The following is a 72,089-nucleotide window of genomic DNA, read 5'->3' as shown; positions in this document are numbered from 1 at the left end:
TGTGTGTGTGTGTGTGTGTGTGTGTGTGTGTGTGTGTGTGTGTGTGTGTGTGTGTGTGTGTGTGTGTGTGTGTGTGTGTGTGTGTGTGTGTGTGTGTGTGTGTGTGTGTGTGTAACCTCCCAGCGCCTCACCCCATATCTTATCCTTAAGGCCACCTAAAATATCCTTGATAAAATGATTAATTTGTTTTAGAGCCCTTTATGTGGAATATTGGAGAAATTTGTGCACTCGTTAACACGTAGCTAGTGATGTGGAATTGTCATTCAAAGACACCCCTAGCTCTAAAGGTTTATCTAAGCACTTTGTTTACTTCGAATAAGATTGATTTTTGAGCGCTTTATAAGGCCTTTATGCTTTTAGCTTTGCATACACAATCATTAATCGCCTGGAAACCCAAACAAAAGCAAAAGTTCCCGAAACAGTACTGTAACTATGGTTAGCATGTTGCTGTAGTTAGCATCTGCATCTCTCAGAGTGCTCAGTTAAACAGAGGTTACGTTTTAAAAATGTAAATACACTTTGTCTATCGGAAAAAGAAAACTTGTTACCCTCAAAAACATGAATGTGTAACTTACCGGAAAAGATTTGTAAACCAACGTCGTTGCTTCGCGCTGACGTCGTTAGGTCCGTTTCTAGAATAATCACAAGCCCCCCTATCATTTTGGTTTATTTTATTTTATTTTTTTCAGTTAACTTTTTTTATTTGTTCACATCTACATGCTCAACACAATCACGACATGTGTAGTTGGTACATGAGTTTTTTAGTCTGAAACAGAAATAATAATTAATGAATATAAAACTACACCGTCGCACACAGGAAGTATCAAGAAAGGACTTCCTCCCCTTCCCGCAGCTTTGTTGACAAGTCAGGGGGCGGGTCGATACAGAAAAACCTATATATCGATGAGCAAACCCTGCTCAGCGCTCATGTAAGTCACTCAACATCACATTAGGGTAAGACAGCAACAGCAGCACACCGTTAATATTTCAAGGTTATAGTTCAGACTTCAGATAGAAGAAAATGCTACCGCACCGACATGCTAATGCTAACTCCGCTAGCATGTTTACATGCCACAAACCATAATGAAAAGCTTTGATGTCAAGTAAAATGGTCAGAAAACTCCCCTGAAGTGACATGATTAATGGGTCAGCCAGTTCATTGAGTGACTTAGTGCCACCAACTTGAGCGTACAGTGATGAGTCTGCACAAACAGAACCTGCTCTGCGCTTGTGTGCAAGAGCTGCAGCCCTCTGTGTGGGCTCAACTCTGTCTCTGCGCATGCAAATCTCTCCCTGCTCTCCTCAACAAGTAGCCTCTCCAACAGTCAATCACAGACAGCTCTGTTTTATCCAATCAAAGCATGTCCAGGAAACACTGCTTTACAGAAAAACACCAATTTAACAGCTTATTGAACTGCTTTCTGCTGCTGGTTAGCTACCAGTCACCATCCACTGCCTGCAAAATAATTTGTTGTAATGCATGTGTCATGATTAGGGTGACCATATTTGACTTCCAGAAAAGACACATTGCCCATTCCTAAAACTGTTAAATTGCACTCTTTTCAGTTAAAGAGGACTTTTAATTTCAACATATAAAGTGTTTCTTCTCTGTTTGGTCAGACATAAATGATCCCTTGATGTGTAAAAGGAAGTGAACAGTGGAAATGTCCCAGGAAAAGAGGAGGGTTAATCAACCTAATTAAATATAATTATATTAAGTCCTCTTTATCTGAAAAAAGTGCAATTTTCCTGGCAGTATTTCCTGGACATGCTTTGATTTCATAATGGAGAGCTGTCTGATTGGCTGACGGAGAGGCTACATTGCTTTAAAAATTGCAAATTGAGCAACAACAGGGAGATTTGTGCAGGCAGAGATGGAGTTGAGCATGCAGAGAGAGGGCTGCATATGACTGCAGAGCAGGTGTTGCTCTTGCAGACTGATCACTGCACGCTCCAGTTGGTGGCACAAAAATCACTCCACACTAAAAACCTGAATCAGAATATGGCCGAATGTGTATATTATTGACCATTTTTCTATATTATATATTTTTTCTATAATATATATATATATACATATATATATATATATATATATATATATATATATATATTATAGGTACATATATGTATCTATAATATAGTAAACAGCCAGTTTTATATATGTCACATATATTCAAAAGCTACATCAAAACTTATATTAAAACCTATATGTTTATGACTTCTTTCCATGTGGGTTGTCAGTTGTTTAATATTTCCTATGTTTACCTATGGGAAAGAAAGGAGATATTGTACTCGTCTAACTTTAACATAAATTTTGGCAGCTTAATGTGACGTTATGGACAATGCCATCATCATGAGCAACCAAACATAGGCTATATTAGAATCAGAATCAGAATCAGAAAAGGTTTATTGCCATTGTCAATGAACAAGCAGTTCACAAACTAGGAACTTGTTTCGGTACTAATGTGCCACATATAACATGAATAATAAATTTCAGAAATAGAATAAGTAGAATAAAATATAATAAAACTAGCATAAAACATTCAGCTATAAAAAAGGCAGGTAGTGGTAACATGGCCGATAACGTGACGTAGTGTCGAGTACAGAAGACGAGCATGGTTGTGTGATTATAAGCTATTTACAAGTCTAACGGCAGATGGAAAGAAGCTGTTCTTATGGCGGGAGGTTCTGGTCTGGATGGACCGTAACCTCCTGCCTGAGGGAAGCGGCTCGAAAAGTCTGTGTCCCGGGTGAGAAGGGTCAGCTGCAATCCGGCTTGCACGCCTCCGAGTTCTGGAGACGTATAGGTCCTGGAGAGATGGAAGGCTGCAGCCAATCACCTTCTCAGCGGAGCGCACAATGCGCTGCAGTCTATGTTTGTCCCTCACCGTGGCTCCAGCGTACCACACAGTGATGGAGGAGGTGAGGATGGACTCAATGATGGCCGTGTAAAACTGCACCATCATCTGGGTCGGCAGCTTGGCCTTTTTCAACTGCCGCAGAAAGTACATCCTCTGCTGGGCCTTTTTGATCAGGGAGCTGATGGATGGCTCCCACCTAAGGTCATGTGTGATGGTGGTTCCGAGGAAGCGGAAGGAGTCCACAGTGGTGACGGGGGTGTCCGTCAGGACGAGGGGGAGAGATGGGTCTGTGACTTTCCTGAAGTCCACAATCATCTCCACTGTCTTCTGAGCATTGAGCTCCAGGTTGTTGCTGCTGCACCAGTACACCAGCTGTTCCACCTCCCTCCTGTAGGCGGACTCATCACCGTCAGAGATGAGCCCAACGAGGGTGGTGTCGTCCGCAAACTTGATCAGTTTAACGGAGTCATGGCTCGAGGTGCAGCAGTTTGTGTACAGGGAGAAGAGCAGAGGAGACAGTACACAGCCCTGTGGGGATCCTGTGCTAATTGTCTGAATGGTGGAGACATTCTTCCCCAGCCGCACGCACTGCCTTCGGTCCGTCAGGAAGTCAGTGATCCACCTGCAGGTGGAATTGGGTACGTTAAGCATGGAGAGCTTGTCCTGGAGCAGAGCAGGGAGGATGGTATTGAACGCAGAGCTGAAGTCCACAAACAGGATCCTAGCGTAGGTTCCCGGGGAGTCCAGGTGCTGCAGGATGAAGTGGAGGGCCAGGTTGATGGCGTCGTCTACAGACCTATTAGCTCTGTATGCGAACTGCAGAGGGTCCAGGAGGGGGGAGGTGAAGGACTTGAGATGAGGGAGGACCAGGCGCTCAAAAGACTTCATGACTACAGACGTCAGCGCCACAGGCCTGTAATCATTCAGTCCAGTGACATGGGGTTTCTTAGGGACAGGAACAATGGTGGACAGCTTAAAGCAGGCTGGAACATGGCAGGACTCCAAGGAGATGGTAAAGATGTCCGTGAAGATTGGAGACAGTAGGCTAACAGTTGTCTATATTCTGCCCCATTTATCCACCAATGGCTGTTTCAATTATTGTGAGTGAAAACTAAATGGCATAGTAGCATTTGTTCTGGCATTAGAAATTGAAAATGTTTTTCAATGTGTTGGCTAGATGGATATACGAAGATTTTTTAAGAGAGTGAGTGAGGAACAGGAGAGAGACCAGGCGGTTGATGCTGAGGAGATCTGCATGGTCAAGGTCAGTGATCTACAGAGAAAACAGGGGTGAGCGCACCATTATGAGCATTTACCTGAGCACAAAGTTCCCAAGCAAAATTGAACAGTTTTCTATTTAGGAGTGAACAGGTAAGAGACCTTGATAAAAAAAAAAACAACTATAATTATCATCTGACCTGCAACCTTATGTCAAGTTGTATCTGTATAGTTGACTTTCTGTATTATAAGTTCTACTACTTGCTGGATATTTTTATATATACTGTTAATTTGTCTTGTAATTGTTAATTACATACTCCTTTATTCCATATCATAGCAGTGTTATTCATATATTAAAACTGTCAACTGCACACTCATTTGGCAGAATAAAAGTTTGACAATTATTCATTTGTTCTTTATTGTCACATTTCAGTAACATTTATAATTAAACAAGTTGTAATTAAACAAATTAAATAAATGACTACAACATTTCCCCCTGTTAAGTGCAGTAGACTGAAATGAATAGCTTTATTTGGAAATATAACATATCTAATTTTTAATGGACTTACATAAAATCTTTCTTCAACATAGACCCAACTAATGAACTGATTAAGTGTTATTTTTTATAAAAAGGAGAGAAAATGCACAAAGGTAGGAAAGGAAAAGAAAGTGAAAAAATAATAGGTTTTGTTAAATGTTCTTCAGATTCCATTCCATTTATTTGATAAAGCACATTTAAAAACAGCATGTGAGCTGACCAAAGTGCTGTACAGGGGTAAAAACATATAGGGTTAAAAGAATAATATAAAAGAATAAAACAACTAGAGCAAAACACAAAGAACCAACCATGAGAAGTCAATAAAATCAGTAAATGAACAGTTTAAATAAACCATCAATAAAATAGCTAGGTAGTAAAAGCAAGAGAATAAAAGTAAGTAAAAGTAAGATAATGAATTAATTGACAAAGTTTTTGCAGGGTGTGACAAAAAACGTTCAAGGTCAAGCTCCTGGGGCTAAGCCCCCCTATATCTCAATCCTAGTGACGTCCATGATCCGAGCGCTGCGCCGCCGTTCCCAGATCAAAGCCGCGTGCTCTGTTTAACCCAACGCTAGCCACTCCGCGTCTGGGTCACGTAGTTACGCTACAAGCAACCTCCGCTACACTTCAGCTCAGCCAATCGAACCTGACAGTGTGTGTGTGTGTGTGTGTGTGTGTGTGTGTGTGTGTGTGTGTGTGTGTGTGTGTGTGTGTGTGTGTGTGTGAATGAGTTCTGAATTAGTGGACATGCAGAGAGGCATAGACCAATACATTTACATTCAGTTGATTGAGTCCATGATCAAGAATCAATAAACATAACTTTTTCCATAACAGTGACACATTATTCCAATAGGATAGGATATTTGCAGCCCCTGGGAAAGCAGAGCGAGGTACATGATATACCGCTCCTGTGATTAAGATGTGTGTTTTTATTTGGGTTGCTGTAACCATTGTTGTTCATTTAACTATTTATACAGTTTTCACGGTCTGATGGTCGACCTCATCACCAGAAGTAATTTCAGAAAAAAAACCTCTGCACCAGTTGAGGCTCTCTCTCTCATCGCTTTTTCCTTCCTTCAATCCTGGGACCGCTATAAGGACTTTAGAAGCATAAATGCACGGCTGAATTCTAAGCTGAAGTGCTTTACGCATGGGCGCTCATAAAAGGTATGCTCTTTTTATGGGAGTATTTATATTGATCATTCAACAATTGAGTTAGCTGGGCTTTTTAGATAAGATTGTAGAAGAGAAAGGGGAAAGAAAAGGGTTAAATTTTCTTTTGAAGCTTGCCAGGTGTTCCACTGAAAAGACTTATTTCATTCTTGGTATTTACTTAATTTTTTTATCAGTATAGTATTTAACATTTTACCTTTATTAATTATCAGACTTTATATTCTAGCTTTGCATTTTTACTTTACTTATTTGCATTTTTACTTTACTTCACTTACTTACTACTTTACTTTACATCTTCTACACTGCTGCAGTCGAATCCATACTTTGCTCATCCATCACTGTCTGGTTTGGGTCAGCCACAAAAATGGACAAATGCAGACTACAGCGTATTATTAAAACAGCAGGAAAAATCATTGGTGCCCAACTGCCCTCTGTCCAGGAACTGTACATCAGCAGGACCAGGAAAAAGGCAGTGAATATTGTCCAAGATGCCACACATCCTGCATCTACTCTCTTCCATCTCCTCCCATCTGGCAGACGCTATAGATCGCTGTACACAAAAACTACCAGACACAAGAACAGTTTCTTTCCTTCAGCCATTTCTCTCCTGAATCTGTAGATTCTTTTACCATCCTTTTATTATAGTTTTTAATGCTTATTCGGTATGCTTATGGATATGATTGTGTGTGTGTGTGTGTGTGTGTGTGTGTGTGTGTGTGTGTGTGTGCGTGCGTGCGTGCGTGCGTGTGTGTGTGTGTGTGTGTGTGGGTATGTATATATGTATATATGTGTGTGTGTAAATGAACATGTGTGTGGGTATACATGTTCTTATGTGTTTTTAGGTATTTTTATTCTCATTTATTGTGGTTGTTGTATGTTTTAGAGAGCGAACATCTACTGAAGACAAATTCCTTGTAAATGTACTTTTACTTGGCCAATAAATCTGAAATCTTAAAGGCTTTAGTTACAAGTGAAGGCAGCATCACTTCCCAAAATATCTAAAAATAGGATGGGAGGCAGATCTTTTAGCTATCAGGCTCCTCTCTTGTGGAACCAACTCCCAGTCCGTGAGGCAGACACAATGTCTACTTTTCAGACTAGGCTTAAAACATCTTTATTTGATAGGGTCTATGGTTAAGATCTGCTGTTAGCTTAGATCTGGACAAGTGGGTGAGTAGCGGGAGGTGGAGAATGTAGTCGGTCAAGATGGCTCACCCTTGCCCTGCCTCCAACATGCCTCCATCTGAAAGGCTAGGCTATCTAGAGTTATCTCTGTAGTTATGCTGCTATAGGTTTAGACTGCTAGAGGACATACTGACCACTTTCCACACTATTTTCTTCTACAATTTGCTCTTTAACTGCATTATTTCCTGTTATTTCAGCTGTTAATTTTCTTTTTTCTCTAAGTGTTCCAGAAGAAGCTACAATGATGTTCTGCCGAGCTGTGGTGGCCTCATGGAGGGGGCCAGCGGCTTGAACACTGGTGCTAACGACTTAAACATTCTCCCTCTCCTAATAATAACATTTTACTTTCTTTGACATTGAATGTGCTACTATAGTTTACCCTTTTAATTATAGATTCACTAGGATGAATACAATAAAGTTTATCTCTTACTAAACAGAATGTTTTACTTAGAAATCACAATGTAGAATCATTACTTGGTATATACACACTCACCTAAAGGATTATTAGGAACACCTGTTCAACTTCTCCTTAATGCAATTATCTAATCAACCAATCACATGGCAGCTGCTTCAATGCATTTAGGGGTTTGGTCCTGGTCAAGACAATCTCCTGAACTCCAAACTGAATGTCAGAATGGGAAAGAAAGGTGACTTCAGCTACCGGTATTTTGAGAGTGGCATGGTTGTTGGTGCCAGACGGGCCGGTCTGAGTATTTCACAATCTGCTCAGTTACTGGGATTTTCACACACAACCATTTCTAGGGTTTACAAAGAATGGTGTGAAAAGGGAAAATTTTCCAGTATGTGGCTGTCCTGTGGGCGAAAATGCCTTGTTTATGCTAGAGGTCAGAGGAGAATGGGCCGACTGATTCAAGGTGATAGAAGAGCAACTTTGACTGAAATAACCACTTGTTACAAACGAGGAATAGCGCAAAGCTTTTGTGAAGCCACAAGACGCACAACCTTGAGGCAGATGGGCTACAACAGCAGAAGACCCCACCGGGTACCACACATCTCCACTACAAATAGGAAAAAGAGGCAACAATTTGCACAAGCTCACCAAAATTGGACAGTTGAAGACTGGAAAAATGTTGCCTGGTCTGATAAGTCTCAATTTCTGTTGAGACATTCAAATGGTAGAGTCAGAATTTATTGTAAACAGAATGAAAACGCTCCATCATGCCTTGTTACCACTGTGCAGGCTGCTGGTGGTGGTGTAATGGTGTGGGAGATGTTTTCTTGGCACACTTTAGGCCCCTTAGTGCCAACTGGGCATTGTTTAAATGCCACGGGCTACCTGACCATTGTTTCTGACCATGTCCATCCCTTCATGACCACCATGTACCCATCCTCTGATAGCTACTTCCTTTCTTGAACATGACAATGAGTTCCCTGTACCACAACGGCCCCCACAGTCACCAGATCTCAACCTGATAGAGCATCTTTGGGATGTGGTGGAATGGGAGCTTCGTGCCCTGGATGTGCATCCCCACAAATCTCCATCAACTGCAAGATGCTATCCTATCAATATGGACCTACCTTTCTAAAGGATACTTTCAGCACCTTGTTGAATCAATGTCACGTAGAATTAAGGCAGTTCTGAAGGTGAAAGGAGGTCAAACACCGTATTAGTATGGCGTTCCTAATAATCCTTTAGGTGAGTGTATTTGTGAACACACAGCTCAAACAGGACATTGTTACACTCCTTCTGCAATAGGGTGGAGGATGATATGCAAATCTGGCCATAGCTAGCATACAGTAGGATTTTAGCAACTTTCTGAACTCAGTTGCATCTGACAGCGAGGCAATAAACAATCTTAAAAGCTCTGAGGTTCATCAGTACCTAATAAGGTTGGTTGTGTTTTGTTGAAAGAGGTGGGACACCATCTTATTTACTTAAAAGCAGACATAGAGCCGAGTCAAAGCCTTAAATCCCTCGTCACTAAGCCTGGGTTTTAGTTTCTACATCAGGCAAAATACAAACAGCAGGTTTTTCCTGCAAGGTTGTGTTTACGAACGGTTTTATAATATTTTTTTACACATTTGATAATGTTAAACTTTGATTTCTATTTGAATCATTTGTCTGCTTTTTAAAAGCATAAGTCAGTGAAATTATTTTTAGGGTCTAAAATCTGTGAATATTTTAATTTATTTTTGAATTTCGGGTCAACAATGCAGTCGCACAGGGAAAGACCGGGTCCACTTGCACAGTGAAAGTGGAATGCAGGTTTGTCCCCCACCTGTTTTGTATTTTATATAATAATCTTTTATATATATTGATTGTTCTCAGCAGAACTTAGGTCAGCTGCCATGCTGTTTTATAAGTGCAATACAAATAAACCCGACCTGGTGACTCAAACAGTTTTTTCTTTTTATTTTATGTGCTTAACATCTGGCTGTGGTAATATTTAATCCAATAAAAAGTTAAAAGTTAAACTTCACACACACACACACACACACACACACACACACACACACAGAGAAAGTTGTGATCAGGCTGGAGATCACACCAGATTCACTGCTGCAGGTGTGAATCTGCGGGTCTGCAGTATCCCCGTATTAACATGACATCAGGACTTCCCATGTAAGGAAGGTCCGCTCACCTGTTCGTCAGATCATTATTTCCTCGCCATGATCTTTTATCTCCCCATCATCCTCCAGTCATCCAACTGGAACCAGTTAGTGTTCCTGATCATTCTCAGAATATGTCATACCTGCTCTGGTGTTAAAAGTTAGCACATTTAAGTCCTAGTCAGGGGTGTCAAACATGTGGCCCGAGATGGTTGTGTAAACTTTATTTTCCTACTTTACAATGTAGAGTGAAAATAAACTTATCTTTGTGAGCAAGTTTTCTCTGTAATGAGTATAAATAAAACAAAGCTGCGCTCAAGGCTCACACAAGAACTTGAATCACATCCTGAAGTTGGCCGCCACTCAGGATGTGACTTCTGATATTGATGTTCTGGTGAAAGCTAAAAGATGTAAAGTAAAATGAGTCAAATATACTTTAAGTGCTGCATGAAACTGGTCTAGCCATGTGATCTGTAAGCTCTTTGAATCACTAAGGAATGTTTTTTATTTTTATTTATTTTTCAAATTTTCAAAAACACTTCAGGTGTTGTACTTGTACTATTTTGGATACATTGTCCTCAGGCTCCAACTTTTGTTTTATAGTGATTGTATTAAAACAAAGAAAACAATCTGAAGTTGTTTTTAATTTACCGGTCCAGCCAACTTGGGACTAGATTTCCCTCAATGTGGCCCCTGAGCTAAAATGAGTTTGACACCCCAGTCCTAGATCATAATTGTGCCTGTTCTACTGTCATTTTGAAGGATTATTATTTATGTGTTTTTACTACATTATGAGTAGAAATGCTAATAAAAACTCCCAATTATACAAACAAGTAAAACTGGAAAAATTAGAATCTGGTGCAAAGTCAAATTTATTTCAGTCATTCAACTAGACAGAGAGACTATTTAAAGGCCCAGGAACCCTTTGCAGGCGTTTTCTATTTGTAATTATAAATTTTAGTTGATTTGGGTCTTGTTTCGTATCACACAGTGACATTTGATTAATTAAAATGCATTTTTTTTTATTAAAAGCTAGTTTTACAGTAATAACTATGTCTAATGTTTAATTCTCTGTCTCATAATTTGAATTAAGTTTTGCTTTGAGAGGACATTTTCCTGAACGATTAAAATGCAATTAATTTAGATCAATTAATTACAAAGCCTCTAATTAATTAGATTAAAAATTTTAATCAAGTCCCAGCCCTAATTTTTATATATACTGTTATTTTGTCTTGTAATTGTTAATTACATACTCCTTTATTCCATATCATATCAGTGTTATTCGTATATTAAAACTGTCAGCTGCACACTCATTTGTCAGAATAAAAGTTTGACAAGTATTCATTTGTTCTTTGTCATATTTCAGTAACATTTATAATCAAGCTATCAAAGCACAAAGAGGACTCAAATGCAGAGCTCACAGTTTTAATCAGCAGAAGGGATTCCTGGCAGTACAGCACAACTGAACAACTCCAAAACTAACTAAATACACTTTCACAAAGTGTTACTGAGAGCAGGTTCACAGTACTCAACTGAAGAAGACAAACTGGCAAAGGAAACTGTTGCAAAGATGCTTAAATAGAGAAGCCAGGACCCAGGTGCAAGACATGAGGCAGATTAGTGAGGAGCCTCATATCGTGAAGCTGCCTGTAATGAGACAGGAAGTGAATGCACAAAATAAAACAGGAAGTACCAAAAATACAATAAAACCAGAAACAAGACTGCAAAGCATTCAACCTGCAGAATCACCCATGACATCACCCCCCGCCCCACGCACGGCGCCCGACGGGCCGGGAACATCCAGGTGCCGGTCATAAAAGTCCCGAATCAGGGAGGGATCCAAAACATCGCTCGCCGGAAGCCAAGACCTCTCCTCAGGGCCGTAACCCTCCCAGTCAACGAGGAACTGACGACCCCGACCCCGACGCCGCACAGCCAACAGCCGCCGCACAGAATAGACCGGGCCCCCCGCAACCATCCGGGGGGGAGGAGGGGGCCGGGAGGCAGGAACCAGCGCACTCTCCCTGGCCGGCTTAATCCGGCTAACATGAAACGTCGGGTGGCACTTCATGGACCTGGGGAGCTTGAGTCTAACAGCCACAGGGTTAACAACCTTTGACACAGGAAATGGCCCAATAAATCTCGGGGACAACTTACGAGAGTCCGTACGGAGGGCAAGGTCCCGAGTAGACAGCCACACCCTCTGTCCCACCCTGTAAGCCGGAGCAGGGACCCTGAGACGATCAGCAGCCAACTTGTAGGACGTAGATTGTCTCAGGAGGGTGCGACGCGCCCTAACCCAGGTCCTACGACAACGCCGAACAAGGGCATGGGCAGACGGGATGCTGACCTCCCCTTCTAGAGCAGGAAACAGAGGCGGTTGATAACCATACACACAGTGAAATGGGGAAAGACCTGTAGAAGCGGTTGGCAAGGTGTTGTGGGCAAACTCCACCCACACTAGGTGCTTACACCATGTCGAGGGGCACTCAGCGGCAAGGATGCGTAGACCGGTTCCCAGCTCCTGATTTAGCCTCTCAGCCTGCCCGTTACTCTGGGGATGGTAACCTGAAGAGAGACTGACAGAAGACCCCAACAGGGAACAAAAGGCCTTCCAAAAACGGGAAATGAATTGAGGGCCACGGTCCGAAACAATGTCAACTGGGAAACCATGGATCCTAAAAACCTGAGACAACAATACCTCTGCGGTCGTCTTGGCCGTGGGTAACTTAGAAAGGGGAATGAAGTGCACCATCTTAGAAAACCTGTCGACTACAGTGAGAATAGTGGTATTACCTTCAGAAACAGGTAGCCCGGAAACAAAATCCAGAGAGATGTGTGACCAGGGCCGAGTGGGAACGGGGAGAGGGAGAAGTAGGCCCGAAGGACGTGTGTGGGAGGTCTTGTGTCGAGCACATACTGGACAGGCTGCCACATACTCAGCAACATCATGTCTCATAGATGGCCACCAGAACCGTTGCTGAATTACAAACATTGTTCTCTTGACCCCCGGATGGCACGAAAAACGGGAAGCATGGGCCCAGTGAATAACCTGAGACCTCTGGGTAGGGGGAACAAAAAGCCGGTTTGCAGGACAACCATCAGGGGCCTGAACCGAAGCAGCTGCCTGCTTCACCTGCTCCTCCACAGACCAGGTCACTGCTCCAACCACACAAGACAAGGGGAGGACTGGTGCTGGGACCTCAGGAACAGAGGAAACTGTGTTAGGCAGGCGGGACAGAGCATCAGGCTTCACATTCTTCGAACCGGGTCGATAAGACACAGTGAAGTTAAAACGTGTAAAAAACAAGGCCCACCTGGCTTGATGAGGATTCAACCTCTTGGCCCGTCTCAGGTACTCTAAATTTTTGTGGTCGGTCCACACGATGAATGGCAGCTTGGACCCCTCGAGCCAGTGGCGCCACTCCTCCAAGGCCACTTTAATGGCCAATAGCTCACGATCCCCAATGTCGTAGTTCCTCTCAGCGGCAGACAGCTTGCGTGACAGGAATGCACAGGGATGAATGCGGTGATCCACCTCGGAGCGCTGAGAGAGAACAGCCCCCACTCCCCCCTCGGAGGCATCCACCTCAACAATGAACTGGAACCGGGCATCAGGCATTACCAGAATCGGAGCAGAAGTGAAACTGTCCTTAAGACTCAGAAAAGCCTTGTCTGCCTGAGAGGACCACTGAAACCTGACTTTTGGGGAGGTCAGAGCGTGCAAAGGGGCGGCAACGCTACTGAAACCCCTAATAAACCGACGGTAAAAGTTTGCGAAACCTAAAAACCTCTGCACCTCTCTCCTCGAGGTAGGGACCGGCCAGTTCTTGACCGCCTCCACCTTTGTCGGATCCATCTGGATCTCCCCCTGCCTCACAACAAGCCCAAGAAAATGAACAGACGACTCGTGGAAGGCACACTTCTCCACCTTCACATAGAGCTGGTGTTGGAGAAGGCGTTGAAGAACCCTCCGCACATGCTGGATATGGGACTGCATATCAGGGGAGAAAATCAGGATATCATCTAGGTACACAAAAACAAAATCATTGAGCATGTCCCGAAGTACATCATTAATCAGAGCCTGAAAAACCGCGGGAGCATTAGAGAGACCAAAAGGCATCACGAGGTACTCATAATGCCCACTGGGCGTATTAAAGGCAGTCTTCCATTCATCCCCCTCCCTCACTCTCACAAGGTGATAAGCATTCCTCAAATCCAACTTAGTAAAAACTGTAGCACCTTGTAAGAGTTCAAAAGCCGAGGAGACCAGAGGGAGGGGGTACCTGTTCTTGATGGTGATGTCATTGAGACCCCGTTAATCGATACACGGACGTAAAGAGTTGTCCTTCTTGGTCACAAAGAAAAAACCTGCCCCAGCAGGGGACGAAGATTCACGGATTATGCCTGCCCGGAGCGCTGTGTCAATGTAATCCCTCATGACCTGCCTTTCAGGTAAGGACAACGGGTACAGGCGACCCTTAGGGGGCGTGGTTCCCGGTAGCAAGTCAATGGCACAGTCATACGGACGATGCGGGGGCAAAGAGGCAGCCCGTGACTTGCTAAAAACCTCCTTAAGGTCATGGTAACAAGAGGGAACCCGAGACAGATCAGGGAAATCAGAATCACAGCCTGGTAGAACCCCTACAACCTGAGAAGGAGGGGTACTACCAGGAGTAGACTGTAAACAATCGCAGTTCCAAGATAAAATTGAACCAGAGGACCAATCTATGTTAGGGTTATGCCGAACAAGCCAGGGATGACCCAAAATGACCGGGTGTCGAGGAAAATCAGACAGGAAAAACGTAATCATTTCAGAATGGTTATCAGCGAAAGTCACTTTAACAGGTGGGGTTCGACTAGACACAGAGCACAACGGATGTCCATTCAAGGCGACAGCCTGCAGGGGCCTTTCAAGAGGCAAAAACTCTAAGTTCAATTGTCTTGCAAATTGAGCATCCATCAAGTTAACATCTGCACCAGAGTCAATGAGCACCACCAGCTCAACAGTCCTTTCAGGAGTGGAGAGCTGGACAGTGGGGCTTGCACGTTGGATGTCATTAGAAAAGGAGGTGCAACTCACCAACGAAAACCTCCTTAGAGGTCCCTTCTTGTTTACTGGACAGTCGCTGACTTGGTGACCCGGCTGGCCACAATACAGGCAGAGACCCCCCCGAAAGCGGCGTTGACGTTCCTCAGGTGAAAGGTGGGCTCTGCCAATCACCATGGGCTCCTTTGATGAAGCTGGTGAAGCTGAGGACACGTTGAGAGAAGAGTCAGGGGCTGACCCACGCCAACTGGAGCCACCATTAGTAGCGCCCCGCCTCCACCGGTCCGGAGGAGAAGGGAAGTCGAAACCTCTCTCTCGTTGTCGGTCTGTGAGCCTCTTGTCAATCTTGATCGCCAGAGCGATGAGAGAGTCCAAATCCTCCGGCAGATCCAGAGGGGCTAACAGATCCTTGAGTTCACTGGAAAGACCACTCAAAAAGGCATCAAAAAGTGCTGATTGATTCCAGTCACATGCAGCAGCCAAAGTACGAAATTCAATAGCATAATCAGCGACACGTCTCCTCTTCTGCTGCAGCTGACATAGAGCTCTGGCAGCCTCCCTCCCAGGCCTGGTGTGCTGAAAAATTTGAGTGAAACGCTTAGTAAAAAGATCAAATGACTTACAAATGTCCGCGTCGCGCTCCCACTCGCTCGTGGCCCAGGCCTCGGCCCTGCCTGAAAGGTGGGAGATGAGAAAAGCAATCTTGGCTCTCTCCGTGGGGAAAGAGAAGGGCTGCAGTTCAAAGTGGAGGCTACACTGTGTCAAAAATGCTTGACAATCACCAGAGTCCCCAGAAAACCTCTCAGGACGAGCAAGATGAACAGATAGGCCAGGGGATGCAGAGAATATTCCAGGAGTCACCTCCACCTCGTTACTCTGGGGCTGCGGCATGTGGTTCTTCTCTGGAGGCTGGGTTGAAGAGGTCTGGAGCTGCTGCACCTTCTCCACCAGGTAACTGAGTTGATCACTGACAGAGGTAGCAAACTGATCATGTCGAGCATAGAGTTGCCCCATCTCCTGGTGCAGTAGGCTCATCTGTTGTTCCTGTTGGAGGAGCCTCTTCCCCTGAGCCCCCAGGGCCCCCAAAACTGAATCAGAGCCTGCTGAGTCCATTTTTGGCCAGTTTGTACTATCAAAGCACAAAGAGGACTCAAATGCAGAGCTCACACAGTTTTAATCAGCAGAAGGGATTCCTGGCAGTACAGCACAACTGAACAACTCCAAAACTAACTAAATACACTTTCACAAAGTGTTACTGAGAGCAGGTTCACAGTACTCAACTGAAGAAGACAAACTGGCAAAGGAAACTGTTGCAAAGATGCTTAAATAGAGAAGCCAGGACCCAGGTGCAAGACATGAGGCAGATTAGTGAGGAGCCTCATGTCGTGAAGCTGCCTGCACTCTTAAAAATAAAGGTTCCAGTTAGAACCAAAGACGGTTCTTCACAGTGATGCCATAGGGGAACCTTCTTCGGTTCTCCAAGAAACCTTTTGCCCATTGGTTCCTCAAAGAACCATTTATAAATGGGTTCTTTGAGGAACTTTTATTTGGTTCTCTGTGGAACCTCACATATAGAACCTTTTAGGGTTCCACAAATAACCATTTATCAAAAGGTTCTATGAAGAACTAATTTAATTGGGTGCTTCAGAGAACCAAAAAAAGTTCTTTAAAGAACATCATTAGATTCTCTGTGGAACCTTAAAATCAGAACCTTTTAGGGTTCCTTAAATAACCATTTATCAAGGGGTTCTCTGAAGAACTAATTCATTTAGGTGCTTCAGAAAAAGTTTTTTTGGGTGTGTTAATCAGAAATTATCAATTTAAGTGCAGTAATTAAACCAAAAAGAAAATTTTGGGACCCAATTACATTAAATCACTGTTTCATTCCTGTCAAATCTGTTTTCATTTACACCCAGACAAAACTTTGTTTTAGAGGTTATAAAGGGATGTTTTTTGTTTCTACATTTCTTGAAAAAATTATTTCTACAAAATTAAACACAACAAAAACTGATCATATAACATGTCCTTCAAAGCAAACAATAATGCCATTAAAAAAGGTACAACTAATTGTTTTTCATAAAAATGTATAAAATTGACATTCTCAAAGAAAGTCCCTACACACATCTGTACCAAAAATCTTGGACAGGCGAGAGTCAAAAAAAGAACTCATATACTGCAAGGTTCCAATATGCAGTCAATTTATTTGCTTCAGGAAAGTAGTTGTAACTTCTCAAGCAAGAAAGCTCTGTCACGCAAGTTTACAGGCGCCATCTTAAATGTCTTGTGATGTAGTCACTTGATGGGCCATGCACTGCGAACAAACAGTGTAAACAAGCAGACATAATATAATCCTATGCAAGGCAAAAAGGTATTATAAAGTGCTGAAATGTTTTTTATAATGCTGGAAAAATAGTGGCGGTAAAGAGCAACTCGAGTTGAACACATTTGCAAAATCACACCAACAGAACAAATGGAAAACCATAACAGAAAGTGCCAGGCTTGCTTTTTACAGTGAATTATAAAACCTTTGCACAGCAACTGGAACAGAACCCTTCATTTTGAAAACAAAAGTTTCCAGAAAGGAAACAGTCTTTCTCAAGTTTTTGGGATACTGAACTTGGAAGATGTGGTAAAGAGAAAAAGTAGCAGCCAGGGCAAGGGAGATGTCCACACTGCCATCATCGAGGAGTATCTCTTCATTATCCATCTTCACAGTGATGGCCTCACTCTGCAGTGGGTCTTCGTCCCTGCAGTCTGTCAGAACAACAGTTGGTGTTGGAAACACTGGATCCTGTAAAATGCAATCATAGAAAAGCCCTTAAGACCCCCTTTTTCAGACAAAATGACCAATTAAGCAAAGTTGAAAATATTTTAACCTGGCAGCAGCCAGATCTCTCTGTGTAGCCCCGCCCCGTGTTGAGTCTACACAGAGATCTGGAATGGTTGCAGCAGAATCTGTTTGAAAGAGGGAGGGCTTTCTGGTAGAGAATATTTTCAATTGATTGGAGGACGCGCAAGGTAATGCCCAGCAGGCACTGGCTGGCTGCTGCCAGGATAGGGCATCCATGGTGAAGTGTGAAATCCATGGTGTAGCATAGCTAGCGAAGGTTCATATTAAGAGGGCTGCATCGGGATTGGGTCCCGCGGAACCCAACACAAATCTTGCGGGGGCGGGCGGTGTGAATTTTGCTGCGGGCGGGAACGGTCGGCTAAAAGAAACAGTGCGGGATTGGGATGAGTATGGAGTCGGCAACTGATGTTGAAAAGAAGCTGAAACAAGGTCTTTATGACACAAAAACCAAAGCAAGGCAAGTCAGACAATTGGAGGAGTTTCTCCGATTGCGTTAATATTTCTCATTCAGGTCTCTCTTAGAAAAGCAACCTCGATCACTGCCTGATTAGAGTTGAATAGAATGTGAAACGGCCTTGATTTCATTAACCCTTTAAGCACCACACAGTAGCTCCTTTATTATTTTTTTTAAAGAATTTTATAGTTTAAGTAGCAAGGAGTTATTTGAAATCACATGTGCCGAGGCGTCACCGGTGATCCTGGTGACGCCTCGGTGTTAAAGGGTTAAAAACTAAATGAAAACAAAGTGCGTCATTCCTGACCATTTGTTAAAGGGGGGAGTCGAGGGGTGCACGCAGTCTCTTTAGTCTTTATCCGCAAGAGCGCCAGGGGCGGGGGGTATTGGAGATGTAGCGTGAGAGCATGTGTACAAGGTCAGATGCATGTGTCTCATGTAGGGCTGAAACGATTCCTCGAATACCTCGAATAATTCGAGTACAAAAAATCCTCGAGTCAAATTCTCTGCCTCGAGGATTCGTTTAATTCATATTTAATTAATTCATGGCTTTGCAATCGCCCGGGGTCATGTTTCACCCGGACCGAAATAAGTGACGCACATACCCACTGGGCTGAATGCACACGCGAGTAGCGAACGTAACTTAACTTTCTCTTAAGCCATGACGGACAACGTGGACCCCGGTGGAGTGCGAAAAAGACAGAAAATGTCAAAGGTGTGGGACCATTTTTCACGTCGTAAGGTGGAAAACGTAGTCCAGTGTAAATACTGTAAAATGGATTTAGCCTACCACAGCACCACATCCTCGATGCTGCAGCACCTGTAAATGTCACTTCTGCAGGCGGACTCAGAGCCTCTACAAGATAATGCATCTTAGCCTGTATTTCTATATATTCTGCAGACACTGTGCGACTTTTTCATTTGTAGCACTCAGTTTTAGCTCACACCGTACATCTGGTAGCAACACGTCGGTCTTAGAATGTGCTAAAAAATAGTTTTACACAACACGTCGGACTTTTTATTGTGTAATTGATGTCTGTTGTCCCTCGGGGTTTCAGCAGGAGGACACGGGTATTTATGAGTGGCGGAGGAAAACGAAAGAAAGTAAATAAATGTTTTGTGATCAGTGTAATTTGACGTAACCACGGCAAACATGCTTTCTCGACAATCCTTGTTATTGTGTGAGAAAAAAGTGTAGAAATTAAAACGAACGTGGGTTAATAGGGAAACAGCCGGTGAGCTGTTTGCGCCGTGAGCGGTTCTGGTGCTGTTTGGGCCGCAGCCGGTCGCAGCGCTACTTGAACAGTTATCCTCCTAGTTTTTGTCTGGCTTGCAGGCTAGCAGATTCTCGCACGAGGGGAAAATCGGCTCAGGTTGTGTACTTATTTTTTGCACAGACATTTGTTTACTGTGAAGTAAAGTTGAAGTGCTGAAGTTTTGCAAACTAATTTTGAATAAAACTTGAAGAATAACTGGCAATTGCTTGCTCATTTTGAGAGGTCTTTCATAATTATAACATGCTATTTGATATAATGGTTTACAAACACAAAAGGGTAATTTATTAGAGTACTCGATTAATCGAAAAAAAGATTCGATAGAGTACTCGATTACAAAAATATTCGATAGCTGCAGCCCTAGTCTCATGCTCATTGTTTTAGAGCTGGCAGCCCTGGTGAAAGCAGGATGGTATTTCGTAATTTCTCATCATGTTTGTACATTTCACTATAATTGTGACTAATCTGCTGCAGCTAAACCTTGATTAGAAAACTAAAAATCACAAATTCAACAGAAATCTTAATTTGTGCTAGAAACATAAACACAACTTAATATTTTCCTGAAATAGTTTAGTTCTAGTAAAATAAAGATATTTAAATAATATATTTAAGTTAGGTTTTGTCTGTTCTTTACTGAAAGTAGTTAATGAGCAAATAGCATAAAATTACGGCTGCAGCTATCGAATATTTTTGTAATCGAGTACTCTATCAAATCTTTTATCAATTAACCGAGTACTCTAATAAATTACCCTTTTGCGTTTTTAAACCATCATATCAAACAGCATGTTATAATTAGGAAAGACCTCCTGAAATGAGCAAGCAGTTGCCAGTTATTCTTTAAGTTTTATTCAAAATTAGTTTTCAGCACTTCAACTTTACTTCACAGTAAACAAATGCGAGCGGCTGCGGCCCAAACAGAACCAGAACCGTTCACGGCGCATGCGCAAACATGGCTCGCCAGCTGTTTCCCTATTAACACACGTCCGTTTTAATTTCTACACTTTTTTTTGTCTCACAATAACAAGGATTGTCGAAAGCATGTTTGCCGTGGTTTTGTGAAATTATACTGATCACACATTTATTTACTTTCTTTCGTTTTCCTCCGCCACTCATAAATACCCGTGTCCTCCTGCAGCAATCCTGAGGGACAACTGACATCAATACCAACACAGTAAAAAGTCTGACGTGTTGTAAAAACTGCTGTTTTTAGCACATTCTAAGACCGACGTGTTGCTACCAGACGTACGGTGTGAGCTGAAACTGAGTGCTATAAATGAAAAAGTCGCACAGTGTTTGTAGAATATATAGAAATACAGGCTAAAATGCATAATCTTGTAGAGGCTCCGAGTCCGCTTGCAGAAGTGACATTTACATGTGGATGTTTCCTGGTCAGGTGCTGCAGCACGGAGGATGTGGTGGTGAGGTAGGCTAAATCCATTTTACAGTATTTACACTGGACTACGTTTTCCGCCTTACGACGTGAAAAATGGTCCCACACCTTTGACATTTTCTGTCTTTTTCGCACTCCACCGGGGTCCACGTTGTTCGCCATGGCTTAAAAGAAAGTTAAGTTACATTCGCTACTCGCGTGTGCATTCAGTCCAGTGTGTATGTGCATCACTTATTTCGGTCCGGGTGAAACATGACCCCGGGCGATTGCAAAGCCATGAATTAATTAAATATGAATTAAACGAATCCTCGAGGCAGAGAATTTGACTTGAGGATTTTTTGTACTCTAATTATTCGAGGTACTCGGGGAATCGTTTCAGCCCTACTTAAAATATAAATTCTATAGTTTTTTTAAATATCTAATTTTTCAATAATTATTCATATGGATCAATATGAATTTTATCAATATGCTTTTTTTCTATATTGTACAGCCCTAATTCAAACAAAATAAATTTCACATGTTGGAGTCTGAGTCCATGTCCAAGTTCAAGTCCTGATGTTGCAAGTCTGAGTTCAAGTGCAAGTCATATTTACCTTGTCAATGACAAATAGCTGCTGTAGGTCCTCTTTGAAGACGGAAGGTAGTAGAAGCACTGCAGCGTTGACAATCTGACCTTCAAAAAAATACAGAAGAATTGTAAAGAAAAATATAAGTGTCTCAAATAACACAGCGGCGCGTCTGGTCTTCAATCAGCCTAAAAGAGCACACGTCACCCCTCTGTTCATTGAGCTCCACTGGCTACCACTAGCAGCACGCATCAAATTCAAATTGCTAACACTAGCATAAAAAGTCTGAGATGGTACGGCTCCCATCTACCTGAATCCTCTTGCAAAGGCTTACGTCTCGGCCCGGCCGCTCCGGTCATCACAGGATCGTCGGCTAACAGTGCCTACACCACGCTCAGGACAATCCAGACTCTTCTCATGCATCGTTCCACAAATGTGGAATGACCTTCCTGATACTACCAGAACTGCGGCGTCCTTTTCAATTTTCAAGAAACTCCTGAAGACCCTGCTCTTCAGAGAGCATCTTCTAAACTAGCACCCTCCCTGCACCCGTCCCCCCTCTATACTGCCCACTCCTTGTTCCTTCCTCTCCATGACTGATGTCAATGTGTTGTTGTTACTATTGTTGTTGTTAGCCTCAAGGGCAAAATGCCGATTATCACTTGTAAGTCGCTTTGGACAAAAGCGTCTGCTAAATACATAAACATAAACACGTAATTGAGCATGGTAAAGTAAAATGCATAACAATTTATTAAACTGTAAAGTTATTAGAGGCACAACATACCTCTTCTTTCCTCCTCTGTCTCTGAGGCATCAAGCCCAACCAAACACTTGTCCTTGAGGGCACTTTTAGGAGCCTTGTCAACAATTTTTGGGACATCTTGGCAAAGTTGGTGACTATGCGTTTCTCCACATCCACTTTGCTTATGAGCTTCACTTCCTCTAGAATCTAAAACACACACAGTACGAAAAAGATATTGATACCAAGAATTTAAAAGGAACTCCAGCTATGAGGACGTGTTTACCCTAATAAGCCAATATTTTTCTGTTGTACCAAAATATGTTGTTAGAAGCACACAAAATATAGCCAATTATTTACAAAACTATGTTTAGTACATTTGTTGACATACGTAAGACACCATGTTTTCTGCGTGCAATGCACTCTGGGGACGATGACGTATGTTTATGTGCTCACCGTTATAATAATTAAGTAAAATGCTGCATTGCGCTGCTTTTGGATGCAATTTCCAGTCAAAAGGCAACAAGGGGAGTGATGTGAGTTACAGCTTTCCTACTGACAAGAAGAGGCGAAAGCAGTGGGAAGATGCCTGTGGACAGACAACTTTTTTCAGCTGCCAAATTATGCATCCCCATCTTTTAAACTGTTACCTGCTATGCTGAAACCACACAATGTATATAAATATATATATTTATATTAAAACTAAAATAAACACAGAAATACCAGGTTTTATCCTAACAATTTGTACGTGACGGTTAATAGAATCTTTACTGTGTCCCAGATGAATTTTTCAAAGATCTGCTATGGTATTTCTGTGTTTTTTTAAATAAATATATATATATATATATTTATATACATTCTGTGGTTTGAGCATAGCAGGTAACACTTTAAAAGATGGGGATGCATAATCGTCAGCTTGAAATGTTGCACTGCCGAAATATGCATCCACTACTACTTCAAGTAATGAGGGGATGCTATTCTCAGCATAACACTGGGCAGAATGTGGGATGGAGCAGGGAGGAGGCGATTTGCTATAGGTTATGCACAACTGTTTTTCCTCCATTTTCTACAAAGATTGGATCAAACTTCTTCACCACGCTGCTGAATCGGGTTGTCAGACATGAGTGGTACCACACGTGCATATTTGCTACAAAACTCACGTGTCTGCAACTTTTTGCGTAATTTAGAGGGGTGAGTTGTACCAGCATAGATTAGTCGGTTCTGCTGTTGAAACCCGTTGTTCCACCGCTCCGCAGCGCGCAAGCGTACACGCGAGCTCACTACAGCCCCCCAAGTTGGCCCCGAATTCAATATGTTTTTCACATGCCAACAAAAAGAAAAAAAGTAATTCTCTTAAATGAAAAGTCTCAGCTATTAACTTGCATGCTTTGGAACAGAAAAAGTGCATAAAAACCACAATAATTCAAGCTCCACTCTGATGCTCACCTGTTCCAGCCAGATGCCTGCATCAGAAGGTTAGGCTCTAAATTGAGCTTTATCAGAGAGGACAGTTGCTCACATATAAGTGCTGGTGCAAATGGAGAGCATTTCAGCAGCTCGGGCTGTGTCAAAGAGGAAAGATACAAGCTGCAACAGCTCTGACCTGAGCGTGTCAATACGCTGGAGTCAGCCCCGCCTGGAAGTTGTTCGCTTCCCATGTCAGCCGCGAAAGGACTACTAAGCAGTTGGGGTCTCAGTTTCTGGGTTTCAAAGTCGGCAAGTCGCTGAGAAAACTCGGAGCTGAGTAAGTGCACTGTTTTCAGTTTGTTCGAAACTGCGGAGGGTAACGCCAACGCCGATACTATCACTAAAAGCTAATGACTGTAAACAGAAAATAGGGGGCGCTCCGGCGCTTCGACTGGCGCGAAAACACCGCAAAGCACTGTGGGATTTGAAGTCTTCGCGGCAGATTGGACCGGCGGGCCCGTTTTAATACATTTTTTAAATTTAATCTCGGGGGCCAAATAAAAAGACTGCGAGCTAAATTTGGCTCGAGGGCATGCGTTGGGCACCTGTGATCTAGCCCTACTCTCAACAGTCTGCCGATTTAAACAGGAATACACCACACATTGTTCAAGATGGCTGCATCTTTCTTTTTTTTGCCTCGGAGCAGCTAGTCTATTCCCCATTTGATAAGGGAGGTGGCGCACAAAAAAAACAACAGTTGGAGTAGTTAACTGCTTTACTAACTAACTTACAATACTAACGCAGCTTTCTGTTACCCTACAAGCAGCGTAATATACAGTCCCGAGTTTCATTTACCTACAAGGAATAGTGTTAGCTACCGCTAACAAGCTAAAGTGGCTAAGTAGTTATCAGTTTAGCAAACATTCTGCCATTTCAAATGTAGAAATCGGCTCCGCGATTCTGTACAGCTAACTTTAGTGAACAGTTCACAACAAGATAATAATTTTTATAAATGTAATCTACTGAATTTACCTTGACGGTCGATCTTCACCTCCGTGTCAGGGCGGGAAGGAACAAGAAGCAACAGCAGCAGCAGCAGACCAAAATGGTGATGAGTCTTCTGGATTTTACCGACACCTACCGATGGTGACGTTTGTGAGGAGGTGGGGGAGGGGTGGCTACACAAACTTTATTGAAACATGCACAAAACTAAACAAAGGCATAAACTTTTAAAGTGAGTGTAGGTTACAACCCTTTTATCAGTGTTTAGAAATATATTATAGGAAGTAGTTTTAATTAGAACATACAACTGCATTGGTATCGGTTCCTAGTATTGGTTAACTTTTAACGAGTACAATTACAGTATCAGTATCAAAGTAATGAAGTATAGCCAAACATTATTAATTCACATCATTACATTTCTTTGACTCTTCTTTAAAAAATGTAGTTACAAAAAATTACCCTCTATATAAAAGGGCCATGTGAGCATTGTTACACAAAGCCAGGAGTTATTAAGATTAGGCATAGATCTTCAAACAGTAAAAAGGTTCTTCAAAGCACTAAAAGTAAGTATAAATGTGACAACCTCTCTTCAAAAAATTAATCAGTTCTCAAAAGAACCTTAAACAGCAAGGAAAAGGTTCTTCAACTGAAAAAGGTTCTCCAGGGCACTCAAAGTGCTTTAGAGAATTTATGAAGAACCACTTTTAATGAGACAGGAAGTGAATGCACAAAATAAAACAGGAAGTACCAAAAATACAATAAAACCAGAAACAAGACTGCAAAGCATTCAACCTGCAGAATCACCCATGACACAAGCAAGTTGTAATTAAACAAATTAAACAAATGACTGCAAAATTTCCCCATGTTAAGTGCAGTAGACTGAAATGAATAGCTTTATTTGGAAATATAACATATCTACTTTTTAATGGACTTATATAAAATCTTTCTTCAACATAGACCCCACTAATCAACTGATTAAGTGTTATTTTTATAAAAAGAGAGACAATGCACAAAGGTAGGAAAGGAAAAGAAAGTGATAAAAAATAGGTTTTGTTAAATGTTCTTCAGATAATGAATTAATTGACAAAGTTTTTGCAGGGTGTGAAAAAAATGTTCAAGGTCAAGCTCCTGGGGCCAAGCCCCCCCCCCCCCCCCATATCTCAATCCTAGTGACGTCCATGGACCCTATATCATCACAATCTGGCAGCCTTGTTATTTAATGCCCACATTTGAATAGACTATATTTAATGACTGCACGAATCTAGTTTCAAAACCTTTAAATACGGGTTAGGGTTGGAACCCGAAGCTTTTTTTATTTTTTATTTTTTATTTTGAAGCCGCAGTTCAGCCTGAACACCGTAATGCCTGAACCTTTCATGCAAAATAAATTCCCGTGAGGGCTGACTTGGCTTTCGTTTTCAAAGTAAAGGTTAGGTTGACCGTAAAGAGAACACACGTTTCTCATTTGGATCTGAGAGAACAGTGTTTTTCAGAAGGTAAGTCTACGTTTTAGAATTATTACGATTCGTTTTTGTTGCATATGTGCATTTAAAATGTATTTATGTTAAATATGCCTGAGCTGTGAGACTTATTTGTAGGACTTTAACAGGGGCAAACACTTTGTACAATAACTTCAGATTCAAGATGCAGCGTTAAAATGTTATGTGATTTTTATTTATTTATTTTATATTTTAAAAAGCTGTTTAACACAATCATTTCGGCCACGTATTCGGCCGTTGCTGGCTGAGCTCTGGGTCGGCTGACCCACTTAATTTCTTTATTCTCAGCGTGGCTATTCCGGCGCTGCCACACATAAGACACTTTTCTTAAATGTTTGTCGCCTTAACCGAATATTTTCCGTAGCCTATTTAACCGGTTTTTAACGGTGACGGAAAATCTTGAGGCTGCCAGTCATTATGACAGATTGCAATTCACACCCCCCACTCAGGCAGGTGCGCAGACCTTTTAAAAGTTACACAGAGTACGTCACCGAGGTATTAAAATCAATCAGGGAAAGATTCCCATCAGAACATCATTGTCTCACACTTGGACACAATGCAGCGCATCTCACCACGGACAGCGCGCGTGGACTGCGCGCTGAACCGCAAACAGGAGTTCGGAGCGCGTCTACAATCACTCGTGCGCAAGAGCGCATGGCAGGAGGATTTCCATTGAAGAAATGGATGATCAGCTCTGGAAGCACTGCGGACTTCAGGTTATTTACTTTGGAGAACTGTTCCCTGATTTTAAAACTTTGGCTGACACAGCGTTTATGCAGTCTCCAGCGTGGCTAAACGAGCCAGTCAGAGGAGAAGGTCCAGAAGGTCATAGCCTCTTCAACACACCCCTAGAATAGAGACATTTGATTACGCACAAGCAGGCGCACAGTTCACGTTTACGCGCAGCAGAGGGGTGAGACCGTGCGTTCGGGCCACAACAGGTAAAATCGTTTAATTGCATCGTTTATATGTTCCTGAAACACTTGAATTCATCAGGCCAAAAGTCAGCTCATCATCAGTGTTTTTTCTTTATTTATTTATTTTGTATTTCGGTTCTTTTTACAATACCGTACCACCTTTATTTATGAAGCACTTAAAAACACAGCCATACGGCTGACCAAAGTGCTGAACAGTCGCACAAGAGATAAAAAACATAAAACAGTAAAATACAGCCAGCAATAAAAAAAGACAAGCCGATTAAAAAGTACCAATAAAACCTTACAACGGATGATAAAATAAGAGTAGTAAAAGCCAAACTAACAGCTGTTAAATGCAAGGGTAAAATAGTGTGTCTTTAGTAGACTTAAAATCTGCCAAGGTGGATGCCAGTCGAACTGTGACTGGAAGTTCGTTCCACAGTTTAGGACCCGCAACAGAGAAAGCTCTTTGTCCGCATGATTTGTAACACGCTTTCGGGACTTCGAGGAGCAACAGGCTGGAGGACCTGAGTGTGCGACCAGGAGTATAAATTGAAAGAAGATCAGATAAGTACTCGGGGGCGGTTTCTTTTTTAACCTTGTTGACAGTTTCGTTTAAACCAGGGGTGTCAAACTCAAACTCACACGGGGCCGAAATGAAACTCTGGGACGGAGTCAGGGCCAAACTTAATATTTTTTTGAAAAAGTGACGGCAAATTTGCACATTTTCTTTATCAACATATATGCAATTTTGAACCTTTAAATTTGGAAACAAACTTATTTCTGCATTAACACTGAATGTGGAATAACCAAATTACACACAAGCAAGTCAGTTTGAAATAAAAGGCATCAGTGGTATTCATAACTTGTGGTATATTCAGCATTTTTAAAATCTATTCAGGATTTATGTTTTCTTGTTTATTCATTTTTCTTATTTTTTATTCTCCTTTTAATCTCCTGTAATAAGTGTCATCGCTGCTGTGGCATCTAGCTTTCCCCACTGAGGAACAATAAAGGGATTTTCTATTCTATTCATCTATCTGCAGCCTTTCCACTTCCTGTTTACTGTGGGTTAAATCTTTTCTCACATGCCAACAACAAAATAAAAATATCATTTTATCTTAAATGAAAATGCAACATCTCACCTGTTAACTTTCATGTTTTGGAGCAGAAAAAGAGCATAAAACCAACATATTTAAAGCTCAGTTTGCTCCACTGGTTTACTGTGATGCTCACCTGTTCCAGCCAGATACCTGCATCATGGGGTTGATCTGCTGAGGAGGAGACTCCTGTTGTTTTGTTCATCCTCATCATAATAATGACAGCATTAGATGACAACAGGTGCTCACATAGGTTTGTGCTGCTGAACAAGTCTGAGCAGCTTGACCACGTTGTTGTGTGTCAGGGAGGAAACACAATGACAGCAGCCACAGAGCCGTGCTGGTTTGAGCATGTCGCTGTTCGCTGGAGTTATATCAGCTCTGTCTGGATGTTAGTTGGAAAACTTTCTCTTTCAGTCGTGAACACATTACTGAGCGGCTAGAATCTCCGTTTCTGGGCTTCAACGTCAGAAAATAGCTGAGTGAACTCGGCGCTGGGTGAGAGGAGTGTTTAGTTTGTCCGAGACAGCGGAGCTGCACACACCGGCAGCAGGCGCTGAAAAAACACAAAGGAGGGGGCGCGTCGGCTCCGCGCTGACGCCACAAAGGATCATGGGAGTTGAAGTCTTTGCGGTAAAATCGGCCAGCGGGCCAGTTTTAATATATTTTTGATATTTATCTCGCGGGCCACATGAAAATGCTCCGCAGGCCATCTGGCCCGCCGGCCTTGTGTCTGACATATGTGGTTTAAACTGTCAGCAAGGAAAAAAAAATAATGAAATCTTTCTGTGTTTTAAAAAGAACCAAAAATGCAGTTACAAACTAAGCACAGCAAGAACATACCAAAGATTATCATCAGTGTTGTTGTTTTTTTGTTTTATGTTTCAGAGAATATTTGAACAACGATGCAACTGACCCAGACTACAGAGGCTAACTGAATGCATTTCCTACTAATACGGTTTAAAAAATGAAGCGAGGATTTAATGGAGTTACAGATTTTTGCTTTTGTGATTCTCCTCCAATAGCCTCAAGGATGTCCCACCACAATTGGCTTGAGTGGTGGGGAGGCTAATCCAAATGTTATACTTACTTTGAAATAGTTCACCATTTCAGTAAAAATCATTAAATGACCAAAACTGCCTTACAAAGGTGGTGGTAGAGGTTTGAGTTAATACTTTGAAAAATCTACAGTTTGCGCCTTGATGAGTGGATGGATTATTTCAACAAAGGAAGGAATGCTCACTAACCCAGATTTATACATGTTGTGAAGAATATTTGAGAGAAAGAAGCCCTTTTTGCTCTTGTGCCCAACAGGGGAAAAAACAAAAGTTAAATTTTTTATAATTTTGGTGAGTATTTTAATTATCTCCCACAGCTCTGTGCGTAGAGACCAAGTGCAAACCACACCAACCCAGACTCCCAAACGGTCCTCCATGCTGTCTGTGTCGTCCGTGTTGTTCAGGTGTTCTGTTAGTAACACCTGAACAACACAGATGATACAGACAGCATAAAATTTACATATGAAGAAAAAATAGAAACCAGCATAATGTTCATGAACATGACAATAACTAGACAGAGCGGCGGGACCCAGAATATAAACACATACAAGAAACCAACACACACAGACCAATATTTATAATAATAATAATAATAATAATAGTAATAGTAATAATAATAGTAATAATAATAATAACATTTATTTGTAGCGCCTTTCAGGACTCTCAAGGTCGCTTTACAGAAATTGCATAATACAGATAAAACAGTCCTCAGCAAGTTAAAATTTCAAATTACTCAATCAATTAAACAAATACAAGTTAAAAGTGAAAACCTGTAAGTGCTAAAATACTAGACTAAAGGTCAAAAATAAAAATATAAACAAATACATCAAGTAATCAGTCAATATAACGTTATCATAAAGATATATGTTACCCATTAAAATCCTCATAGTATAGCTGAATTACATACACAATCAACTAAAATCAAACTAGGCATTCAGAAAGGCCTGTCTAAACAAATGAGTTTTCAGTAATGATTTGAAATGAGTGATAGACCTGGCCATACGGATGTCTAAGGGTGTTGCAAGCCCCCGCGTGCTGCAACGAACGGATATCGCGATGGAGGAAGATGTGAGCGGAGGGCTGCTGATGCGAGTGAAATCGAGGCAGGAGAATATACGAAGCGGACCAAAAACGAACATCAAGAGGATATGAAAAGATATGAAAGCTTCTGTGGGGAAGTAAAAACTTTTTAATGAATCTGAGACCATCTTGCTAAAGTGTAACGATCTGTCACACTGAGCAGGAGGTTTGGACCCAAAAACGCAGAACACACGACACAGAAGCAGATGTAAATAAGTAAATCCTTTATTTAAAGGAGGAGGCTTGATCCAGCAGTCCAAAAACAAAACAGAAGCTCACAACTGAGCACCGACTCGGGCAAAACTCGGGAGGGAACAGAACAACGTAGACACAACTATGGACCGACAAACACTGAAGGACAAGACAGGGTTTTTAAACACAGAGGGAGGTGATCAGGGGAACAGGTGACAGGTGGGAGTAGTGAGAGCTGGAGGGAAGGCAGGTGCATACAGTAACCTAAATGAGGGGAAAGAAACAAGCAGGATGGCAGATAAACCTTAACCTATAAAACACGGATAAGACTAAACCTAAAGACTGGGCAACAATAAACCACTAATAACTAGATGGACGAGGAGGACTAAAATAAGATTGACTAGGAATTATCAGGGAGTGATTAGGAGGACACCTGAGGGAAGTCTAGAGAGGGCTAGGGATAATGAAGGGACACAAGAGGAGAACCTGGAGTGAGAACAGGAGTAGGCTGGGGACAGAGGGACACAGAACTTGACATGATCACATTGTTTTGCTATTTGTGATTTGCTGATATATGCAAAATGCTTCACGATGCAAAATTGATTCAACTTGTAAAATGCTTGCAATGCAAACTGCTCCGCAAATGGAAAATGCTTTGCTTTGCAGATAAGGGTATATATATAAGAGCGATTGAAAAAGGGGAGAGGGTGGCTCAAGTAGATTAATTGATAAATCCACGTTAGACTGATCACCTAACGGGAATAATTTTCTAGTTACCACCGCCCACACATGCTGACAGAGGCACAAATTAATCCTGATAGGACCCAAATAATAGTTAGCTGTGTTGGCCTCCGGTAACCCTTCGCCCTAGTACTCAGAACAACTGAGTAACGGGAACCTACAAGGGAGGGTGTGTTGACTCTGGACCAAGTAGGGTTACGTAATATTCTCCATTTCACCTTAAAATAGAAAACGAGTCCTACAAAAAAGGAGTCCAAACCAGGGTCTGTACAATAAAACTCACAGTGGTCTCAACCACCCTGAAAAAGCAATGTATTCTACGGACCACAAGAGTGGGCGCTCGCTACAAGGGGATGCTATTCCATAACCGCGGAGCCTGTGAGCCGAAAGACCTAAGGCTCATCGAGGATAGACGGATTTGAGGTGTAACAAGTAAATTATGGGAAGTTGAACGAAGTGACCGTGATGGTGTGTAAAAATTCAATAGGTCACGTAAATAACTAGGAGCCATGTCATTTAAAGTTTTGAATGTCAGGAGTGATATTTTTAAATCAATGCGGTAGCATACTGGGAGCCAATGAAGCTCCTCAGGAATCTGAGTAATATGTTGAGAAAAAAGTGTCCGGGTAATTTTACGCGTTGCTGCATTCTGCACTAACTGAAGTTTGTGAAGAAGTTTCTGAGGTAAGCCCGTGAGTAAGGTATGACAGTAATCCAAACTTGATAAAACCAGGGCATTTACAAGAATCTTACTGTCATTTATTGTCAAGGAAGAACGTAATTGATTGATGTTGCGCAGGTGAAAAACGCAGACTTAACCATCCATTTACATGGGTATTGAAGGAGTGAGTGTTATCCAAAGTAACACCCAAACTTTTAACATGGGCAGATGATAAAATGAGAGAATTATCGATATTGAGTGAGAAATTCAGAGATCCGGCAAGATGTGATTTGGTTCCGACTGTGAGAAGTTCTGTTTTATTACCATTCAGTTTCAAGAGATTATGAGCAAACCAAGTCTGTATTTCACTTAAGCAGTTTGTTATAGCCATAATAGGTAACGACTGAACAGATGAAGAAGAGATGTATAATTGCGTATCATCTGCATAACAGTGGAAGTTCACATTGTACTTCCTAAAGATGTTTCCTAGTGGAAGAATATAGATGATAAATAAAATTGGACCCAGAACTGAACCTTGTTGAACCCCACATGATGCAGGCATGAGGTGAGATTTATATGACATAACCTGAACAAAATGCAAGCAGTCAGAGAGGTACGATTTGAACCATGAGAGTGCTGTCCCACATACCCCAATTGTGGATAGGCGCTTTAGAAGAATTTTATGTGATATTGTGTCAAACGCCGACGTCAAGTCTAAGAGCAGTAGTATGCTAACTAGACCAGAATCAGATGCCATCAAAAGGTCATGATTGATTTTAATTAGAGCAGTTTCTGTACTGTGGTTTTTTCGGAACCCAGACTGTAGTTGTTCATACAGTTGATTTCCACTAAGGTGGTCTTGAAGTGGAGTAGCCACCACTTTCTCCAACACTTTGGAGAGAAATGGCAGATTTGAAATAGGTCTGTAATTATTAAAATCAGTTATAGACAGATTTGGTTTTTTGAGAGTAGGTAAAATTATCGCAGTTTTAAATTTTAGTAGAACCACTCCCATGTTAAGTGATGCATTAGTAATATTAACAACAAGAGGTAGTAACGATGGAAGTGCCAATTTAACTAGTGTCGTAGGATCTAAACTGCACATTGAGCTCTTTGAATGCAAGATAATTTCAGAGATTTGGACATAACTCGGTAGACCGAAATCAGATAATACAGACTGTACCGTGGGTGAAAAAGAATTACTGAGTTGGCAATGAATATCTGTGAATTGAGTAAATTGGGAGTGAATATCACTAATCTTGGAATTGAGAAAATCCATATATTGACCACAGGTGTCATTTGTATTGAAATGATAGTTAATGGTATTTTGAGGCTTAATCAATCTATTTAAAGTACTAAATAGTGCTCTTGAATTACCAATAGCAAGGCTAAATTGATAATTATGGTAAGCAGATTTAGCTTTAGCTATTTCCTCCATATACTTGAGCGAATGGAGATGGTAGAGATCTTTCTGACTATGCAGTTGTGTTTTCCTATATAGTCTCTCCAGTCGATGGCCTTCGTGTTTTAATTGGTGCAGGTTAGCTGTGCACCATGGAGCAGATTTAGAAAAAGAAACATTACGTGTTTTCAAAGGAGCCAGGTCATCAAAAAAATTCTGTAATTTATCATCATAAAGGTTTAGTAAGACGTCAGAAGGTGCTGAGCAATCTCCACTAGACAGGTTTGTGATAGCAGAGGAAAGAGCATTGAGATCAATAGTTTTAACATTTCAAAAAGAAATGGAGCTGGGGATAATTTTTTTCAATAATGGTAAATTAATTTTAAAAGAAACAAGCTTATGGTCCGATAAGGGGTAATCCAATGCCATAATATCCAAAGGGGTAACACCAGTACAGCAAACCAGATCTAAGGTATGCCCCCTAGAATGGGTGGGAGCTTTTACAAACTGCCGGAAACCATGGTTGTTCAGGCAGTGTTAAGCATTTTGCATTAGAGTCTAAGGCGTTATTAACATGAATGTTGAAGTCACCTAACAAAACCACATTCTGGGAAAGTGAACATAAAAAAGCTATAAATTCAGATAGTTCATTAAAAAATTCTGAATCGAACTTTGGTGGACGGTAGATAACAGCCAAAATTGTCGGAATAGATCCATTAATTTGTAAGGCAGTTGATTTGAAAGTCCGGTATAAAAAGGCTTGTATAGGAGAGACCTTAAATTTATCTTTGTAGATAAAAGCAAGGCCACCACCACGTTCAACCGGCCGAGCAAGGCTAGAATAAACAAACCTGGTTGGAGTTGAGTTATTTAGTTCTGTGAAGTCACCTGGTTTTTGCCACGTCTCAACCAGGCAGAGAAAATCTAGATTACAGTTGTTAATGAGTTCAGATACTAAGTGGCCCTTGCTAGACAGGGATCGAACATTCAACAGACCCATTTTCACACAACAGACACCAGTTCTAATTGGATCGTGGTTTGACAATCCTCTTAGCACAACATGGTTATTTGAACGAGTACCTTTTTTTCAGGAGAAGGAACGGTGAGAACACCAGTAAGATGGAATTGTCCTGAAAAGTTTACCAGCTAGCAATGAAGGTGGAGGCCCAGCTAGTGGTGGAGATAGAAGCCCAGCCGGTAATGAAGGTGAGGGACCAGCTAACAGAGAAGGTGGACATTATCAGAACACCATACATAAAATGTCAGTGATCAGAACGTTACAGCACCGAGCAAACATAATAACAGAAGAACGGGACCGCAAACAAGAGGATCAACATATACAAAATGGATACCCGACATGGGAAATAAACAAAGGAAAACAATAAACAGCAACAGAAAGAAAAGAACAACCAAAACAATGAAACAGAAATCTAGACATTCAAGAACCAAAAGCAGTGATGACACTTCCTTACATCAAAGGCATAACAGAAAAATAATAGCAACAATGAAAAAACACAACATGAACACACCGACAAAACCATACACAACAGTTAGTAAACAGTTAGTACACCCAGACAAGATATCAGCAGGACATAAGTGTGGAGTCATTTAGGAAATATCATGCAAACTCTGCAATAAAACACACGGAGACGCCAACTCAACACATGAACAATAGAACATAGGACAGAGTGTAAGAAGGAAAAAGAACAAAGACACGCAAGAGCAGCAACACAAGAAGCAGAATGTACAATAAAGAAATCAGAGCACTGCACTAGGGAAAACCACATAATGGACTGATGGAACAAGGACCATAAACACCAAGCAACAAAAATATAAAAGAGGGATTAAAGAAGCAATACAAATAACTGATGATTCAAAACAAGTTGAACTGGTATCAGTACATAATAAAGGCGTACACTGAGTGGAACCACACCAACTGGTTGAGCTTCTACAACAACTTACTGAAATAACAAGTCTAGCTGCAAAAACAACAAGCCACCCCTTAAACCTGATCATGACTAGTGTGGGTCTGTGTGAAGCAGATGTGATGCTTCTTCACCACACTACAAATTTGCTTTGTATTGTCTACATTTAACTGAATCTGGTGACTAGGGACCAGCTTCCAACCAAGGAGGTTCTTCCCAGTTAAAAAATGATCATATGTGACCATTATCCTGTTCTGGTGGTCTCTGCTTCATTACTGGTGACAGAGGAAGCAAGTTACTTTCTCAGGTAGTTGGAGTTTGAAATATGAATGAGATATGTTTAATAGTTGTGGAAAATATTAACCACATTAAATTTTCAAACTTGCATCTACACGCTGAGGTGGAGCTGTGACACAACCACACATGATCCGGTTGTGTTACATTTTAGATGAACACGTGTTAACTGTCCTCTTATTAAACTGTTGGCATGCTTCCAATTCAATTGCCACGTTACTGTTGTTCAAGATGATGAACAGAATGTTGGAGATTATGTAAAATATTTCAAGATAAAACATTTTTGATCTAAAAGCAAATAATCTAGTTTTAAAAACAAATTTATCAGCATCTATCATTATATTATGTATGCACATAACTGAATTAAAGGCAATTGTGGATATTTATTCTCTAGATAAAATGAGCTCTCAGACAACAAAAGTGGTGCTGTCATTAAATGCTACTGAAGTCAACTTGCTCAAAGAGGGACTCAATTTCAAGAAAAACCCAGAGGATGGATTTTGTTACATCATATTCAAGAGCAAAGATGGCCTCAAAGCATGCAAGAATCAGTGCAAACACCAAGGAGGATTATTCATAAAAGACATTGAAGACCTGGATGGCAGGTGAGAACATTCAGTCAGAACAGACCTGAGTTTTAAACAGTGAACCCAGTTTACAGGCAGCATGCTTTTCTGTACTTACAGGACTGTTAAATGCACCAAACATAACTGGAAGCTTAATGTGTCAACAATGAAGTATGTGAACCCGCCAGACAGCTTCCTCCAGGATCAACTTGGTAAGTCACACAGATGCCCAAACTGGTTCTCAGAGATAGAAACACCAGAGACTAGAAAGCGAAAGTGAGATCTCACTTATTCCTGCAGCTCGACCCACTGTGGCTTCTATATATGGAGATGTATGAGGCCTTCAGAGAGGAAACTACTTTAATAGATGTCAGCTCATATGGGAGAGACTTGATGGCTGGTTGTGGTCATTTGTTGGGGCTTGAAATATCCCCGCAACGTCAGGATCGAATCAACGGACAACTGGTTCCAAAGTTAGTTTTAATCTGCAGAGGAGTGTGACGTAGCTCACTCACGCTCACACTGAGCTTTCCACTTCCTCGTGCAGTCCTTTTACTCACAGAGAGGTTAGTTGCATAAGCAGTTGTCAGGGCGTTGCCTGCACTCAAACAGAAAACCACCTCGAGGTAATGGAAAAAACCATGTGTGGTATGTAACTGTGATGGTTTTTTTTAAAACAAGAATGTCCTGTTTACCTGTTTACTAAAAAAGTTCAGTTTACTGGCAGGCTCAAACTTTCCATGTGAGACTTACATAGGATAATACCTTTATTTTCTCTAACATAGTTGTTCTCTGAATTGTGGACAAAGTCAATAAGGTTAGATCTAGCATCTCTCCTTCAGCCTTATCGCTGCCTCTCCCGGCTCCAACCAGGCCCATCATCCTAGATAGCTTTGCTCCTGTTTCTTTGCCTGAGTTAACCAAACTAGTTAACTCTATGAAGACCTCTGCATGCCCCCTCGACATCTTACCCTCATCTTTGTTTAAAAGTGCTTTTCAGTCCCAACGTTCTCTCCATTATTAATGCTTCTCTGGTTTCTGGTCAGGTCCCTGCTTACTTTAAGAACGTTGTAATCCACCCGCTTCTCGAGTCTCGACCCCTCTCTTCATAGCAGCTTCAGACCCATCTCTAAACTTCTGTTCATCTCCAAAATCTTGGAAAAGGTTGTGGCTAGACAACTCACAGCTGCTCTTGATGAACATAACATCTATGATAGCTTCCAGTCAGGTTTTCGTAGAGCTCATTCTACTGAAACAGCTCTTCTTAACAGCTCTTCTTAGGGTCTCTAATGACGTTCTGACTCACAGCGATGCAGGGGACTGTTCTGTTCTGGTCCTGCTGGACCTGACGGCAGCCTTTGATACTGTTGACCATCACCTGCTACTGGAGAGGCTGAGAGACTGGGTAGGCCTATCAGGATCTGCTCTGGAGTGGTTCTCCTCTTATTTGTCTGAGCGTTTTTTCTCTGTGGCCGTCTCTAAGTTTTCATCCTCCACCACCTCCCTTACCCATGGTGTCCCACAAGGTTCTGTGCTGGGGCTCTACTCTTCCTCCTCTATCTGGTTCCTCTTCAGCACATTCAGAATTTTAAATGAATTTTAAAGGAATCTCTTATCATTTTTATGCAGATGACATCCAACTGTACATCTCCTTTAAGCCCCAGGAGATGTCTAAGCTGCAGCTGTTACACACCTGCTTAGACTCTATCAAAACCTGGATGGCTGGGAGCTTTCTACAGCTGAATGAAGATAAGACTGAGATCCTCATCTGTGCCCCAGACAAGCTGGTTCCCAAAGTCAGAGACTCTCTTGGTCAGCTTGCTTCTCACACCAAACCTTCTGTCAGGAATCTTGGCGTGACCTTTGACCCAGCTCTCACCCTGGATTCTCATGTCAGTTCTCTTGCTCGCTCTTCCTTCTTCCATCTCAGGAACATTGCTAAGCTGTGTCCCATTCTGTCCTGCTCTGAACTTGAGACAGTTATCCACACCTTCATCTCCTCATGCTTAGACTACTGTAACTCTCTTTTCACGTGTCTGAGCAGAACCTCCCTGAACCGTCTACAGGTGGTTCAGAATGCCTGTGCTCGGCTTCTGACCAAGTCCTCCAAACACTCCCACATCACCCCGCTTCTCCTCCAGCTTCACTGGCTGCCAATCAACTTCAGGGTTCATTTCAAGATCCTGGTTCTGGTCTATAGGGCCTTACATGGACAAGCACCATCTTACATTGGTGATCTTCTCAGTCCCTACCAGTGTTGGGAGTAATGCGGTACAGAAGTAATTAATTACTGTAATGCATTGCTTTTTGTTGTAATGTGGTAATGTAAGGCATTATAGGGAAAAAAATGGTAATATTTACTCGGTACAATTGTCAGTAACGTGGTAATTACAATGCATTTTAAACCCAGAATCAAGATGCGTTTCTTAAATATTCAAATTGCGGGAAACCCGAAGAAAGATCCAGTATCTGCATATATTACGTCATTTATGGACTCCGCTTTGCAGGCAGAGAGGACGCAGCGGTACCGGTGTTCTGTTCTGCACCCGGCTCAAATACTCCAGCTGCGTCCTCCACGCGGCCGCTACAACATTCACAAAATCGCTCCACTAAAACAAAATAATTCACCTGCGATCGTTCATATCAGCGCATGTTCTCTGGTATTCTGTACTTTTCTGACGTGCTTTGCCTCAGCTAAGTTAATCCGGGCTCCGGTGATTTTAACTCATTGCTGCTGGAGCGCCGCGCATGTGAAGATCCCTTTGGCTGATAGTTAGAAAGTAGGAAGTCTAGGAAACTGTTTTTTCTGGAATACGGAGAAAACATGCAGCATGCAGGAAGGTTAGAGAGAGAAAGGGCAGGAAATTATTCAAATAAAATCAAGAAAACAAAACAGAGTGCTTGAAAAGAAAAAAGTAGGTAGATTTATCACCAATACACATTTTTACCAGTGAAAAGCAATAATATATAAGCATTTAATATTTATACATGTGATAGAATCAGATCACCCCAGAAGCCAGTCCCACATCCAGGGCCGTATCAAGGCATTTGGGGACCACGGCTAAATAGACTTGGAGCCCCCACCACCTCACTCCCTGCTCAGTTAATCTAAGATGGCAGCGTGTTGAGATTACAGATTGTTGTTTCATTTATTTCATAAACAATCCTTCTAAAGAACTGTTTTTAACAGCAATCCTAGCTCAGACACCACATCACCTTCCACCGGATGTTTCATGAGTTCACCAGGCATCAGATTACTAAACTCATACTGAAGTTGTTTTGTTGAAAGTAACTTAGAGTAATGCAAAAGTAGTGTAATGCCTTACATTTTAAAATCAGTAATATTGTAATGTAATTAATTACTTTAAAATGAGGGTAACAAGTAATATTTAATGTATTACAGTTTTGAAGTAACTTGCCCAACACTGGTCCCTACACCCCCAGCAGGTCCCTGAGGTCCAGTGATCAAAGCCTACTGGTTGTGCAGCACCAGGCTAAAGACCAAAGGTGACAGATCATTTGCTGCTGTGGCCCCCAGACTCTGGAACTCTCTCCCCCTGAGCCTGAGATCAGTGGACTCGGTGGTCTTTAAAAAGCAGCTGAAAACGCACTTGTTAAGGCTGGCTTTGGTGTGACCTTCATCACCCTCTCCTTGTTCTGCTCTTTTTACTTATTCCGCCTCTCCCGGCATCCTCTGATTTAGCTCTTTTTCACTCTCCCTGTCCTTACATGTTTTAATCACAATTTTTTTCTCATTTTAAACATATTTTTTAATTATTACAAAAAAAATATTCTATGTTTTAAATGTTTTGTTTCTGTGAATCACCTCATGATTTTTACCTTGAGAGGTGTTAAACAAAAGATAATTTTCTTACTTATTTTGTTTAAAACTTCCACATCCACTTGAAACTAACGTTTCGTTCTAAAATATGTTTGAGTAGCAGCTCACCTGTTCCTGTTTGCCTTCCTCTTGAATTCCGTCCATTCAGAGAAAAAGATTTCACATCCTTCAAGACTGATAAGCTAACGGCTAGTATGGGTGCAGCAACGACAAAAGTGTATCACTGCCACCATAAGACAACGTAACTCGCTCAAATAAATGCAGATATTATTCTATAAACAGGGAGGGGTGTTCGTAACTCACTCAATTTAGAAACAGACGTGGAAGTTTGATACAAACCAAATTCTAGTGAGGGGAGGGGGCTGTCATGGAAAATATGTATTACAAACATGTAAAACACCCTTGATGTGTTTTAAAGATCCTTACAGATATTTCCATTTCAGTGACAATATCTTGGAAAGAGATGCACCTTGATTTTCACCTTGACCTTTGTACAGCACAGTTTTTTCTCCTCTGCACCTGTTTCTGGAATGTTTGTGCTGGCTGCAATAAAACCTTGTGGATAATGTTTAGTCGAAGTTTTTTTCCTCATAATGTTTGCAATTGGTGTGTCTGGGGTAAGCATTAGCCACATGCAGTTTTGCTGGGAGAAGGTCAAAGGTCTCAGTGTGGGAGGAGGGTTATGTAAATGCTAAACTTCCATGGTGCGCTTACATCCCTGAGCACCACATTTGTGCAGCCCTGTTTATAAACCTTAGAACAGCTGTCAGTTTTGCATCACACACTTCAACAATGTACTGATGGTGGCAGAGGAGTTAAAGAGATACTATGCAACTTTTTTATATTTTTAAATCATTTTTTGAGCCAGTATGTGCTAAAATGACCATTTACAAGGTTAATGAAAGGCCATCCAGCCCCTGTCGCCACCCTGTGGCCAGAATATTTCAATAGCAACTTCAGAGTGCCGGTCCAGTTTGCTGGACATTAAAAAAAAATGGAGCTGACATACCTGGAGTTGCAGTCTGATTCCAGCACGCTTCCTGTATGTTTTAGATCATGAACACAGCTGATTTGTTTATTTTAATGATGAACCACTCCTGTAGACACTAATGAAGGCTAAGGAGATTGTTCAGCTGTTAGATTAAGGTGTTTAAAAAGACAAAAGCACAGTGAGGAGACAGGTTTTGCTTTTGATTCTACTAAATGGATACTAGAGGGAGCAAGCCAAAACTCTTCCTTTAAGTAATTGCCCTGTAACCGGTGGGTTGCAGGATTGCATCCCAATTAGTCTATCACAATATTTTCGTGCTTGGGCAAGACACTTCACCCACCTTGTCTGCTGGTGGAGGCCAGAAACAGGGGGAACTGTTGGTACCCAGCAGTGGCGGGCGGTGCGTTCCACCCCTGGGCCTTCAGTGATTTCCTATTCAGTCCAATCTAATTTAATACACCTTAAAATACCATCAATAGGACATCACAGCTGGAGAAACCTCTCTCTCTCTCACACACACACACACACACACACACACACACACACACACACACACACACACACACACACACACACACACACACACACACACACACACACACACACACACACACACACACCAGTGGCTGGTCAAGACACATAATTTCCAGAGTCTTTAAAATCAAACTCGCATTCCCAGTTGAGAGTAGGAAGCTGACCACGGATACCGTCAAATCTCAGAAATGAAAGACGCGTTTAAGAGATGAGACAATAAAATAAATAAGTAAAGCAAACACATTATTTGCATTTGTTTTGGAGAAAATTGTACCGCGAAACAATTGAACATTGGTGCAGCTGCACACACCACGTTATACACAATATAAATTGCATAGAAACAGAACACAGAATAATTTCATTTTGCCATTTTATTTCGTTACCATTTATTTTTTTATTAACAAAATAAAATGACAAAACATTAAAAAATACTAATAAAATGTTTCTACTCACCAACATAAATGTCCAGCATGGATCTCCTCCTCTCCTGCTCATTAGAAAATAAAATCCATCCTTCTTTCTTTCCTCAGGAAAACCTCAATGGCTCTGTACAGTTTATCTGTGCGCTTCAGGTCCATGAGTAGGTCCTTTTCTATGGACATGGAGGCTAATGCTCAAAGACGTGTCTGCCCGGTCGTGTTTCTGGCGTACGTTTTAACGCGCTTTAATGCTACCAAATCCATCTGATGCGAGCAACAGGCATTCCCAGCAGAATAACCTGCAGCGGTTCTCTGAAGCTGTTAGCCATGGGTACCGTTCATAGTTGCTTGCCTGAAAATGACGAACAAATCCTTTCTCCTGCTGGGACAAGCCAGCTAGCATTGGAGTCTGATGATCTGTTCTCAAAAGATCCATTTTTTCTTGAAAGGTCCGTCTTGAAAATGGTGTGGCAAGTAAATCTGCAACCAAGTCTGTCTCTTCTCCTCTTTCAGCCATCATGTGTTCAAAAATACACCGATAGCTGCCTATAGGTACAAATCTCTGTGTTTAGTTTTGACATTTTGCTTAATGCTGCTAGAAAAGTTCTAACTACTGCTTATCCAATCACAGGATGCGTTCATGTCAACTTTTGCGTGAGGCCAGCTAGCTGGCCTGAGCCACGCTGACTCGTGAGCTGATTGGCTATCGCAACTGGATCGTCTCTGTTCACTTACAGCGGACAGTGGGCTTCTCGATTGATTCTGAAGGCCTAGAGCAGACTTAATCTGCCTGAAAACACAAGCTAGCTTAAATCTGATTGGATAACACCCAGCCTTGGTATTTTAACACTGGAAGCAGCGCAGCCAAGTGGGTATAATAGGATATAAAGAAAATAGACCAGTAAACATTTTTTTTATTTAAAAATAATTACCAAAGGAAAAAAAAATACATTTACGCTTTTGAGTATGTTTAGGCCAGCAGAGAAGGCTTTGCTGGCCCTGACTGCCCACCACTGGTACCCAGTGTGTATGGCAGCCTCACCTCTGTGAGTGCACCTCAAGGTTGCTGTGGCAAATTTGCTGGTGTAGTTGTAGCTCGTCCACTCGAACGTGTTGTAGCAGAAATCCACATTTTATATCATCAGGTTAACTTTGTTTGGATTCTACTGAGCCCCTAAAGGGACATGGGAGGGGAAAAAAACTATTGCGAGATCTCGCAAAACCTTTTGCGAGATCTCGCAAAGTTTCCCACGACAGTGAACCGGAAGATAAACAGACACACAACAATGGAGGAGCGTCCATATCATCCATGGGGGAAGTTTATAGATTTTTATTTTGATACTGGTATTAGGCTATCAAGTGTGCCTTTCATAAACAAAAACGAAACAATTAAGATTTCAGCAAACCCTACTAGTATTAGCTTACGATAGCATAGCATTACTGCTAACTTTGTTACCCACGAGTGTTCTTACTTTTACACTGAACGGCATGCTTACTCACCTTGTCTCTCTTCATCCGTGTAATATCATCCTTTGGGACCTCTCTACAAATTAAGAACCGCTCCAAATCATCCTCCATGCTTGCAACTGAGCGGCCCCACAGTCGATGATGATGCTGCATGACTGTTTTTCTTCAGGTTCGCTGTCACGGGGAACCTTTGCGAGATCTCGCAAAACTTTGCAAGATCTCCCAATACTTTTTTTCTCCTCCCATGTCCCTTTAGGGGCTCCGTAGAATTCACACGGAGAAGAAAAATAACATTTTCACACAAAGGTTTCTTTCACACTTAGCAGGAAAAAGGGGGAATTTGAAACTGGCCTACAATCATATAAATTCAAAGATACCATTTTCGAACATCTGGCTAACTCCTACATTTTCTCCCAGGACACACACACACACACACACACACACACACACACACACACACACACACACACACACACACACACACACACACACGCTCACTTTGTTCCTCTTTAAGAAATTATTCCTAATAGTTACTATAATCCTATGTGTCACCAAATTTCCACTTTATTACAAATCAGTTATTCCATATCACTGCCATAAAGATTTGGGTTAACAATTGTCTTAATTCCATGCATGAAACGATAAGCTGTGTTTGGTCGTTTGTCCATGCCTTAACTGATGTTTGTAATAAACTCACAAAACGTAAATAACGCCTGATCATTGTCTAGCAATTCTCGGGAATAATCGGCACATTCTGTCAAGAATTCATCATTCAGTTCATCAATTTGTGGTGTTAACTCTGAGACTGATTACAGTGTGAAGATATAGATATTAAATCCAACGGTCCAGTTATGGAAACTGGTGGTGCCCCGATTAATTTAAATAAGATTATAAATAAGCTAAATCTATGCCACATTTGAAATATAGATATAAATCTATATTTATCGCTTCAGTGGGGATTAGGGATGGAGAGATTCACTGATCTGAACCGGTGGTTTGTTCATGATGTTAGCAAGGCAACGACACCGATAACTTGAGGCTGCACCAGATACATCTGATGATTTTGTATCCTTCCATACGTGTCTCTTTTCAGTAAAAATCATGGTTACATTGATTACTTCAAGACTTACCTGCTATGTCCTCATTTTTTGAGGCACATTGAACGCATCATCAGTCTTTTTCTGCAAAGCATATTTTTCCAAGGATTCTTATGGATCTGTGCACCAGAAGTTTGTGATTTGAGATAATTCCTTATCAATATAACATTTGTGCAGAACTAAAAACTTCAGACAGAATGACATTTTGTCCTCAGAGAAGTCCAATAACAGTGGAGATAAACTCACATATCCCTGTTTCTTAAAGAAACATTAGGCCACAACAGCTGTTGCAATAACCCCATATGGATCATTACAATATTTAGAAATATTTTTAGATGTTTACAGTGTTTCATAATAATTCCTAATAATTATATGATGAGCTCTGATCATTTTCTGATTCTGTTGGTTTGTTTTTCTGAGCAGAGTGTCTAAACTTCAATTCATCCCTCCTATTTCAACAGTATATTAGCAATACAAATATGTATAATATTTAAATATCACTGATGAAATGCATTGTCTTTTCATGTTGAATTTAGAAGGTTAAATACATCCTTCACAGAGGAGAGAGAACAAACATTATGATAATGTATCAAAACCAGATGTGGGCTTGCAAAAATGTTTAACGTGTTCAATTGTTTCAAATCGTATCAAATTGAAAATCATTTTCAAATCATTAATGAATTGTCAGCAGAGATTAATCCTATCAAATTGTATCGGTGAAGGGTTTCATCGTAGCATTAATGTACTGTATCGCTGGTAGCGAACTGAGATATGAATCTAATCGGCCTCGCTGGATGAGATTCACATCCCTAGTAGGAGTTCTTGGGTTGGGTTCTAGGACTCCAGGAGACGCTATATAAATACAGACCAGTAAACCAAGCTGCTATCTAACCAAGACTCCTTGAAGAGTCACAACTCACCTTTCACCCTCTGGATCATCTTACCTGCATAAAAAGAGAAGTCTAGAACAGAGTTTTTCTGTAGATAATGGGAAATAGTCCTCCTATTCAGGACCAGTCCTCTATGGTGTACCCCAAGGATTCCCTTTAGATCCCATCCTGTTCTTGTTGTGCATGCTGCCATTGGCAAATATTTAGGAATTACACCCGTCCCTGTGTTTGTTATGCTGACAGCAGATTCTACTGATTCTGTTCAGTCTTCAAATCTCGAAACAATTTTTCACTCTGCTTTCTTTCCTCAAGTTCTGCTTGAGTCCCATCAGAGGTTTTTAAAATGTTTTTTATGTTTTTGTTATGTTTATTCATTCAGTGTTTCCCTCCATTCTATCATTGACACACCTTCAGTCTGCTATCCTGTATTTTCTTTGGTAATCACCCTTCCAAAGTTTAAAAGCTCCTTGGTTCAGTCACGTCTCTTCAGTTCCTTCTGTAGATTTGGCTCCCAGTTTTCAAACTTGTCTTCCTTGTTGTTTTAGCCGTATTTATCGCGGCTCCTTTCCTGTGATCTGTTGCTCATTTTTGTTCCTGGTTTTCATTAAACATTTTGAGTTCACCAGCCTGCCACCTGTTACTTCATCTAAACCTTGGATCCAAGACCAAATGAATCATAGTTGCTGCACTGTGTCCTTGGTTTAGTTAGTCTAGAACTTATTTTATAGTATTGTTCATGTTTTACATTTGATTTGTTGCATTTACTTTTTTATTGATGTTTTCTGCTTGTTTTAATCTAACTTTTATTTAGGCAACCTCACTTTAATTTAAGACATTTACAAAATGACTTTAAATCAACACACAGACGTAGAAGTCCTGGATGATGGGGCCCTTCAGCTGCTGGAGCTGAGTCCAGTTCACCCCTGGCTGACCGACCCCAGAGAGACCCTGGAGCTTCAGGAAGGAGAAGTGAAAGTCTGTCTTTTCCTTTTGCTCTCTGAAATACAAACAGCCACGCACAATAAAATATATGAATGTTGTATTTACTGAAAAAAACTTGAGTTGCCTCTTGCAGAATTAGTTGACAACTCATGTATTTAACTCACAAATTTTAGAAAGATTAAAAAAAAGTGAAAAGAAACTTTTTTTTTTCAGGTAACGTACCTCACTCATGCCTGCATGGAGCTGCAGCTGGGACAGAAGAGGTTCATGTTTGACCCCTGGCTGAAGGGTCCTGCATTCGCCCGAGGCTGGTGGCTTCTGCATGAACCTCCAGACGATGCTTTGGACAGACTCTGTGCAGCTGATCTCATCTACATCAGCCACATGCACTCTGATCACCTCAGGTAAACACTCAGGATGTTGTTGAATGGGTCTTGATGCCTTTCACATTTTGTGGCGCAAAGATACAGGTGAAACTCTAAAAACTAGAATATGGTGCAAAAGTTCATTCACTTCAGTAATTCAGCCTAAAAGTGAAACTAATGTATCAGATAAACTCATTCCATGTCTAACGTCCAGCAATGGTCAGTTTTGAGGTAAGTAAGTAAGTAAGTAAGTAAAAGTTTATTTATATAGCGCCTTTCACAGATATAAATCACAAAGCGATGTACTGTTTGACCATCCAACATTTGGTCAAAAAGGAGACACGAGACTGCACGTGTTCCCTTTAAATCCGCCTGCCGTCATCCCACCAGCTGGAGCTCAGAGCCTGTAGCTCTGACAGAGATAACAAAATCATAACAATAACATTCTCTCCTCAAGGTCCCTCACAGAGCACCCCTCTTGTCTAAGACTCTTTGCTTCACAGAAGAAAGAAGATTTTAAAATTAAATATGAATTTCTAGAACTTGCAAGCTAGATAATCAGTAAATAAATGTAGTTTGTTGCGACTTATAATAATTATAAAATAATGAAATGTTTCATTAAAGCCTTGGAATTTGAATGTCCTTTTCACAAATGTAATCAAAAAGAATGAGGGATGAAACTTTCCAATAGATTAACAACCTAACTTAAATATGATGTAACATCTATCCACCTTCAAATAAGTTCACAAAAAACACATTTAGCAGCTTTTAATGTCTTCAGTCCTTTATTCGTAGACCCTTATTGCTCTTTGACACACAATGTTATTGCAAAATAGGATCAATTCTATTTTTGCCGGACGCCGGAGCACCTCCGCAGTCAAAGGACAGAAATCACAACCGCCCAACAGGAAAGGGAGCAAGCACAACTTCCGTTATTTCACAATAAATCGATAAACAAAAAGCATTTTTTGTTTCATATGCACAAGTTTAACAATTTTTAACAACTTTCAATGGCGGTTGAACTTTAAATGCACAAAAATAAGCCATAAATACAGTTTCTACTATCAAAGTAGTCACACTTTGTTGATCCAAACACTGCTGATCTCTCAACACAAATGATGGGCAGATTAAACAGTTCATTTCGATGCTTCTCCCACACAACGGGTGTTTGGATCTAACTTCCGCATTTATTGCTCAGACTCTATTGCAAGATCTCGAAAAATCCTGCGCATGCCTGTTTGCACACCTCAGGTCTCCGCACCGGAGCGGAGCCGTTGTAGAGCGAGTACCAGTATAATTTGAGTTCGGAAGCGAGCGACAGTGGAAAGCGGAGGCGGAGCGGAGCGGAGATAGTGGAATTTTGGGGTGAAGGAGTCTAAACAATATCAGCTTGTTCTGCAGGAACCGTTTACTTTATCAGCTTTGCAGGTGCAAAAAGGTTTTGACGACGTGTCAAAAGCTTTGGTGGTTAAAGAGGTGTGCTTCAGGTGGCCGGTGTGAAGCTTCTCTAGAACTGATGAATCACCAGAGTGATCTGGTTTTAACCCTTTAAGCGCCAAAGTTGCAGAATTGCGACAAGCAGCAATGATGGATTTAATAAGCCACAGCAGCAGAAATGAGCCCTCATGCAGTTACACTGCGGGGTGGCAGACACCTGTAACTTCAATCCAAGCGCATTTGTGGGTGTGTTACTATTCAAACTTTTGGAGTATTTAGAGCTTGAACCCCGCCCACCAGTCGCAGAGTCGCGGAGGTTGTCATAGCGAGTGAGAGCGAGAGAATGGTAGAGGGAAAAAAAAAACAATGCCGAGAGGAATGTTCAGTGCTGACGAAGCTCTTCGTCTAGTACTGGCAGATTCAGATTCGGAGGAAGAATATTTCCTTTCCGAGGATGATCTGCGGTCTTCTAGTGAGACAGAAAGCGTGGCTTCAGCGCTTAACAACAGGGAGTATGTCAGCGATGACGCGGTTACACAAGCAGCCCATCCAGCCCTTACCTTGTCCGATGTTCCGCGTCACCTCCGTGGGGAGGGATGTTGTGGCAGTGATCGGGCTGGTGAAAACTCCGCTGGTGATTGATTCAGCCCCGGGGGTGTAATCCGCGGGAATTGGAGCCGGAGGGGGGAGAAACTGCGGGGTCGGGGAAAGACAGGTGGGGGGGCTCGGGCTGCTACCGGGTCTGATCCTTCGCTCCACCGTGCCGTGGGGGGGTGGGGGGGTGGGGTGTGGGGGATTGTGGTGGCGGTGATGGGCCGGTGAAAACTCCGCTGGTGATCGATTCAGCCCCGGGGGTGTAAACCGCCGGAACTGCAGCAGGAGGGGGAGGAACCGCTGGAAAAAAATCACTGCTAGCAGGGGAGTGGCCCAACACAGCCTCAGTGACAATGATAATGATGATGATGGCTGTGTTAGTTTGGGAGAAGAGGAACAGTATTCCAAGTGGATCAGCATTTTGATGAGGCAGTTGGAAACTGTGGAGACAGGGATCTGTCAAATTCAGAACACATTGATTTTCTGTCAGCTTTTTTGGATGAGGAATTCTGGACTGTCATCACAACTGAAACTAACCAATGTGCTCACCAGTATCTAGAGAGGGAGGAACTGAAATCTAGCTCCAGACATAATAACTGGTATGATGTAACTGTCCCAGAAATGAAAGTGTTCATTGCCATTCAGTTCTGCATGGGGCTTGTGGAAAAGCCTGAGATTTAGGATTATATATATATATATATATATATATATATATATATTATAAACAAAATAAACCAAAGAAGGGATGAGTGAAATGTGTTCATGACGCTGAAGCACCAAACAGAGTGTTCTTGATTTACACGCAGTAAACATAACAAAATGCAAAATAAAGTAATACATATTATATGTATACCTACATAGATATATATATGTCTACATAGGAATATGTATATTTGTATCATAAACAATAACAACACTAAGAAAATATGACAAAAACATAAAAAAACAAAAATCTGCAAATGTGATGCAATCCAATATGGCTGCCTCCTGATGACGTCACAATATGCAAATTATGTGAGTGAATTTGTTCCTATCACAAAATTTGGCTCATACTGAATATTTTTCCAATTTACAATATTCCTCTATCTCTAACCAGATTTAAGCTGCAAGCTCTTTAAACAGTGATATAAAAAAATCATATTTTACTGAAAAAAACTATGGCACCTAAAGGGTTAAGCATTTAAGATATATGTTTAAGATATATAATGTTCCATTTTCCGATTTTCTAAACGGGTTGAGAATTGTTAAAGGTTCACGTTGTTAAATGTATTCACGGTTGTTTCAGGAAGTATTCCCCAAACCTTATGGGGCTTTAAATGTTTCTGTTATTTTTGCCTTTTGCCATAAAGATAATCTGTGTTCTTTTATTGGCTGATAATGTCAACCGCAGGTCATGATTCACAGAATGTTGCAACAGCTACTAGCATCTAGCAATGTGCACCAAGCAGCAATCCCAGAGCTGCCTCGTAGAAGTGAACGAGCCCGTATTTTAACAGAAAAAAGGAAGGAATATCACAAGGAGGAAATGGATGGACTTTTGCTTCACTTCAACAGTTTTTATGAACGCTGGAAAGCCTTGGCTAAGGTTATCAAAAAATCTGTAACAAGACAGGATCCCAGTGACATCCTTAAAGGCCATATCACCGTGATTCAGAACGAAGAGTCTGAACTAAACATTCAATATGAAGAATATAGGAAATTAAACAGCCCACCACATGAAATGTGTCGCAGACTGGATAACTGTGCATCAGTTACCAAAGCCATCATACAGAATGCCAAAGCTCAGACTCAAGGAGCCAAAGAAGTTATAATTTGGCCTGATGCCGGCTCTGTATTTGAAACCTCTGTTTCTAGTCTTTCACATCCAGCGTCTGATCATTCAAAGGATCATTCATGTAATTCTGTTTCCTCCTCAGTAAATAGGCAAGAAGCAGCAGCTGAGTTGGCAGCTACACAGGCTGTATTAAAGATAATGGCAGAACAAGAATGTTAAGGTATTAGCAGCTAAAGGGATTCCGATCCCAGAGCCTACAGTTTTTAATGGAGATCCTTTAAAGTTCAACTATTTGAAGCTGTCCTTTCAGACACTCATGAAAGGAAAAATATTCCCGAAGCAGCAAAAATTGTTTATCCTTCAGGAATATGTCAGAGGACCAGCCAAGGAAGCCTTACAAGTTCATTTTCTGATACAATCTGAAGATTCTTACAGTGAAGCATGGAATCTGTTAAATGAAAGATACGGAGATGACCATCATAGCTAAGGCTTTTAGAGAAAAGCTGCATGATTGGCCAGAACTAGCGCCTAAAGAGAGCACAGAACTCAGGAAATTTGTGGATTTTCTACGGAGTTGTGAATCTGCAATGAAACAGAACGACAATTTAAATGTTCTCATTGGTGCTCTTGAAAACCAAAAACTCGCAACTAATCTTCCCGACTGGTTGAGCACCAGCTGGAATCGAAAGGCCACAGAATACCAGTTAACTTATGGAAAGTTTCCAGATTTTGGCTATTTCGTCACATTCCTCTCAATGGAAGCCAGCATCGCATGCAATCCCGTAAGATCTTACAAGGCTTTACGACAAGGTGAAGCTGAGAGAGGCAAAACAAAACCCACGTACACATCCAAGTCTCAACCTGTTGGTGCTAACATACTAACTACAAAGACAAGTGAAAAAGAAATAGTCAGTTGTGTGTTTTGCAAGAAAACAGGACATGGCCTACATAAATGTCGTAAATTTCATGAGGGGTTTTTCACTGAAACAGTCAAGTTTGTTCAGAGAGAGAAACTTTGTTTTGGATGCCTAAGTGCAGGTCATCAATCCAAGAGTTGCACTAACCGGATGGTTTGTGACACCTGTTCCAAACGTCACCCCACATGTCTTCACGAAGATGGTTCAGAACAAGAATCCAGAAAGAAACAACCAATGGATGCAGGTGTCAAAGAAGAGAGAATCCAAGAGCCTACAAGGTTAACAGAGTTTCCAAGGCAGAGTACATCAAACAGGATAATACAAAATGAAAACAGTACTCAGACTTCAGCAATATTGCCTGTTTATGTTTCAGTACCAAATGATCCAACCAAGGAAATCCTAACTTATGCTTTGTTAGATTCACAAAGTGATTCATCATCTATTCTTGAGGAAGTTGCTGACTATAGAGGCACATTCAGAGCAAATACAGTTGAAGCTATCCACCATCTCATCAAAGGGTGCTATCGTATCTTGTAAAAGAAGGAATGAGTTGCAAGTAAGAGGGTTGCATTCCTCAAAAAGAATCACAGTACCAACTGTCTACACACATGACTTCATTCCTGCTAATCAGGCACACATCCCTACTTCTGAGACTGCCAAAGCATGGTCTCATTTGGATCATCTGTCAGAACAGATTTCTAATGGACTGAGAAATTGGCTTGCTCATTGGATACATCTGTCCACAAGCTCTCATGCCTAGAGAAGTTGTATGTGGTGAAGAAGCTCAACCTTTTCCTCAAAAAACTGATTTGGGTTGGAACATTGTGAGTTATGGAAGTCCACATGAACTCTACGGTGATGCAACTGGAGTGAGTCATCACATTATTGTAAAGAAAGTGATAGCTGAACTTAAGTTTTCAATCAAGCTGAAGAGAGAAGTCCACTGTATTTGTAGGACCCACATCAAGGAAATTATTTCTCCAGAGGATGCAGTGAAGATCTTTGAATCTGATTTCAGTGAAAGGACGGAACAGGAAGCCATTTCTCAGGAAGATTTCCAGTTTCTAGCTTAACTGAAAAATGCAATTAAATACAGACCAGATGGCCATTTGGAGATGCCATTACCTTTCACCCTAGAGAGACCTCATCTGCCTAATAACAGATTATGTGCTGTTCAATGTTTAGCATGTTTGCAGAAGAAACTCAAACGAGACAAACAATACTGTACAGATTATGTGAACTTTATGAAAGACATCATTAGCCGTGGTGAAGTAGAGAAGGTTCCAGAAGATGAGATCAAAACTGAACCTGCCTGGTACATTCCGCACCATGGAGTGTACCATCCAAGAAAACCTGGGAAGATCCAAGTGGTTTTCGTTTACTCGGCTAAATTTCAAGGCACCTGACTAAACGACCACCTTCTTGCTGGACCTGAGCTCACGAACACATTGTTAGGAGTTCTCTGCAGGTTCCACAAAGGCCCAGTTGCTATTATGTGTGACGTGGAAAGAAGGTTCCACTAGTTCTTCATCAGACTAGAGGGCAAAGATTACCTGAGATTCCTATGGTGGGAGGAAGGAGACTTGGAGTCTGACCCATCAACCTACAGGATGAAGGTCCATTTATTTGGTGCTGCTTCCTCACCAGGATGTGCAAATTTTGGATTTAAACATCTTGCAAATGAAGGTCAGGAGAAGTTCAGTTCAAATACCGTAAAGTTCATTCAAAGAAACTTTTACGTCGATGATGGACTGGTGTGTGTGACATCAGTTTAGGATGCCATTCGGCTCATCAAGGATGCAAGACAGCTTTGCAGTGCGGGTAGGCTGACTGCACAAATTTGTTTCCAACAACGAGCAGGTGTTAAACTCAATACCAAATGAAGAGTGTGCAGAGTGTGTAAAGAACTTGAAAATCACCTTGGGAGAACCACTGATGGAAGGAGCATTGGGTGTTCAATGGAATGTGTCTTCTGATGAGTTCCCAGTCAGTGTCACAGTTAAGGAGCATCCACTAACAAGAAGAGGTGTGTTATCTACCGTAGCTTCCGTCTACGACCCCTTACAGTTCGCAGCACCCTTTATCTTGAAGGGAAAACAGATTCTACAACGGCTTTGTCGTGACAACCTGGATTGGGACGAACCTTTGACCGAAGAACTGAAGACCCATTGGAAATCATGGTTACAAGATCTTCAGAACTTATCAAAGTTGAAGGTCAAAAGATGCTTTGTCCCAACAGACTTTGAAAATGTTAAGAGAATCAGCTTCAAAATTCTGCTCATCACATTCAAAGCTCTCCATAACCTGGCTCCATCCTACATGTACGATCTCATTCGCATCACCACTCCTGTCCGCACTCTTTGTTCCTCTACTGCTCCTCAACTCTAGGCTCCCCCCGCTCGCCTTGTCACCATGGGGAGTAGAGCATTCAGCCGCTCTGCTCCCCACCTCTGGAATTTTCTTCCCCCTGATCTTCGCACCACTCACTCTCTCCCACTTTTTAAATCAAAACTCAAAACCCAACCTCTTCACACAAGCTTTTACCACATAGTTTTACATTTTAGCATCTTAATGTTTTTTACATATTTCTGTACTGTGCTTATCTTGTTTAATTATTTTTTCCCCATTGTTGTAAAGTGTCCTTGGGTGTACAGAAAGGCACTGTGTTGCTGCCCCTTGGCATCCAAGAGAAATAAGGAGGAGAGCTTCGACGGGTGCAACTTTTTCTTTGTGTCAGGCTGTAGATGCATACATCTCATTCCCAGAATCGTACCGAGCACCTGGTGCCAATCACTGTGCAAACACAGTGAAAACTGAAAATACATCATTTACAAATTAAAGACAATCACTGACAAACATCAGGAGCATCAAACAGAAACAAAGAACAAATACCTTGCTCCTCTTGCCATGGGGTGCAATCAAAGTAATGTCACGCAGAGGCTTGGCACGGCAAGACCATAGACTAAATGTACAAGCATTTTTTAGGGCGACACGTTCTTATTTAATCCATTTTAGTCAAAATACCCTCACTTACGTGGAAGTTTGGTCTGCTGCAACACGCCAAGCCAGGTGAAATGCCAACGCCATGTCCACATCCGGGTTAACACCCACTTATATGCAATTGAATGAGTGATGTTGACAATCCACCTGCTCGCAGCCATTTCCATACTGTTAAATAAAATGTATTATTATTAATATTATTATCGGGTTTTTCTTTCTGAGACTCTGGTGGTTAGTCTAAAGTTGAAGTGACTGCGGACGGCTGTTTCTTCTTCTCTGATGCTATTGATTAGAGAACCTCTCACAACAGTGGTGTTGTGTTGCAAAATGTGTGAGTGCATAATTAGCTGAGAACCCAAGTTAATGTGGAAGTGTGGTGGACAAATGCAAGAGAACCACTTCATTATTTATCACTTTTTGAAATCTCTATAAAATATTGATAGCTGTACTATAATAAAACATTGTTAAGAGGCATGTTTTTTTATCTAGCTTGTTAGGGTGATTTGCCAATACAGCTTTAAAGGTACAATAAGTAAGAATTTTACAGGGAAATATTCAGAAAACAGTGAAACATCTCAATCATGTTGGAAAGAAGGTTACATCAAAACAGATTTATTTCTCAGTCAGCTTGGTTTGCCCATTTTTCTCCTTTCAAAGGGCCAAAGAGGGACGTAGTCTTTGTTTACTCTATGTGAGTCCGTGGGGTTAACGAGTCTACTTTTCCAACTGTCTTAATCAAATTTAAAATCTGAGCTAAAGTGGAGGATTTTGTTTTAAATTAGGCAAAGTAAATGAGAAACTTAACTCACTGGTTGTTGTCCAATTGAGCCCATCCCTAGCTCTTTGTGAAAGCAGTTCTTTCCTCCAGCCCAGCAAAGAGTTGGTGTCAACTCACAGCTAACATAAATATCATATTCAGTAGGTCAGCAATAAGCCAAATCATGAGTTGTCTCAAAGTACTTCCCAAAGTAAGCATTCCCATTGAGTTCAGTTCACTATGCCAATTAGGTAAAAGTTTCCTATATAAGGAACACACAACACAACAAATGCTACCTGATTGAACCTTTAAATTTCAGATCTGCTTGTTGTTTTCCAGTTATCCGACTCTGAAAGTCTTGTCAGAGAGACGGCCAGATGCCCCCATTTACGTTGGCGGATTATCCAGACCAGTCTTCTGGTTAGTATGGAACAGTTTCTTGTCATACATGTACACCAAGTCATGCAACCGGGGAGAAAATCTTTAATACTTACGTTTATTTACAAGTGGCCGGGCAGAGGGAAGTCTGGGCCTCTCAACTTAGGCTACTGCCCCCACGACCTGACTCTGGATAAGCTGATGAATGGATGGATGGATGGATGGATAGAAGGACTTACTTTATTTATGCATTCATTTCCGGAATCCTTTTTGGTTTTGGACTAACTATTCCAGTAGGGTTAGTAGGGATGCACCGATGGATCGGCATTTGATCCCAATCGGCCGATAGCGCCCCTATCGGTTTTGATCAGAGTTTTCAAAATAGATCAAAGCAGACCGATCAGGTAGGGTTGTCACGGTAACCGGTGTAGCGGTAAACCCCAGTAAAAAAAAGTTGACAATAATAATAACCGTCTTGTTTAAAAAAAAATATTATCTTGGTGGGTTTACCGTGGCTGCGGTGTAGGCGCGGTGAACCTTACCAGCCACCGTATCATCTGCTGAAGTTGCCGGCGGCACATGCGCGCTTTGTTTACAACCAAAACTTTCTTGAAGCTAAAGCTGAAATAATGGCCAAAGGAGGAGACGGCAGTGCTCAGGAGGACATTTATTATCCTTCAAAGAAGACAAAGTGGGAAGTACGGGCATTTTTTGGATATTTGAAGAATGCCGAGGGACAGTTGATAGAAGACGGCTATCCTGTTTGCAGCACGTGCAGAAAACGTGTCTGTGAAAGGCAGCAACGCTTCAAATCTCATGACACATCTGCGTGATCATCACCCCCAACTCTACAGTCAACACAAGGCAAGCTAACGTTAGCGTTTTAGCTAAAATGTGTGATCCGAGGATTTGGGTTGAGGGAGAATGCAACAAGTCGCTATATAAAGCAGCCGCAGCGCCGCTACCTGCATATAAACCGTGTCGCGGACACCCCCATGTTGAAATGACGCTATGCATTACGGGGCTCCCAGGGGCAGATAAGAGTTGGTCTCTCTCCGAGAATAATTATGAATTTAACAATGATTACTGCCTGATGACATTTTCCCAAATCTGCAAAGCTCACTGGAAGGACACAAACCGAGGACAATATTTTCCTGATATAGGGTTTATTACTCAAGTAAGGGTAAAAAAGTATCTGATTAGAAGGCTACTTGAGTACTGAGTATCATCTGATCTAATATTTTTAAAATGATGACATCAAACAGACATAAAATAAGAAGTTATGGGCAAATATTGGTATTTTAAAGACTAAAGGGGAAATATGTAAAGAAATAAACAGCATAATAACTGAATAACACATTTTAGGCTAAATTTAGACACAAACTGAGGACAATATTTCCTGACATACAGGGTTTATTTAATTGTGTGAAAATGTAGCACGTTTAAAAAAAATACTGCGATAATACCGAAAACCGTGGTAATTTTGGTCACATTAACCGTGAGGTTAAATTTTCACACCGTGACAACCCTAATACAGACCATTTTAGATTAGGTTACATTTCCTTTATTCCCAGATCATGTAGTTTGTAGCACTCATTATAATGTTGTAGAAAATTTCTGGCCAATCCACGTGATCGGTATCGGTGATCGGTATCGGTGATCGGCAGCAAAAAACCTGATCGGTGCATCCCTAAGGGTTAGTACTGTACAGCCTTCAGCACAGTCCTTCATAACGATGAAACTCAGCAGTGAAAGATTTCAGCTGTTTTGTCCAGCTCTTTCTGTGAAGATTGGTTTCATTACATTTTTCATTTCAAAATTCTTCATGCAATCGTTCCGAGGGAGAGGTCAGGGTTGGAAGATGTTACAGCAGTCCCTCTGCTCTTCCTCAGTCACATCTTTGTGATTTGTCTAGGATGTGAATTTGTATTGTTTTTTTTAAATGCACAGACCCCTTGCAACAGATGTAATCCTAAAGGGGAATTACAAAATCACTGCATTCGAGAAAAGGACCATGCCTTTTCATTTCCAGCTACACACAAAGCACAGTGTTCCACAATTATGAAGTGTCACACACAGTACTTCCACCCTCCTTCTCAACTTCCACCTTTGTTACCATGTCTTCCAGTAAATCTTGTGTGAGGGGACTCAGAGAGAACCAGGGCTTTGGACTTTTTATTCCCATCTTTTAAGCCTGAATGCTTCTTTTCATTTTTGGTTCAGAGCATCCTGCATCAGTTTCTTCCATGAAAGATCTAGAATTTGTATGCCTACAGTCCTTGTTTCTGCTGTGTGGAGACTAACATTTAATGCCTCAAAGTCCATAGTCTGCACCACCTTTGAACACTTCTCTAAAATATACTTCAAGACAGCAGTCTTCTTAAAGTTATCCCTTTCCGATAAGGTGATCCAGCTTTATCATCAGGTCGTGACGCAGTCCCATTTCTGTCAGGGTCAACACTGGAACAAGGGAGGAACTATTTTACATAGCCTCTACTGATACCAGAGTGTCAGCTACGTCATCTCTGTCAGGACCAGAAGGAAGTGGTGGGTGAAGGATGTAAGTAACCATGCAGAACCAATACTAAGACAGCACCTTGAAAGGGGACTGTAGCAATAAGGCAAGCTGGACACAGTAGTCACTTAACACTTATGACTTAAGGCTCAGGGGAGATTGAAACATCAGCTAATCCAGGGAGACGTTCGAGCAGAGAGGGAAGAGAAATGCCTAAACAAGAGTTTTCGTTTGGCCACAGTGAGCTTGAACTAATTGGGAGCATGCTTCTTTCTGTCTTTGTGCAACAGGTATCTGGAGCAAAGCCAGGTCAAGCTTACCAACATCAACGTCACTCCCTTTGGTGTTTGGCTAAATGTAAATGTCATGTATGCTTTAATCATTAGGGACAACTGAAATCCTATGTTTGTTTTATACTCGAGAAAAGGAAAGAATACATTTGAAAAAGTTACTATTTGTACAAAACAAGAATTTAATTTCCTGTTAACAGATTGATGAACATTTGAGATTTATGATTCTGATGGATGGTGTACATCCTGAAATGGACACATGCATCATTGTTGACTATAAAGGTACAGAACACATTTTCATGTTTTAAATCAAATCTGAAACACAGCATTAAACGATAATATGATTATTAAAATAGCTTTTGACTGCAGGTCATCTCATCCTGAACACCGTGGACTGCACCAGGCCAAATGGAGGCCGACTACCACAAAATGTGGACTTGATGATGAGTGATTTTGCTGGGGGGGCATCTGGTTTCCCCATGACCTTTTATGGGGGGAAATATACTGGTGAGAACAAATCTATTAAAGTATTAAAGGATTAGTTGGGGGGGTCAGAACACGGCAGAATTTAGGGTCTTATATACTGATATTTGGACGTCTCACCTCTGATTGGATGACAGCAGCACGACTCTACTGCAGACTCTGTTTGCTCTGCTACGTTGATGTTTTTTCCACATATAACACAGGGCTGAAGGAGTTCTGCCATGTGGCAGAGTTGCTAATGCTAATGGTTAGCTTCTACTAGTCTACTAGTCTGTTTCGTGGATACTAAACCAACAACAGCCTTCTCTGTCAAACAATTTTTGTGACAAAGTGGAGCCTAACAATTGAGCAGCAGGGGTATAGCTCTAGCTTCACTATTCACCCACTCTTCAACCAACATAAGCATGACATGTACTCACAACTGTGGCAAACTCACAATGGAGACATCAACCCATCTAGAAATGATGAGTTGGTTTGGCTCGCCATCACACACACACACGTCCACACCCCAGCCCTTTTCATTCATGCCTGACACCCACACAAACACACACTTCCCTGTAATGAGCGTAATCACACCAAAACAACCGACCACTGTGGTGATGCATTCACTAACCCTCAGAGACGCGACCCTCACTAATCACCTGGTTACAAAAGTTAAGTGACAGTGTGACGTAGATCTGTCTGGCTTTTTAAATCCTAAAGTCACACAGTCTATTTTCTATCAAAATCTAATGCAGGAGAGAGGTGTAGGAAACTATTTTCATGTTCATCCTGCATGAAAATCTCAAAGGTACCTGTTATAATGAGAAATTATCATTACTTAATGGTATTTCAGTGTTCCACACCTTTAAGAAAGGAGAGCTTATAAAACAAACCTAAAATCTCCCTTTGAGACTCATGGGATTTCTTTTGGACTCTCCTAGTGGAGCAAACAAGAGATTCACAGACATTTTGTATAGATGGACTGAAACACAGATCATACCAAGTAAGTCTTCAGTTCTATTTGAAGTGTAGGGCACTGGCATTTAAATCTGCCAAACAGTGAAGCAAAAACACAAAAGCATCAAGAATACTTCAGTCTGTCCTTGTACTGTTGACATAATCCGAATGATCTTTCATTGTTTTTTCTTCTCAGATTCCTGGAAGACAGATTTCATCAAAACTGAAAGGAGAAAATTACTAAATTACAAAGCTGAGTTGGTCAGATCCCTACAGCCAAGAATCTACTGCCCATTTGCTGGTTATTTTGTAGAAGCCCACCCATCAGACAAGTTGAGTTTGTAAAACATCAATAGCACCTCACTTAAAAAGTTATTTAGAAATGTCAAATATGATTGTTTCTCTTTGTCCTTCTAAACCTGTTTGTCACCTGTCTGTGTGTTTAAAGGTACATCAAAGATACTAATGTTAAAAATACAGCAGAGGACCTCAATGCACTCATCAATAAACTTGCACCAGACATCAAGACATGGACGCCCAAACCTGGTGCTGTGCTGGACCTTGGCCTTGCTCTGAAAGATTCCTCTAACAGGTTGATCTGAGCTGTGAAATGTTTCTTTTTTATGTTATCCAAAGTTTAAATGAAAGGGCACAGCCTACATGTGGTGTACATCAGTACAACAGGAAAATGCACCATTTGCTTTTAGCTGGGTTCCTCAGCTGTGAATTGTAGCAGTTTAGCTTTAGTAACCAAACATAAAGTGGTAACGAAACTAATGTTTGTTTGTATAACACGAATTTTTGGTTGTGATCTCCAAGTCAGTCACATTAAAGCTGCAATAGCAAAGCTACAGAACAAGTTAGCTTAAGACCTGTTTTCATGCCTCTTAACAATGTTCTGTATAGGTATAATTACATTGTGGAGATGAAATAATAATAATAATAATAATAATAATAATGTCATTCTCTTTCATTTGTCTAAAAACCTCAGCAAATACCACAACTCTACTCAATAGACACTCATGCATGTTACAACAGAAATCCAGGGGTGTGTCCAGGGATTGGCCTGGGGTAATACATACTACCCTTGAAATCTGATTGGCCACCCCACTGAGTTCCAGTTGACTTTACATTGTCCACAAAAGTCTTGAGGTAATAAACCTCGGAACAGTAGGTGCCAGCATGAACCTTTAAGACTGGTTTCCTTTGCAAGACCTACAAAACATTTCTGTATCATTTTAATTCTTTAGTATGTTTTCATATTGACATAAATAGTATTTAAAATCCTGGTCCCAAGAAGAAGAAGAAGAAGAAGAAGCAAAAGAAGAAAGTCATGACACAATGTGAAGCTCACAAATTCACTAGTATATAAAAAACATAAACATAAACATAAAAAAGGATTTTGTAAGGGATCCTTTCCTCACTCCCTCAAAAATAGGTGCCATCCACGAAAAACAAAATACATTAGGACCTAGAAAAAGGCGACTCTCGTTTACTGTGTGTTTTAGACAAATGCATGAAAATCACTTCATTTTTTCATTCTTCCAGGGACCTGTGATGCAGACGTGACTTAGGCTCCCAATGGCCTGTATCAGGACTCCTGGGACAAATGAAAGCCAAAACAAAATGTGTTATGCTTCTTAGAGATTGAAAGCATTGTTTTAGATTGCTGATAAACTGCATTCTTTGTCCCCTTTAAAGTGTTTTTACGCTAGCTTGTTATGCAGATTTGCCATTGTAGCTTAAAAAGAACCCTGTTAGGGTGATGACAGTTTGGAGTCACATTACTGTTGACTACTCCACATTAATACATGTAGAGAACTTCATAGACATTTAGAAGTAGTTTCACCTTACCTTATGTGTTTATTTAACAGTTGGAATATATACTATTGCAGGCACCTTGTTGTTTTGCCTCAAAAGCAGCCTCTTTCATTCTCACTTGCATCAAACATAAGGTAGCTTGAATAGAAGTGTGTACCCCCACAAACTGTACATCAGTTCGAACCGCGCGGTCTGAAGAGGTTTGCTTTCTTAACATTTCGGTGAAATAATTTGCACACAAGGGAGAGGGATTTACAGAGAAATGAACTGAATAAACTGAAGGGTGAGTGATCGATCAACAGGATCTCACATGAAAGCCAGCCTGAAAATATTTGTTTTAGCTGCTTTTTAGAAGAGACTATGGAGTCTACTGACCTCAAGCTTGAGAGGAAAGGGCTCCAGAGTCTGGGGATAACAACATCGTGGTATTCTTATAATTCTCTGATGTTCACCCATGCAAATCTTAAACCATTGAGTAACACATCCTGTTTTCACTTTCAAGACTGATAACAGCTGCATGATCTGTCAAACTGAGAAAAATTCACTTTCAAAAAGGCTCAAAAAGGCTAAAATTCCCCACAGTAACAAGATTTGTTTTCAGTCAGTCAGTGTATTATTATCCCTCTTAAACATGGCAGACACTCAGCATTTTATTGAACCATTTGATAAATTTGTTACAATAATCTGAAGGACAAAATTGAGCCAAAAAAAAAAGACAAATGTAAATGCATATTCGAAATGAAGCGCTTAGATAAGTCAAAGGAAGCAAATGACAACATGAAAAATGGAAAGTTAAACTGCTAAAGTTTTTAAAAAGTTTAAATTTTAAATTTCCTTCATTGCTTCCTTCATGACCAACTACAGCGAAGCCATCTCTAACCCCCCGACCAATGCAAAAGTCTACAAGGACAGCTGGGAGTTTGACCTGTACGTGGAGGAGATCAACAGCGCCATCAGCTGTGAGATATTTAAACATCAGAGCTGGATCCAGTTTTATTATACCTGGGCAGGCTTTAAAAACTACAACCTTGTAGTGCGGGTAAATATATTCATCAACCAGGGTGGAGCCTCCGCTTCCATCGCAGACGTCCTTACGCGTTTCTTTTCTATCTTTACTCCCCCTGACTTCAGCATGTGGTTCCTTTCATTATGCTGGCAAAAATGTCTTTCCCTAAAACCTGACGTTTTTTTCCTTATCTGATCATTTTTTTATTTGACCACTTTCTCCTGATACATCTTTTCATTTACCGAAGCTGTTGGGTGTGCAGTTGCAGGATTATGTTTAGGTCTCTCTAATTTTATGAGTCAAAGGTTTTCAAGGCCATGAATAAGGCACAGTGATGAATCCTAATCACCTGTGCCTTGTTTGATTAAATGTTCTGCAATGAAATTTTAAAAGTTTCAAGCTGAAGTTTATTTTTTATACATATCATCCCTTTGAATTGGTGCCTGTTGTCCAAATGGTCTTGAAAGATTGAATTTCACCCAGTGAGCCCCAAAAATCAGAAATGGAAGCAACTATTTGATCACAGTTTTATTTTTGTGAAGAACACTCACACCATTATAAAAATGCCTTTAAAGAATAAATACCAATTAAATAATCTTACCTAACCAATTACTAACTGACTCTCGGTACAGATACAGGTCATACTGTGAGCACTGCTTGACTTTTTCCTTCTCTTTTGCTGATTGCTTAAACACTGACACTGACTTTAAACATCCAACTTTTAATCTAACAATTTTTCTGATTGTTTATTTTTATTGCTGGCATTTTTATGTAGATCATTGAATCAGATGACCACTTTGAACCACTCAGAGATGGCTATGACTATCTGGTGGACTTTTTGGATCTGTCGTTCCCCACCGCACGGCCTGACAGAGAGCATTTCTACATTGAGGTGAGTCATGGTGGCGCAGCTGATGCTTCACACAACTCATAAATAACAACACAATCTAGTATACAGTCAAGGGAAAAGAAAGTTCAATTTTTAATCTTTAAATCTAGAATGTCACAATTTTTAAAAATCTGGTTCTTATAAGAACTGTACATATTGCACATCTGTGAAGTGATTTTTTGAATGATAAAATGGTCTGTATTTGAAATAGCGCCTTCAAGGGTTCCACAACCCCCCAAGGCCTGTTACAACACAACCAGCCATTCTACCATGCACACACACATTCATACGCTGATGGTGATTAAACTCCATTATAGCCACACTGACAGAAGTGAGGCTGCTGAACACAGGTGCCACCGTTCCCTCTGACCACCAAAACCAGGCAAGGTGTTAAGTGTCTTTCACAAGGACACAAAGCTATATATTTTTTTAAATATCTCCATGGGGTGTGCAGAGGTGTGCAGAATGAAGGTATTTTACTTTAAAAGTTAAATTTTAATGAAAAATAATCAAACATTTATTTTGATGGACTGGGTTCAAGTTTACATCTACCAGCCAATAGAGGGCACCATTGCATGTTGCTATGAAGTCCAATTGGCACAGCGAGGATGGCACTGTGGAAAATGGCGGACTCTGTAAGTCAAGCAGCTAACCTTGGTCATCTAAAACCAGAGTGAGTTTAGGTGAAGACTACAACAGATGGACCCAAATAAAAAATCCCACGAATCGGCAGCAAACCTGGTATACTGAAGGCTGCAAACCTTGTTCTTTTGTTGCAATGACAACCTCCACACACTAGATGTCGCTTTGGTGTTTGTGTTCCATATTCAACCTTTAAGCAACATTATAAAGAAGAGTCGACCATAACTCCTCCACAACCATGTGAGAAACCGATGAAGCCCAAAAGAAAACCTCTGCTTATTTCTTTAGGGGTGGTTCTACTAGCTGTTAAAGGTTGAATATGGAACACTGACACTGGCGAATAATCTGGCGAACTCTGGTGTTCAGAGGTGGTATTGCAACAACAAGACTAAATTTCCAGCTGCTGGGATGTTGGTTCACTGTTGACACATTCCAGCACCATGTTCAGAGACAATCGTACAAGATAACGACTAATTTCTACTAATGTGTTTATTTTACAACAGTATTTACTGTTAGAACATCTTCTGGGCTCCGAATCAGTTGCTTGACTTGTCAAGTCTGCCATTTTACACATTCCCCACCTTGCCTTGCTGAGTGAACTTTTTCAGCACAATGGTGCCCTCTAGTGGCTGGTAGATGTAAACAAAAACACAGTGTCATGCCCGACAGACAAAAAATTTCAATATTTATCTTTTTAAATATAGCTTTTAAGGGAGAAACTGTACATTCATTCTGCTCACCTCTGAATGCCCATTGGAGGTACTTTTTATTTAAAAGTTCCATATTCTAACTTTAAATCCTATAGTGGACTCTGTTTTTCACACACAGGTTTTTGTTTTTATTTATGAAACAATGGTACTATGTCTGTGTACACTCAAGTTTCAATTCAAATCATTTTCAACCTGGCAAAGACCTGATCCATGGGGATTGACTTTCATTTTCCCATGACAATATGTAGTACTCCTGTTAAAAAGAAACTTCACAGATGCTATCTAACTAATTTTCCTGCCAATCAGAATAATGCAAATGTTTAAGCTAGTCTATAAACCAACTGTCTCCTGATGATGGAGTCCAAGCTGGAAAAATATTTCAAACGTATCTAATAGAAGCAAAAATGTATCTAGGAGTTTCAGTTTATTTCTGAATAAATTGTAACATGAAAATGTGTCCTTGTTAAAGATTAAAAACAGAGTAGGGGTGATGAGGTATGTGGTGCTGCACGGCTGCCTCTGGGATGACCTGTACATCGGCTTTCAGAACCGCATCAGCCGAGATCCAGATGTCTACCATCACAAGTACGAACACATTCATAGAGAATATCACTGAATGTCAGTATTAAATCTGCATCGTTACCTCAGCTTGTCCTGTTGTTTTTAAACATATTTTAACTTCTTCTGTGCACCCCCAGGTTCTGGAACCACTTCCAGACACAGCTACCACTTCACTGTCCAGACTGGGACCAGTTTCTGCAGCAGGTGGAGCCCATCCAGGGGAAAAATGACACACATGATGAAGAGGGGATACTAAGCAACTGTGTACTGTCTTAGAGTTGGAAGTTTGGGCTTATGAAGGCTAACTTACCTGTTTCCAGTTTTGTTTTTTGTACACAAACCAGTTTAGTTTTCATTCACTCCAGACTTGTTTCAAAATCTTATGGTATCATGGATGATGGGTAAAAAATGATATTAACATTACTGAATTAATGTTTTGACTGTTAGACATCTGGTGTCTGTTTAAACGTAGCTCCATCCATTTATTTTACTCTGCTAACAGACAGGATTTTGCGGGTCCTACAGAGAGGAGGTTTTGGGAGGTTTGACCTTGCCTTGGTATCGGTCCTGGTGCAGGTCCTCTTATCAGTAAAACTCCCTTGAGAAAGTCCACACTGCTTTGTTGATTTAGAAATGCACCCGGTGTGTCTTTTATGGCGTCCTGCCTGAGAGTCTAAAATGTGTGTGCGTAATCTTTTGTGTGTGTGCTTAATAAAAGCTTGTAGCGTCACGAAGGTCCTCTAATTTGTGACAAAGGTCACATTTTCCCAGCTGGGTCGACTGTAACTTTGCTCCGTAGATTAAACAAGCGAGGAGCTATGATGGCTGCTGAATATCATCCTTATCTGCTGCTGTTCCATCCCAGAATGAAGGACACTTCAAGATCACAATAATATTTTTTTAATAACAATTTTAATAAACTCTTTGACTTTATTACTGTTTATAATCATCATAATTAATCTCTTGGTTCAGTATAAATGTATTTTTATTTACTGAAATGAATTATTATGCTTTGGGTATAATAATGATTATTGTGATAATCAGTAATGTGTGTTCAGAAAAACCAGAAGGTCATTTGCACGTAACCAGCCTCACACAGAGGGTACCGCAGGGTAAAAGTAATCTGCCATCACATGTCTTTGACTCATGACCAAAGCTTTCTTGCTCTGAGTGGGCGTGTTCTGAGGGGTTTGTTAAAACTAAATTTCCAGCAGCAAAACTTCAGTTCGTGAACCCACCACCATCCTGAGGATAAGGAACGGCCGCCCTGAACCTCGACATGCTGTTCTGTCACGCTGATAGAATAGCTTTGAATAAACGCACGATAACCAGCTGACGCAAAACTCCTTCAGAGTTACTGATTTTGAGTTAAGTAAGACGCAAACTCCTTCAGAGTTAAGCCAAACGCTCAATACTGTGTACCCTGCGACATCTCTGGACCAGAGGATCATTTATACTCGCGTCTTCTCTACCAGACTGAGTACCCTGAGGCTGACAACATCTTCCTGGACCTCCGGATCCACACAGAGGGTCGTCTTGCTGGGTGAGGTGGCACACAGATTGTGTTTGATGCTGTTTCTCTAAATGACAACCGAGTTAGCTGCAAAACCATCATTTCACCCAGAACGAGTTCCTCTCTCTGACAGAAACCTTCTGAGAATCCATTCACACATCCAAACTCTCATTTCATTTTAGCTTTCCATCCAGACACAGGTAAAGCTTTTGATACCAAGTTTAATATCAAAGCTGGTAAATTGTCATCCATGGATTGTCATATTTAATCGTCATTTAAAATGTCAGTTCTGAATTGTCGTTCCAAATTGTCAAGTTTAAAATTGTTAGTAATAAATTCTTAACTTTAAAAACGTGACTCTCATTTTTGAAATGAAACACAGAAAGGTATAAATATTTCTGGTTATTGAAAAAGCAAAGATTCCTAACTTCTGATTCAAAAATAAACTTTTGCTATTAAATATAATCATCTTAAATTAAACATTAATCTTTGGATTAAATATAGACCAAGCAGGTCGGTGTATGAACTTCTATCGATTACATAAGTAATTGGATATTTATACATGATATAGGCTCATATGCTAATGTGCTTGGTCATTCTCAGAATCTAATAACTGTTAGCAAACCGTGTTGATTCTAGTATGTAGAAATACGCTACAAGCTTATGGAGGACATCTGTTCGATGAGAGTGAACTGCAACCTTGTCTGGTGTGTATCTTTCCTCTCCACTTCGCAAAGTCTAAATTGATTGTTTATGATTGGTATTGGTGTTGATAAATTGATTACCATAACCCCCTGTGCTTTGAACTTTCTCTGAGGTAATCCTGGGTTGATAAAATAACCCAACATTTTTGGTGCCGTGATCCCTCGTGCAGAGTCGGTGGGAGATCTTCTCCGGGGGGGTGAAAGGCGTGCCACTCTCTTCGAAAGCCCGGGAGGCTTGGATTGATTCACCGGCCGGCTGATTGGCTCCGCAGATGACCTTCCGCCAATGGCTCTCACGCGTCGGATACGGGGTGAATCCATCGGGCAGGGGGGAGTGTGTGAGTACCTTTCTTTTTGCACCCTTGGATATAAAAAGCTGGTTGACAGTGTGTTTTATGCTTGTGTCGTGTCTGCCTTTCAAACACGAGAGACGTTTCGTGTTCCAGCAGAAGGGCTAGGGGGGGAGCTGCTGGGTTGTGTCCTAGGTCCGGCTGTTTAGTGTCTGACCTGTCTAACTGAAAAAGAGCTGAAAAGACAGACGGGGCCAGAGCAAACGCTACCGGAGGAAGGTTGTAATGAGGATTGTTTCAGCGAACACGGTCCGACCCACCGCGGTTTGGGTGGGCAGTAATACGGCTGAAAGTGCAGACTAATGGTAGAAAAGCCGAAAAGCTGCACTTACAGTGGGCTGGCTGATTTAATAAATGTTACAATAGCGCCGCGGTAAAGCTGTCGCTATATAGACGCAGCGCAGGCTGGCAGCCGTGTGCTGGCGTTTGAGGGTTAAAGGAGTTTTCAGTAATCACACTGTCGCTTTGATTGTTAAATATTTTACGGTGCTGCAGAGGTACAAAATTTGATCACCGCTACATTTGGCTTAAAAGACAAAAGTCGTTCTAAATTCACCCTTATTGTTCCATGGTTTGTGAGTTTTCGTGTTTCTGTGGCGATATTGGTTTTGTTTTGTCGCATTTGTGGATATAATCTGTGAGTTTGGCTGTGGACTGTGTGTACTGTGTGTGTGGGTTTCGGCAGCCGTTCTGCTCCATCTGTGTGTGTATGTGTGAAAAGCCTGCAGGTTCTGTGCTGGTACGTGTGTGAAAAGAGGTGTGTGTGTGTGTCTGAGACTTTGAGCGTGTGTGTGAGGAGGAAGAGGGGAGTGTCGATTTGTTTCAGTGGCTTGACCGGTTGATCAGATGTTGTCTGAAAAAACATTTTGACATACGCTCTCGTAAGCCGCCTGATTCTATTTGTATTATAGAAGCTTTCAAAGACCAGAAAGCCGACCTATCCGTGTGCATATCAATCCCCAACCTGACTGCGCTCAGTTCGGCCAACAGCCAAGAGACGCAGCCCGTCCAGAATGGGAGCCATCCCAAACAAACGGTTACTACTGACCAAATAAGATCTTATCAGTTGAGTAGAGGCCTGAGGTTTAAAACTGAAAAATAAAAATAAAAGTTGAAAAGTTCCCCAAATTGAGGTCATATTTGTTTTGCTGTCAAGCACAACTGTTAATTACGTATTGCACTTGTGATTCACCGGGTTAATTTCAAAATGTCCAACCACTGTATTTCATGTTCACAAACTCCCAATTGTTACAAAAGATATTGATTCATTTATTTCATTTATGTACAATATTGAGTGAAACTGATGTCCCCTTATCTAGACTGTGAATAATGATTTTCATCCTGCATTTCATATGGAACGATTCATGGGATCAAATTATTAGAATTGAGATTACTCTTCGGAATAATCAAACTTATGCAGCTCCTCATTCGGTGTTCTGCCTTCATCACGTCGCCTCTGAAATGTTCTTATCAAACAGGATGGTTCATCATTAGTTTTCTTGGCCCGAAGCATGGGATCATTGTCGTGAATTACTTGAGTTGTACATGCTGTACGTCTCTGCCCCCTGTTGACGTGTTCTTGTAATTGCCAGTTCCTGTATGTTGTCCTCACATGTGTGTGTGGGGCCTGATTTTAGCATCGGGTGATATCATGTTGGTTGAGGTGATCAGTTTCTGGTGACCACTGCCTCCACAGGGGGATGATGATTGGACTGATAATAGGTGCACTTTGTGCCTGGAAGGAATTACCTTACTTATTGGATGGTTGTTGCTGAAGACAAGTCAAATTCCATAGTGATCTCCCAGACTTTTTTGTGCTTTCTCGCCGCAGGCCGTGAAACCAAGGAGATTGGGTCCTGATGAAGGTGCTGATGCAACCAGATGGGGCAGCCGGAGGTCACTCCTCATCACTCCCGCTGCTGTGAAAATGCTGAGGGGCCACCTGGACGCAACTATCCCAGTGCAAGCGCACCAGTGACAACAGATAAGTTAACGAACTGCTTAAAGCTTGCAGGGTCCACCGTACAGCTGCTGATGTTGGTGGTCGCACTCATGACTCTGCCCTGGAACCGCCCCTCAGCACCTGACGGAACGAGTGAAACAGCAGCAGTTGAGGGAGTAACTGAATCGACAGATGGTGATTGAAGAAGAAGAAGAAAATATCATTTCCATAGCGCCTCTCAAGATAAAAATCACGAGGCGCTTCACAAAAACAAAAAATATAAAAAATATTAAAAATATAAAAAAGCACTTAGAAAATGTTTAAAAAATATATTTAAAATGAGCAAGAATAAGCAATTGTGATTTAAAAGAAAAAATGTTAAGAAAGAGAGAGAGAGAGAGAGTGAATAGGAAAGAGGGAAATCAGTGGATCCTGAGGAAGGTGGAATAGGTGGGGAGAGCAGAATAGAGGCTCCCCTGAGCCCATCCACATTACACCATGACCTGCCTCCACCGATCTCAAGTTCCAGTGCCCAAATCTCCAGACCGGTTTCATGGCTCCCCGACCAAAATGACACGCTCTCACCATCCCAGCCACTAAGGGAAGTGCATCATCCCACACTGCTGCAACATCAACAAAGTTGCTGGATACGCCATTTGTTCAGCCCTGTAATGACTGGACGACCTTTATACCTTTTCAGCCTGGCTCCCTGCCCCCCGCCTCACATGAAACCACAGAGGACGGGCCATCCTTACGAGGACATCAAAGCTGAAGTGAGAGAGTCTAGGTCTATTATAACCTTCTGCCCCTTCTCCACCGACAAAAGCCGGACCCCTCACCACGACGACCCCAAAGGACCTCACAGGATTCATCATCACCTTTCCCCACTTCAAAACCACAAAATTGCAACACCATCCTGAACAGGACATTGTTTTGTCCAAACTACAGCTTCCAGTCCACAGACAAGCCCTTTGACCTCAGCTCTACCACAGTTAGAGCTGCGTACATTAGCTTTACCCATCTGGCAACTTCCTAAGCTTAACAGGTTGGCTGACAACAGGTAGTTGGTATCAGCTCTTGTGAAAATGTCTGGCACCTGTTATTTTTATTTTAGTCATGATTTGCTTGGTTTCATTATGATTTCAACAATGTAAACTACAAATTCTGTAACCATTGTTGATTGATGTCCTAATTATCTTCTCATTTATCATTATAATCCTTATAATAATCATTCATTGTATTACATGTTGCCACTTATTTTTGCAGCCTTCTTTTGTTACAGGTTGTTACTTGTTTTTACAGTTTTTTGGAGGTCACTGCTTATTTTGTGACCTTTTGTGTGTTAGAGGTTGATTTTTCCATAATCGAAATATTGTTATTGTTGCTTTATTACCCTGCCAATTATAAAGGATTAATCTCAGTTTAACAGGGAGGAATGATGGGTAAAAACTAATATTGGCATTTTTGAATTAATGTTTTGACTGTTAGACATCTGGTGTCTGTTTAAACGTATCTCCATCCATTTATTTTACTCTGCTAACAGACAGGATTTTGCAGGTCCTACAGAGAGGAGGTTTTGGGAGGTTTGACCTTGCCTTGGTACCGGTCCTCTTATCAGTAAAACTCCCTTGAGAAAGTCCACACTTCTTTGTTGATTTAGAAATACACCTGGTGTGTCTTTTATGGCTTCCTGCCTGAGAGTCTAAAATGTGTGTGCGTAATATTTTGTGTGTGTGCTTAACAAAAGCTTTTGGAGGACATCTGTCCGATGAGAGTGAACTGCAACCTTGTCTGGTGTGTATCTTTCCTCTCCAATTTGCAAAGTTTAAATTGATTGTTTATGATGGTATTGGTGTTGATAAATTGATTACCTTAAACCCCTTTGCTTTGGATTTTCTCTGAGGTAATCCTGGGTTTATAAAATTACCCAAAAATGGACCTGAACCATTGTTTTCCAGAAAAATGTGATGCAGGTGAGTCACATGATCACATTATTGCTGCAAACAAATGAACTTCTGAGCTTCATTTCAGGGCTTTTCACTGTTGCATGAGCACACTGATGCGAAACAAACTGATACTCCCAAGAAGATGACAAAACAAATGGAAAACAAGAAATCTATCAAGAAATGTGCTACAAATATTTTTCAGTACTGACATCACATGAGAGGTGGAGATACGTGAGACTCCCTGTTCGAAGATCCAGGTTCCCATAGCATCTCTTCTCCTCTTTTATAATGTAATGGGTTAAAATGTTCTAATTACTGTTTACTGTATTTACCAGTATGTATGATTTAATGAATAATAAGAAACGGGTTCATTATTGTTTACATTTGCATTGCTTGTCAGTACTTTTTCTGTTATGCATCTTAAACTTCATTGCAATTTAGTCGTTGTAGTAACAAAGTGTGGCCACCGGAGGGAGTCTAGCGCTAGTGAGGCTTAGAAGAGAGCACGACCCTCCTGGCTCAGTCATTCAATACACGTGTGAGCAGAGGGAATAACGTGTCCGTGTTTCTTTCATCATTCACTCCCCTTTTCAGGTAAGATTTCATGCATAAGCACACCTGTACTGTAATATGCAGCGCCGGCGCTCCGCACACGCACACC

The 72,089-nt window shown here is 41.2% G+C and overlaps 1 protein-coding gene across 2 annotated transcripts; it reads left to right on the top strand.

Moving 5' to 3' along the window:
• Positions 1–26,757: 26,757 nt before the first annotated feature.
• On the top strand, positions 26,758–66,838 carry cmah (cytidine monophospho-N-acetylneuraminic acid hydroxylase). Of its 2 annotated transcripts, none has more exons than XM_070549363.1 (15): positions 26,758–34,135; positions 35,543–35,753; positions 35,835–35,926; positions 45,819–45,928; positions 46,109–46,299; positions 55,079–55,159; positions 57,923–57,989; positions 58,123–58,204; positions 58,292–58,429; positions 59,541–59,676; positions 59,793–59,936; positions 62,030–62,204; positions 62,947–63,063; positions 64,882–65,030; positions 65,111–66,838. In XM_070549363.1, the coding sequence occupies exons 2-14, from the start codon at positions 35,548–35,550 to the stop codon at positions 65,026–65,028; spliced, it is 1,686 nt and encodes a 561-aa protein (XP_070405464.1). In that variant the 5' UTR covers positions 26,758–34,135; positions 35,543–35,547; the 3' UTR covers positions 65,029–65,030; positions 65,111–66,838. The 2 variants fall into 2 exon arrangements, with proteins under 2 accessions (XP_070405464.1, XP_015797661.3); XM_015942175.3 differs by having other exon boundaries at positions 26,761–34,135; positions 64,882–64,997.
• Positions 66,839–72,089: the final 5,251 nt, after the last annotated feature.

This window comes from Nothobranchius furzeri, chromosome 1, assembly GCF_043380555.1.
Source record: "Nothobranchius furzeri strain GRZ-AD chromosome 1, NfurGRZ-RIMD1, whole genome shotgun sequence".
Lineage (NCBI taxonomy): Eukaryota > Metazoa > Chordata > Actinopteri > Cyprinodontiformes > Nothobranchiidae > Nothobranchius > Nothobranchius furzeri.
This window is presented reverse-complemented; position numbering and strand designations above follow the sequence as displayed.

Bases quoted from the DNA above. Each gene is read 5' to 3' on its own strand.
- cmah (XM_015942175.3), top strand. From the start codon at position 35,548: ATGAGCTCTCAGACAACAAAAGTGGTGCTGTCATTAAATGCTACTGAA. The intron at 57,990-58,122 runs GTAAATGTCATG...TCCTGTTAACAG, and splicing joins CCTTTGGTGTTTGGCTAAAT to ATTGATGAACATTTGAGATT. The intron at 58,430-59,540 runs GTGAGAACAAAT...TTTTCTTCTCAG, and splicing joins TTATGGGGGGAAATATACTG to ATTCCTGGAAGACAGATTTC.